This window comes from Artibeus jamaicensis, unplaced genomic scaffold, assembly GCF_021234435.1.
Source record: "Artibeus jamaicensis isolate MK-2021 breed Jamaican fruit bat unplaced genomic scaffold, CSHL_Jam_final contig_384, whole genome shotgun sequence".
Lineage (NCBI taxonomy): Eukaryota > Metazoa > Chordata > Mammalia > Chiroptera > Phyllostomidae > Artibeus > Artibeus jamaicensis.
In genome coordinates this window covers 1,820,843-1,877,307 of record NW_026521810.1, presented here as the reverse complement: position 1 = coordinate 1,877,307, position 56,465 = coordinate 1,820,843, and the positions used below count along the sequence as shown (strand labels likewise).

At 39.5% G+C, this 56,465-nt stretch overlaps 1 protein-coding gene across 2 annotated transcripts; it reads right to left on the bottom strand.

Moving 5' to 3' along the window:
• Window positions 1-7,627: 7,627 nt before the first annotated feature.
• Window positions 7,628-43,297, bottom strand: IL18RAP (interleukin 18 receptor accessory protein). 2 transcript variants are annotated; one of them, XM_037143394.2, is made up of 12 exons: window positions 43,239-43,297; window positions 42,953-43,028; window positions 37,915-38,081; window positions 37,155-37,476; window positions 36,875-37,058; window positions 23,585-23,735; window positions 20,388-20,453; window positions 18,789-18,912; window positions 16,554-16,705; window positions 12,069-12,206; window positions 9,111-9,284; window positions 7,628-8,340 (listed from the first exon to the last, which is right to left on the bottom strand). In XM_037143394.2, exons 3-12 carry the CDS (start codon window positions 37,982-37,984, stop codon window positions 7,967-7,969), a joined length of 1,755 nt encoding a protein of 584 aa, XP_036999289.2. In that variant the 5' UTR covers window positions 37,985-38,081; window positions 42,953-43,028; window positions 43,239-43,297; the 3' UTR covers window positions 7,628-7,966. The 2 variants fall into 2 exon arrangements, with proteins under 2 accessions (XP_036999289.2, XP_036999290.2); XM_037143395.2 differs by having other exon boundaries at window positions 23,585-23,666; window positions 42,953-43,268.
• Window positions 43,298-56,465: the final 13,168 nt, after the last annotated feature.

Below are 56,465 nucleotides of genomic sequence, written 5' to 3'. Positions count from 1 at the left end.
ACAATCCTTTCTATTTCTGTGGTATCAGTTGTAATCTCTCCTGTTTCATTTCTGATTGTGTTTATTTGTGTCTGTTTCCTTCTTTTCTTGATGAGCCTACATAAAGGCTTGTCTATTTTGTTTATCTTTTAAAAGAACCAACTCCTGGATTCATTGATCCTTAGAATTGTGCTTTTAGTCTCTATGTCATTTAGTTCTGCTCTGATCTTGGTTATTTCCTTCATTCTACTTGCTCTTGGCTGTTTTTGTGGTTGTTCCTCGAGTTCTTGCAGGTGTAGAGTAAGGTTGTTTGTTTGAAATGTTTCTATCTTCTTTAGGTAGGCCTGCATTGCTATAAACTTCCCTCTCAGGACTGCCTTCGCTGTGTCCAATAAGTTTTGGGTTGTTGTGCGATCATTTTCATTTGTTTCCAGAAAAGTTTTGTTTTCTTCCCTATTTTCATTCTTGACCCATTCGTTGTTTAATAGCATACCATTCAATCTCCATGATTTTGGGTGTTTGGGGTTTTTTCCTTTGGGGTTGGTTTCCAGTTTCAGTCCCTTGTGGTCAGAGAAAATGCTTGGTATGATTTCAATATTCTTGAATTTCTTGAGGCTCGTTTTGTGTCCTATCATGTGGTCTATCTTTGAGAATTTTCCACGTGCATTTGAAAAGAATGTGTATTTAGCTTCTTTGGGGTGAAGGGCTCTGTATATATCAGTTAGGTCCATTTCATCAAGGGTGTTGTTTAATGCCGCAATATCTTTGTTGATATTTTGTTTGGAAGATCTGTCCATTTTTGATAGTGGGGTATTAAAATGTCCTACTATAATTGTGTTGCTGTCTATATCTTTGTTGAATTCCTCTAAGATTTTCTTTATATATTTTGGTGCTCCTATGTTGGGTGCATATGTATTTACGATGTTAATGTCTTCTTGGTGGATTCTTCCCTTGAGTATTATGAAATGACCTTCTGGGTCTCTCTTTATGGCTGTTTTTTTGAAGTCTATTTTGTCTGATATCAGAATTGCTACCCCCAGCTTTTCTTCTTGTCCATTTGCTTGTAAAATTTGTTTCCAGCCTTTGACCTTTAGTCTGTGATGGTCTTTTGTCCTGAGATGGGTCTCTTGTAGGCAGCATATGTGTGGGTCACACTTTCTTATCCATGCAGCTATTCTGTGTGTTTTGATTGAAGCATTTAATCCATTTACATTTAAGGTTATTATTGATAGGTACTTATTCATTGCCATTTTTGTACCTGTGTTCCTCTTTGTCTCTCTCTTTTCCTTCCTTTCCCTTAAAACAGTCATTTTAGTATTTCTTGTAGAGCTGGCTTGGTAGCAGCATATTCTTTTAGACTTCTTTTGTCTTGGAAGCTCTTTATTTGGCCATCTATCTTGATTGAGAGCCTTGCTGGTTAAAGTAGCCTTGGTTGTAGGCCTCTGGTTCTCATTACTTGGAATATTTCTTTCCATTCTCTTCTTGCTTGGAGTGTTTCCATTGAGAAGTCAGTAGCTAACCTTACTGGGGCTCCCTTGTATGTTACTTCTTTTTTCTCCCTTACTGCCTTTAAGATTCTCTGTTTGTCTCGGAATTTTGCCATTTTTATGATGATGTGTCTTGAAGTGGGCCTCCTTGGGTTTCTCTTGATTGGGACTCTGTGATTTTTGGATTTGTGTGACTTTTTCTGTCATCAAATTAGGGAAATTTTCCATCATTACTCTTTCAAATACATTTTCTATCCCTTGTTCTTCTTCTTCTCCTTCTGGTATTCCTATCATTCAGATATTATTACGTTTCATATTGTCTTGCATTTCTCTTAACCCCTGTTCATTCTTTCTGAGCCTCTTTTCCCTTTCCTGTTATTTCTGTGAGATGCTTTCTACTTTGTCCTCCAACTCACTAATCCAATCTTCTGTCTCATCTACCCTATTTTAATGCTTTCTACTGTGTTTTTCAATTCAGAAATTGTATTCTTCATTTCCTCTTGGCCTTTGCTGATATTTTCCATTTCCTTTTTCATGTTGATATAGTTTGCAGTGAGATCATTATAGCTCCCCTGTAGTTTCTGGTAGCTCATTATGAGCTCTTCAAACTTCCTGATAACCAGTGCTTTGAAGTCAGTATCTGATAGTTAACTTGCCTCTATTCGATCTAACATTCTTTCTGAGGGTTCCTCCTTTCCTTTCATTTGGAAATTGTTTCTTTGTCTTCCCATTGTTCGTGAGACTCTTCTTGTTCGCCTCAGCTTCTTAGAGTAATCTATTCTGACACCCTGGGTTTATGGTGTGAACTTCTGTGGTGGAATGCCTGTGAATTTCAGTGGTGCAGTCTCTTTCGGTTATCCTGTGATTCTCCTCTTCCACCTACTGAAATATGCAGCAACTTTTGGCTTCTCTCCTACAGCAAAGTGCAATTTGTCTCTCTGAATCTACTATTGGGAGGCCTCTTCTATGGGTCCAGCTCTGGTCTTTTCGTATTTTCAAGTTGATTGTGACTCTTGTGGGTAAAAGAAAGAAATGACAAGGAAAGAAATAAAAGGAAGAAAAAAAGGTAGGGGAATGGAAGAAAGAGCAATAAGTTTAGAAAGAAAGGAAGAAGGAATAAAACAGAAAATCCGAGAAAAGAGGACAAAAGTATCGAAAGATGAAAGAGTAATAAAATTTAAAAGAAATAACATATTATTTTAAAAAAGCAAAAAGATAAAGAAAAGGAGTGGAAAAAGACAAAAGTAAAAAAATAATAAAAATAAAATAAAGTAAAATGAAAATAATAACAGCAATAATAATAACAAAAAAAGGAAATGTCACTTGTTGGTTTCAAACTAGCCGAACTGGTTTTTCTGACTGCAGTTGGCTGAGGGTCGATTGTTGTGATTTTTTCTGCCAGCTCCTCTCAGGATCCAGACACTTGGTGCCTCTCCCCAGCTCCCTACAATGGGGAACTAGGACTTCCTCCCAGCGCTCCCCTCCCAGGGGTTACCTCCATGGGCTGGTTTGCGGTGTTTGCGGGCGCCTGCACCGGCCTAGTTGCCTGTTTCCCTCGGAAATGAGCACAGACCTGCCCCCTGTTCTTTGGGGAGGCTCTAGTCCCTCTGTCCAATCTCGGGTTCGCTGCCAAGCTGGGTGTGGAGCAGACCAGGCTGTTGTGTCTATTGGATTCAGAGTCCCAGGCTGTACCTATCAGTTCTCCTGAGCTGGCAACCACAGAATCCTCGGTTGGGGCCCAGGAACTCTATCAAACAAGTCTCTCCTGGCACCCCACCTTGTTTGGCCAGAAAGGGAGGGGGTTGAGGGTCTCAGCTCTTTCCCCAGGACCCCTCAGTGCCCAGGGCCCAGGGCTTCCAGATAGTCCAAGGGGGATGGACTGGAAGCTGGGAGCTGATCTGAGGACTGGACGCCGACCTAGAAACTCTGTGCACACGTCATGGCACACTGCATGGTGTGTACTGATCCCCCAGCTGTGCAAGGGCTGAAATCCCTTCTGCTCCTGTGTTTGTCTGGGTCCACTGGCCAACCTCGGCAGAAAAATCCTAGGAATGGAGCAGCTCCACACCAGGCGCTGGACCCCCAAACTGTGCGCAGACTGAAATCCCTTCCACTGCTCTTTGCCTGGGCCACTTGGCTGGCCCCGGCTGAAAAATCTCAGGGAGGGAGCCGTGGGGGTGCTGAACATTGGCCCAGGCACCGTCCGGCATGGTCGGCACTTGCCGCCAAGCACTGGTCCCCCAACCATGCAGCAGCGGAGATCCCTGCTGTTTCTCTTTGCTTCATCCCAGAGACTACTGTACCACTGCTGTCTCCCTACCGTCTGGTTCCTCCGTGACCATCGAGGTTTCTGGTCCCTTATTTTCATATATGCTTGGCAACTGCTGGCTTGCTGGCTTCTCCTCTTCTAATCGGATAGGTTTCTCTTCCTTTTGCACTAGGAACTGGTATCTGCTCCGTCCTACTCTATCGCCATCTTGAAAGCCTCCTTCAAAACTTCTTAATCAGACATCTTTAAATGCTTCTGATGTTGTACTAGTTTGATACTCCATCCGATATTCCTTTTTTTTTCCATGCTAAATTGAATTTGTAACCACCCATCTCAGATCCTGTGGAAAACCCAGGCTCCCTTCACTCCACCTGAAGTTCTTCAACAGTCTCCAAAGCAGTACTTCTGCTTCTAGTCTTGCACTCTCTCATCTGCCTCCTCTCCACATTGCAGTAAAAGTAATTTTCCTTCCCATGTTGCATAACTTAATTCCTTCAGAATATGCAATCCCATCTCAGGAACAGACTGGAGATCTTATCCCCTGTTTTCCTTGGGTTTTGGCAGGAGCCTTTTAGATTGCCTTCCTAGAGGCAGACTGGTCCTCCAGAAGCCACCATCTACACCTGCATGCTTGCGAAGTCCAGCAGCTGCTGCACAAGTTCATGGTCGTCATGGGGGACTTGGTCCAGAGTGCCGTATACAAGGACTTGGTGGTCCTGCTGCAGAAGGACTGCCTGCTGTCTACCAGTCAGCTGAAGGCCAAAGGTGAACGGACTTTCGAAGGGGACATCCTGCTGGAGGGTGGACGGTGGTGCCGAATGCACAATGGCACCCACTACCACGAGGTCTGCTAGTTCCGCTGGAACCATCACCTGGTGCATTTCTACTTCCTCACCTGAGCGCACTCCTCCTACCTCGTGGACATCCTGGAAGCTATCATGTTTTAATAATATATTTTGTTTGTTTTAATGGTTGCACAAGGGATTAAAATATAATTATATGTTTTCATTTTCTACTTAAAATCAATATTTCACTACTTCAAGTGGTATATATATCCTTATACTCCTTCCTTTACATTGTAGTTGACTAATTTTATTACATCTACCTACATTAAAAATCTTATCACAAAAATATTATAATTTTTGTTTTTAATGGGTTGTATTCTGAATACTTTAAATATTTTATTATGCAACTCTGCATCTTTTTGACATGCTATGAAGAATGTTACTTTTTTTTTTTAGCAGGTAGTTGACCCAGTTGATTCAAGCCCCAAGTTCTCATGATCCTTGTGGTTTCAAACTCAGTCTTGTTTCATTATTTTCCATTTTACTTAGACTGGCTCCATATATGCACCCTGTATTGGCCAGTCTGGAACTTAAGTGGTCTGTCTTATCCTGAAAGCTTATGATATTCTATTTAATGTTAGATTCATGTATATGCAATAGAGGGATGAACTTGAGAGTTTGAAAACAACATTATTAGTTTGCTTTCCTGAGATCCCCTTTGTCTGCAATCTCCATGGTACTTTCTGGATTCATAAGCTTCCTATAATTCCCTTCTGGCCAGTGCATTGGTGTTTTATATACCCCACTGTGAAGTGCACTTTCCACAACTTCTTCCATTTCCACAGCCAAATGATAAGAGGACAGAGAGGGAAAAAAATAATAGACATTTGTAACATTCATTTGGAACCACGACTCCTTCTATCACAATGGACAATTGGTCTTCCTCACAGATGTAGGCCTTTGAGTTTTTACTGGTACAACTACCACCATCAAGAATTGCACAGGGGCTGGGAAGCAAAAGAGAGAGGAAAAAATGTGAGAGTGGTAGGAAACTTTTTCCCCCAGCATTCAATTCAGAATTAGAGACCTTCTGGGACTCTTTCTATTACCATTAATGTTCACTTCTGGGTTTCTGACTATGCTGAGTCCAAACCAGGGAGTACTGGAGAAATTAAAACTATGTAACTTCGAATTCTTGGCTTCTCCAATATTCCTGCTTCTGTTTATTTTTTATAATGCTCACATGACTTTCTATGCACTTTTCTAGGTTTTATAGCTAGAATAAGTAGAAAAGTCAAGGTAGTGTATGCTTATTCCAACTGCGGCCTGAAAATAATAAAGATAGTAAAAATAGGTACTAAAGCTCAGAACAGACCAAGAGAACTGTGAGATCTGCTTTCTGTAAAATACTACCCAGAGCCAGTAAGGAGTATTCTACTGTGTTAGAGGTAGGATGACTATCATCCAAACTAGAACACATTGTCAGAGTGAGTAATTCACTTGGTCTATGAAAATTATACTTGAAAAACAGTGTGAACCAGATAATAGCACCACCTTATTTGGAAGGGCTTGTGGAATTTAATACTCCCCTAACATTGTATTCACTGAATTTAATTGTTTAATTACAATCATTTTCCTATACATAGAAAATTTGTTTTGCTTCTCCACTTTGTATTGATTAATTTACATGTAAAAATGTAAATAAACCTTTGTCCTGAATTTGTCATCTTCAGTGTACCTATTAACTTGGAAAAAGTGTGTTCTATAATGTTAGACCAAGATAATTCTTTGTGTGTGTGTGTACATACAAACCAGAGACTCAGTTTGTGTTTCTGTTAAGCTCAGAACAGAACTCTAGACCAATATTTATTTTAGGATAAAATAAACCTAGATACACTGACCATTAGAGGTATGTGAGTCTTAGATCCCAGAGAGTTTGGGGTAGGAAAAATGGGCATTCTGGCCTTCCCCATAACACAAAGTCACAAAGACAGTTTGGGTTTTTCCCCATTGAGACCCTACAATGAGCCTTCCCACAAGAAGCTTCCTGCAGGAATAATATATACCCTCTAACTCATCTTTAACTTTATCACTGGTATTCCCAACAAGGATGCTACTTGGTGCCAAAGCCACAGTGGTTTTTATGATGTGGGCACCTCTGTGAAAAAAGAACTTCAGAGCATTTCACACAGGCTCCAATCAGTGACCAGATGACAATGAATTTTAGCCACTCCAAACCTGGGTCACATTTATACAAACCTGGGTAACACATTACATGTGAATAAGTCCAGAAGCTATTTTTCTTTATCACTCAAATGAATCATCCTATTCCATCATGAATGAGAAAATATAAAGTTTTTACATTCATATGTGACTAGAACACTATTTGAACCCTCAGAAAGAAAACAAATTTATGAGAATGAAATTCTTGTCTATCAGGAAAAACTACTTGGTCTTCCAGCAAATTATCCATTACTTAAGAGGACTTCAGCTGAGATCATAGGTCAGGAAGTACATATAAGAAGTGTCAACTTCAACTGGCAAAGGGCTCAGTCAGAAGCTCTGTTAAAGCTCCATTATTGCTATCTTTTAACCAGTGTGCAAACTTGTTTCTCAGACTCTTATCTTGGCAGGTAACTCTTGCCACAGCCTTTCCACTTAGTATGCAGCTGCTAGTCCATTCCTTGGTTCTCATTTTGGCCTAGAAGGTCCTTAGTTCAATTGGCCCAGAGCAAGGTTTTGTACTTCAGGTCCTGCACAAAGGCCCAGGGGGGCAAGGACAAACTTAAAATATACCTACTTTACTCCCCAAGACTTGTGTCTTGGCACAAGGCTGCATCGGCTGAAAAGAAAGGGCATCTTCCTCCAATTCATCTGCCCAGAGTTGTCACTTCCCACAAGAACACAGTAAAGTCTAAGTGTGGCCTTCTGTGCTCCTCATTCCCTGGCCTCTGCCTTTCCTACTTGTTTTCTGTGCTCCAGAGTTAATGGGTGAACATGCAGTAAGAATTGTCTTGTTTACATAAAAGTTTTGACAAAGTACAAATCAACTGTTTCTAATAAAATAATATTTATTTTATTTCAAATATATATAAATTTACATGCACAATACATAGCAGACATGATAGTCTATAGCCACAAAGTAAAAGTGAATACATCTGCTGATTCTGTTAACCACTAAGAAAGTCTTAGAAAGGTACATGCTGAATGTGTGAGAATGCCGGTCCAGTCGAGAAAATCCGAGGCCCTAACCACATCTTCAGTGTCATCCCAGTGCTTGTCGCACTCACTCAGGGCTGGCAAAACACCTTCTATTTTAGATCAGCCAAATCCATGCTCTATGTTCTGTCCATTAACATCTCTGCTCTCCAGGACTGCATGGAGGTGGTTTAGGGCCCAGCTCCCCATTCCCTGGGCTGGGAGCTCCTCCTAGTGGTTTCTGTTTTTTACTGAGTTTTACTAGTAAAAAAAGTTCTTGAGATATTTCTGAGATAGTTCCGTGTGAATCCTTTAGAGTTTTTCACAGGCATGTGGTAGCGCATTTGAGTCCAGAACCTAGAATTGGGAGGCACTGATTTTAAGCCTCTCCAAGTGACTGTGGGCAAAACCCGGAGAGCTTTTCTCACAAGATGAGGTAGAGACTCTGGCTCTTGGAAGGAACAGAACTTAATTAAAATGAGTTTCAGTGTTTGGTCATCCAAGGCAAGATTCACTGCTGCTTGTAGTTCAAAGACACTGGGTCCATTGACATAGTTGGGGCTTAAGATAAATATTCCTCTTCTACTTTTCTTAATAATGCTTACAATGTCTTCTGCATACACTGGAAATAAAGAATTAAATTAATTGCAACTGTTGTTGTTAAACCTTGAGTCACAATAATCCTTACTGTCCCAGATCTGCCCAGAGGATTCCTTGCCACAGACACTCATGGAAGGAAGAAAGAAACATGGTTGACTATAGCACATTCTCTATATCAACTTTGTCAATAGTTGAAGATATACTCTAATGTCTAGTAACTCTCAATTTTACAGTTCTCTGTTATTTCTTTGTCCTCAAATTATTAATTCCTCTAGGAGCAAAGCTTGTTGGAACAAGGCAGGCTGGGAAAACAGAGGGCAATAGAATGCTCACGCTCCTAGGTAGGGTATCTTAGGTAGCAGAGGCACGAGAGGTCATCAGGAGGGGATGGGGTCTGCACATATGATGCAAGGCCAGGCCTGGGCCCAGGCTCAAGGAGGCTGCTTGATCCAGTGTTGAGGTTTTTTGCAGACAGAATCTCAAAATGCAGAAGGACCACCTGTTTGGAAGGACAGATGACTTCCTGCTGAAGAACCAAGAAAGACACTTTTGTTCTGGAAGCCCTCCCTGTGGCCTGATATTATCTTTTCTTCTGAAGATTGATTTTTTTAGGTGATGGTACAGGTCTCTGAAACTTATATTTTTCTGTATTGTTGCCCCAAAAGTTCTAAGCTCATGAAACCTTCCAGAAAATGTATATCCCAACAGAAAGAGTGACAGAAAAACTTAAAACAGTATTTGAATTTAACTGGCCTTTTTGTTTTATATTTTCTACTGGCATGCAGATCCTACCTCCTCCTGGGGTCACATCTCTTTCAAACAAACACAAGGTGTATCCATATTTGTTTTCCAAAACTTCAGGGAATAGATTCAGGGCCAAGTTTTCCTCATTCACAGATGAAGTGGTTTCACTCTCAAAAGGGCTCCATTTTGCATAAGAAATGAAAGCATCAAATTCCTTTTTATCTGGAGAGGAACAATAAAAATCTAAGCCATTTACAGATTTTTCGCTATATGGTATATCTATGCATGCTTGCAACATATGATAAATGGGTGAGAATTAAGAGTTGGGATCATTACCAAGTTGATTTAAAACATAAAATTACTTTAAAAATTGAAAACAGCAGCTGAGTCCATTTCAAAATCACACTGCTGAGTGGAATTTATTGTCTGCCCAAAAATTAGAATCTAATTCTGAAGAACTCTTGCAGTTCCACTTATGTTAGATCCAACAGCTGGGGCCTTCTCTGATAAATCACAAGCACTCAGAGGTTCCTCTGAGCTTTCCTTGCATCTGCAGTGTTGCTGTCTCATTCATGGCACATCAAAGAAAAGTTTACTCCGTCAAAGCATGATATCTAATGAGCAAAGCACTGCTGACACCCAGCACCCTGAACATTAGAGAGCTGATGGCACATATACCTCTGCTTGCATGCCATGTGTGAAATGAAGCAATGATAACTACCCAGCAGGCTCCCTTCAGGGATGCTTGAGATAATGTATATGACAAGCTTGGGGTCTGACTCATAGCAGGCACAAGATGAATATCCTTTACCCTCCCTTCTAAATGATACTCTATATTTATGGAACTTATTTCAGAATATTTTTGGTCTCATATGTTTCTATTGACTAAATGATTAGAAATGAACATTGTTTATGGGAACGTGCCAAAGAACTCATGGAAAGTAGTAGAAAACTTCCCAAGTTAATCCATGGGCTTCAGAATTGGACACTCCTGGCTCATATTCCAGCACTTTGCACACTGACTGCAAAATAATATTGTTACAAAATAGTAGTAGCACTGGCTGCTGATGCAGCTTAGTATTACATTTGTTCAATGTGGACCTAAGAAGAGCCCTAGTGGTAAAGGCCAGAAATAGAAAAGGAAGAGAGAGTGGAGGAGGTCTGGAATCAAGAAAGGAAGGTGCCAGGGAGCAGAGGTCCAGGGGTGTACTCTAGGAAGCTACTGGTGACCCAGATAGAAAGAAGGACATTCATGGGTAAATATGCAACACACTATAGTTGACTCAATTCCTTTCATATCCATGGGAAGACCAGCAAACTAGGATGTTTCTATAATAATAAAAGATTGTGTTCACTTGGTAATAAAACTAGAGTGGAAGTACTAGACAACCTACTAGGTCCTCCAAAATTGTGACATTCTATGTCTCTCTAAACTTTTATATATTCATCATCAGCCTCAAGGAAAACAGTTGTTTTGCTGAGTAACAGTAGATTGGTCAGAGAAGGCACTGAATCATTGTGCTTGAAACCCAGTTCTGCTCCCTTCAGAATTCTAGTGTCTGTGCAAAGTAAAAAGAGAAGGGGCATATTTAAATGTTTCGCAGTTGATTGACTCCTCTATGCTAGCTCTACAATCTTAAGATAAACAGCATTTTAGTAAAAGAAGTATGAAATTATTGAAGGAAATGGTTAAGACATTAGTTAGATAACTGGCTTAATTCAAAAAAGCTAACTTAAAAAATAAATGAATCTCAAGAATACTCTTGGCTTAAGCATTTCTAGTATGAATTTTCAATAATTGGTCTAAAGCAGGGGTGTCCAACCCACGGCTCACAGGCTGCATGCAGCCCTGGGTGGTTATGAATGCTGTCCAACACAAAATTGTAAATTTACTTAAAACATGAGATTTTTTGTTTTCATTACTGTTTGGCCCAAGATAACTCTTCTACCAGTGTGGCCCAGAGACGACAAAAGGTTTAGACCCCTTATCTAAAAGAAGGTGTGACTGGTATATTTCTTGACTCCCATTTCCTCAGAGATAGGACAAGCTCTCAGGGATAGGACTCAGCTCTCACTGAGTTCCTTGTGTGGGAGAAGCATTGTATGCAGAGGCCTGTCAGATAAGGAATTAGCTCTGGAGTCCAGCAGAGGAGCTTCTTCTCCCTCCAAGCATCAGAGTTATTTGCTAAAACTGCAAACATCCTAACTTCAGGGATTCTAGGACTAGAAAAACACAGAAGTAGCTATTCTGTTCTGAAGAAGCAAATGTGTATAAAACATCATTATCCTGTCTCATGGAAAAGCTGACAGACACATCACTAATAATATGGTACTTGCATCTTATAGAACTTCACAATTTTGGGGATATTTCCACCAATTTCAAGCCCTTCATTTTACAGATAAGGCTGACCAAGTTAATAATTAATGGGTGCCATAAGTCAAACTGCTTGGGTCCAAGTCCCAAGCTCTACCATAGCCTAGCAGTTCAACTTGGAGCATATGACTTCAGGTCTTTCTTTCTGGCTTATAGGATTGCTGTGACAAGTAGCCAATACACTTGATTGGCAAGCACTTGGTACTCATGAGATAATAATAGTACTGAGTGTTCACTACATGCTAGATGCTATACTAAAAACTTAGGATGTCTTAACCCCATGAGCACTCACAGCACTCATTGAGATTGAAATTGTGGTTACAATTCCATTTTATCAAAGGGGAAACCAAGGCACAGAGGTGTTAAGTCATTTACCATATTGCTTTAAGTTGATTAACAGTTGATAATTTTCAAGTTCAGCATGTCTGATAATAGGATCAGTTGCGAGAATAAAAAGAGACTTACTTTGTCCACCTGCTCCCAGCCCCCCCAGGTGTACAGCATCAGATCTGGAAGAAATCTCAAAGCCTGAGGAACATGACCTTATCCATCAGGGATTATCCATTTTTGGAACTCCTCTGTCTAAGTCAGTACTGAGAGGAAAAGTCACAGCCAAGTTGGAGTCACCTTACCCCTCAGTGTCTCATCCTTGTTCTGGTAGGTTCGGTACAGCAGCACTATTTCAATCCAGTACATGAAGAGGAGGGCAGTTGCTGTCAACATGCCTACTAGGGTCATGATGATACCAAGTAGGATGTACAGGAACACCACTGGGGAAAACATGGCAACAATGAACAAATGCAGAAACACATTCCTGTGGCAAGACCTTATTCGGGCCAACGCTGTGGGCCCACACAAAGCCTTTTTTGGTTCCATTATTTTGATCAATATCACTGCTGTTGGAAGCATTTCTCTTGAATACAAAATGCTTTAAATCACATCCTAAGGGACCTATCTTACAATGAACTGGAGAGAGCTTGGGGAAATGGGAAGTTCTTGATCAGCCATGGTCTAGGAAACTGATCCCAACCATTTTTATTCATTTTCCCCATAAACTTCTACACAAAACATTTGCAACCTTCTCATCATATATTATAAATTATTTTCATCCATTATTGTCCCTACTAAAGTCCAAACTTCCAGAGGCCAGGAACCTCTGGCAGCCTATGTCTGGCATACTTTTGCACCCTTCACGTCACCTGACTCATGAAACACACCTTCAACAGAGAATCCACTGTTAAGCAGTAATAAATTTTGTCTTATTTGCTTCATGGGCTTCACAATCATCTATTCTAAAAAACTTTATCCGTTGAATGAATGAATGATATCAACTTCATCTCTGAGAATCTTCTTTAAAAAATTAGAAACTAGTTCTTACCAGGAATATCCATGCCAGCTTTAATATAATCTTTGATATACATATATACTTCTGGACACTGAGAAAAATTACATTGTCACACCTCCACTCTCCAATACCTAACCATCATGCTTTCTGTATTTGGAAGCCAGGAAAGAAAAATAGGAAAGGGACCTATGACCTAGCACAATATCTAGCACATAGAGCATGCATGGGTATTTGTAGAATGAATGAGTGAATGAATTCATGAATGATAGACTATTCTGACATAACCCCAATACACAAAATGTTGGTTAAGAGGACCATCTCTGGATGGTTCTTGATATGAAACTTGTTGTGTGTGGCCTTGATTAAGGTATTAAATGAGTTAATACAGCAAAGTGAATAGAATATTTTTTATTTAAAATATATTTTATTGATTATGCCATTACAGTTGTTCTATTTCCCCCTTCATTCCCCTCCACCATGCACCCTCACCCCCACTATTACCCCCCTTTAGTTTATGACCACATGTCTCAAGTTCTTTAGATTCTATATTTCCCATACTATTCTTGCCCTCCCCCCATCTATTTTATACCTACCATCTATGCTACTTATTTTCTGTACCTTCTCCCCCCTTCTCCTCCTCTCACTCCCCTGTTGCTAACCCTCCATGTGATCTTCATTTCTATGGTTCTGCTTCTGATCTACCTGTCCTCTTAGTTTGCTTTTGTTTTAGGTGTGGTTGTTAATAACTGTGAGTTTGCTGTTCTTCCACTGTTCATCTTTTTTATCTTCTTTTTCTTAGATAAGTCCTTTAACATTTCATATAATAAGGGCTTAGTGATGATGAACTCCTTGAATTTGATCTTATCTGAGAAGCACTTTATCTGCCCTTCTATTATAAATGAAAGCTTTGCTGGATAGAACAATCTTGGTTGTAGGTCTTTGGATTTCCTGACTTGGAATACTTCTTTCCAGCCCTTTCTTGCCTGTAAGGTCTCTTTTGAGAAATCTGCTGGCAGTCTGCTGGGCACTCCTTTGTAGGTGACTATCCCCTTATCTGTTGCTGCTTCTCTCCTTCATTTTAATCTTGGCTAATGTAATTATGATGTGCCTTGGTGTGTTCCTTCTTGGGTCCAACTTCTTTGGGACTCTCTGAGCTTCCTGGATTTCCTGGAAGTCTATTTCCTTTGCCAGATTGGGGAAGTTCTCTTTTATTATTTGTTCAAATAAGTTTTCCACTCGTGGCTGTTCCTCTTCCCCTTCTGGTACCCCTATAATTTGAATGTTGGAACATTTAAAGATGTCCTGGAGGTTTCTAAGCCTCTCCTCATTTTTTTGAATTCTTGTTTCTTCATATTTTTCTGTTTGGTCATTTTTATCTTCTTTCCGATCCACTCCCTTGATTTGAGTCCCAGTTTCCTTTCCATCACTATTGGTTTCCTGTGCATTTCCCTTCATTTCAATTAGTTTAGCCTTCATTTTTTCCTCTAATTTGTGACTAAAATCAACCAATTCTGTGAGCATCCTGATCACCAGTGTTTTGAACTGTGCATCTGAAAGGTTAGCTATCTCCTGGTTGCTTAGATGTATTGGCTCTGGAGCTTTGAACTGTTCTTGAGCCATAATGTTTTGGTCTGTTCACACTTGTTATGCATGAGGGGCAGAGCCTTAGGTGTTCACCAAGGTGGGCAACTCAGTCACTGGGTTGTGAAGATGTATGTGGGGGCGGGGTCAGAGGCGAGCAAAAGCGGTCCCCTCTGCTGCTTCCTGCTGCTGGGGTCTGTGCGGGCCATCTCACTGCTTGCTCCTTTGCTTTGTGAGTGAATGTGTGACCGTGGTCAGCCTGCCACCTTGGGCCCTCAGTGGATCCGCTCGCTGCTACCCTACACCTGAGATCCCCCTACAGCTGCCTGCGAGCCTGGGTCATGCGCCTGGGTTGGTCCAGTGGATCTTTCCTGCCCGACTCCACTCCACTGATGGCTTTGCCCCTCTTACCAGTCTGGCTGAAACGTTCATTGTTGTCAGACTTCTGTATAGTTCAGTTTTCTGTGGTTTGGCTGCATTTTTGTTGCTAAAACTTTGTTGTTTTTAAATTTGGTTGTGCAAGAAGGCACAATGTTTCCACCTATGCCTCCGTCTTGGCGGAAGTCCAGATTTCCTTTTTTGAATAGAATATTTTTTACATAATAAATATTAATTGCTATAATCACTGATACCTACAGACAGCCAGTCCAGACCTCTAGGAGTGGGCTGAGAGTGGAGAACAGGAAGGACCATAGTGGGAGATAGAGCTAGGCTATGGGAATAGGACCTGGGAGCCACTTCTGCACCAAGCTATGTTCCTTGGAGACTGGGGATGAAGGTCTGTAATGACCTAGACAAACTACCTCGGGTCATGACGAAGACATTGAGTTTCATAGCACAGTGCCAGATCCCACAGGCATGAGGTTACATTTCCTAGGTAACCAAGCATGTGCCTTGTAGACATTCAGCTCCCTGTGCCCCCCCATGCAGAAATTCTGCTCCTGGCTGCAGATACCCTGCCCCTCCCACTGAAGCCACTCTCGGCACTACCTGAGAGGCTGTGTGGGGTCTCCAGGGTCATTTTATTTGGGCTTTTGGTTCAGTCGCTCTCTGTCAGTGAGCTCCAGGGTGGGCAACTCACATCATACAGAGAGTAGGGAATGGGAGGTAAGGAGTTGACAGAATGCCACAGGAGTGTCCTTTACAGCTATGATGGTGGCAGGGAAAGGTTCTTACACTGAGCATGCACAAGGCTAGCAAGATCATTGAACAGAAGAAAGAAATCTCCTACCCCTTTCAGTACCACATTGGAGGTATGACTAGGGGAAGGCAGATGCATGTGCAATAGAAGTTAAAATGGTGGCAGGGATAGGTGCTGGACTAAAGAGGCCTGTCATTGTAGCTCAGGGAAAGAAGAGATTGGATGGGAAGTGGATCTACCCAAAACGTACAAAATTTTGAGAAGTTAATTGGCCATTCTGAGAAAGCACCTGATCCATCCCACACCCAAAGCTAATATAAACCCAGGGGAACAGATAAACTCTCTCTTGCTCATCACTTGCTATTCAAGACTTGCACTTGGATGGTATACTGGCCTGTCTTCTCCATGGGCCATGTGGTTTTAGCAGTCATGTGGCCCATGGCCTCTAAGAGGGAGTCTCTCTGTCTCTGTCTCTATCTCTCTCTCTTCCTCACCTGGTGGAGCATCCTCTAGTGAATTTAGGCACTCTCTGACCTGGGAGGATTGGAATTTTCAGCCCTAGCAGCTGCATGGCCATGGCCACACTGGCTTCACACACAGCCTCCAGTAGAGATCCTGTAGCTGGACAGCAGTTGGGAACAAGCTAAGCTACCTGGATAACCACTTAGCACTTGGCTCAGGCTCCATAGGATGGTACTTTAAAATGGAGCAGAAACTCTGTTGGCTGCCTTTTATTTTTGAGAAGAAGTCCCTTAATGAGAAGAAGCCAACCTGGCTACCAACCAGGTTGGTTTTGCTGAGGACCATTGGGTTTTGTCTATGTTTTATAGAAGAGATGATCTTTGTAATGGGGAGTCCTCATATCATCCAGCATTTAATAAAAGCCTTTTTCCTTCCTCACCAGTCTTTGCCTCTAGAGTTTGCCTTTGGAGTATTAGTAGCCAAACCCCTAATTTTATTTGATAACATCATCACTTTTATTTAAGAAAATTCTTCTCCTTTGAGATAAAAAAAAAATGTGTTCATTCTGCAGTAATGTCCCAGGCTTACCTCTTTTCTTTTCCTTCAGTTGGATAGATTGAGTAGTGTTCCCAATGGAATTCTGGGCAAAGCAAATGAATGTTTTGTAAAGATCACTCTGAGTAATTTCTTTTAAGTGGACAACACATTTGATGATTTCATCTTCAAAAGTGGCTTTAACACTAGGAAAGAAAAAATATCACATCAGTTCAGTAGATAAAGTGACACTCATTTGCAGTATTCAGAACTTATGTAAATAGTATACAGTCCGGCTTTTTGAAGAGCCATGGGGTCACACAGTAGGAGACACCAAAAGAACATAATACAGTTGAGAGAGCTCACTTAAAAATTATTGAATCTGCTAAACATTGTTCTAAGCACTAACACTAAGATGTAATTTATTTGTGGGCCTCAACTGATATTTTTTGTTTGTTTTGGGGTTTTTTTGTTTTTTAATTTTTATTTACTTATTTTTCAAGTACAGTTTTCTGTCTATTTCTCCCATCCCAGCCCACCCCGCCCCGTGCTCCCCACCTCCCTCCCATTTCCACCCCCCTTAGTTCTTGTCCTTGTGTCCCTCATACTTGTTCCTCCAAATCAACTGATATTTCTTACTCTAAGAATTTTACCTGAAAAGAGATTCTAGCAATAACTTAGTAATATTAAAAGTGACTAACTTCTACAAAGGTCTTACTATGTATCAGGCTGTCTTCTGTCCACAAAATGAGGGGTATCGGGTCTTTTCCATTCCACATCTCACAGAAATTCCACAAGGTAATGGTATGACTATCCTAACTTGACTAGCAATGAAGAGCAGGCACAGAAGGTGAGTCTTAGTTCATGTAGCAACCTTATTCTTCAGCCTGTGCCATTCTACCCCATCCATGAAGTGGGAGTCTGGGCATTTATTCATAGTTTGGATTCTCTAAAGTTGCCAATCTCTTAGTCTGTACTCATGTTAAGGAATATTGTTTATGTGAATAATGCATTCACATTAGTTTGTATTGTTTGGAGCCTACAATACCAACTTTTTTTTACGGAACACTTCTTACCCACTAGAAGCTGTGATAAGCATATCACCTCAACTGTATACACTCCTTAGAGGGACAATACAAGGTGGATTGTAGGTGGCATGATGGAAACTCATAGGGTCACATTTCCAATAGGTGGCAAACAGAGTTTCATACCAAAAGCCATGTGAAGTCAGAACATACTCTCTTTTTGTGATACATGATTACTTTGAACTATGTTGCAATATCAGATAATAGAGAATTCAATGGTCCTGGTTTTAGAAGTTCTTGGTAAATTTTATCACTGTTCCCAAAATCTGTCCTTTACTTTTTTGTAGTGTTGTATTTTATCAAAATACATTATATTGGTTTATTAAAATGTTTTAAAAATCAGAAGTATGCTTAATTCATAGACTATTATGTGGAAAAACCTTACAAAAATGAGAAACTGTATTTTTTTAGCAACATGCCTAACAGATTGAATCCAAGCCCTTAATCCTCCAAAAACCAGAGTCCAGTTTTGTGAGGAGTTGGATAGATCCAAATGTCTAGAATTTTCCATTTTATTGAGCCATATTGTCATCCCATTAAATTCTGGCCACTAATCTGGGTTCTGTGCTCTTGAGAACTATACAGTCTAGTTTCTCATAAAACAGAGCAGCTTCCAAACACTTCAAGACGTATACCACTACTGAGTCTCCTTTCCCAAGTCGTGTTGGTTAAACTATTCCTAATGTCACATAATTTTTGGCCAGACTCCTTATTCTTGTACCATTTCCTCATTTCATACTTCCTGGACTGTTAATGACTCTGAATATTTGGATACTCTGAATGGACGGCACTGGGGAAAATGGGGAGGTGGAACGGGGATGATGGTCAGCATTCTTCTGTTTTTGCTGGACATGCTGCTTCTATTCAAGCAGCCTGTGTCAGTGTGCCTGTCTCCTTGTTAGCCTGATGTTTACAGCAGCTGCATCAAATTGTTGCTACAAATTGAGCTTTATAGCAACTTAAATATTTCACTTTATGTCCCTGTTGTAAACTGAATTTGTCCTCCAAGTTTAAAATTAACATGCACTTTCATACTTTCATTTTCACCTCTAGTTGTTGCTCATAGCTACACCATCAACTGTGGGTGAATGTGTGTGTATGCTCACCTCTGTGTGTACATTTTGCAGATTTCCAAAGGTGAAAGCATTTACTGTGGGTTGTAAAAAATATTGTCCTCTAATTTCCTTCTTAACTTCTCACTTACCTTCTCACCTCAGTTGTTGGGATTTCCAGCTCCTGGTCAGCATCTTTGCTGTACCATCTTATCACAGGTTTAAAGTCCTTTTCAAAGCCAAATCTTGCTGTGCAGTAAAGAGTCAAAGACTTTCCTAAAAATGAAGGGACCACAGGAAAGAAGAAGGAAGCCCATGAAGACTGTTTCCTGTTGCAACAGGTTTATAGGTAAAACAGTTGTGCCAAAAATAATAACCAAATGTCTACCTGTCTCTCATTCAGAAACATATGAAACCATGTACCTTAGTCTCTAGCAGGCAATACTTACATCTCAAACATGTGACCATATGTTCTTAAAATGAAGATTGGTATGGTCATAGCACTAAGGGTTTCAATATGGTTTGAGAATACACACCAAGAAAATATGAAGTTTCAGTAACCAGCTCGGTCTTCCAACACTGTTTTTGCTTTACCAACTATGTCAATAAAGAACATTTTTCTAACCAATATTTGCATATTAAATAAAAAATCATGAGCTTACTGTAATATGTAGTTTAAAGAATGATATGTAAAATATCATTTAGATATTCAGCTGCTTTTTGGACAATCGACTATGGATGTGAATGTATTTTATCACACTACCTTCTTTCTCCCCATTTTCTTATGAGGGATATCCAGATATGCTCTGCCTCAAACTCAATATTTTAACCATGAAACAGTTAGGGATTCTATTTGAAAATTCATTTTTGCAACTTGATAATGTTTGTACCCAAGTAATACTTTAAAATTCACTGAGATCATATGAATTTTTTTCTAATTAAAGGTTTTTCCCCCTTTTTCCTACTTCCATTCCTGTGTTGTTGCCCATTTTGCTAATTTTATACTCAGAGTATACTGATACTGCCACCTAGTGGTCCTTTACCATAATATCTATTTTCTCATTTCTGTCATAAATATTTTCACATTTAAAAGAACACTTATTTTATTGAAGTGACTAGCACTTGACTATTAATAATGTATCTCTTATTCAGCTGTTTGGTACTATGAAAATGTTATTGAAGTTGACAAAATGAAAGGGGACTATAGGAAAGTCACTTTGCCCTCATACCAGAAGAAGGCACTGTTCAATTAATTTGAAAAGCAAATTAATTAATTTAATTAATTTGAAAAGCAAATTAATTGAGCAGGGATTATAGCATTCTTCTATAGTTACCTTGAAGACCAAACCAAACTTCATATTTTTAAAGCTTAATTATACTCAAGTTGGTAAATTGGTTAAATTTATAGACCTAATCAAGCCTGTAGACTTAATATATGTAATCACCTATTTCTGGGATAAGAAGGTTAGAACAAATCTAAAATCTATTGACTATGTCAAATGCACCAGCCACCTAACACATGTTATCTTATATCTCTCATTGTAACCTTGTGAGGTCAGTTTTATTTTGCCTATTTACAGATTTAAAAACTGAGGCTTAGAAAGATTACTGTAAGTGATTTATAAGGTCACAACACTAATCAGTGGCTGGGTCAAGATTTATGCCCAATTCTATGTGACTTGAATTTAACTCTCTTTTTCTTATATTACACTTAGACTTGCTTCCAAGTTTGATCCTTCAGCCCATCTTACCAAGTTCTACTTCCAGGATGTCCTTGACAGGTTCTAGAATATCTGGTTTGAGAGTTGTGTCCTTCACTAAAAAATGAAAAAGAAAATCATTACTTGCACTGAGAGATCTGAAAGCCTGCTTGCTGAAGATGTGCATTCATGGGCACACTTAGATCTGTTTTGGGGCTGCCTCTTCAAATTTTGTCCATATTTCATATGGCTAGAAACTCAGGTTTTATGCAAAAAGCAAGCTTCCAGAATGACTGTGCAGGTGCTGGCAAACATAGTTTTTGATAAATCCATATCAGTCTGAGTACATTTTCTTCCACACCACTCCTGCTTGCCCATTGCAGATTTAAGCCTCCATCTTCTCCTACAAAATTGCTTGTAGGGGCCATCCAGCTAAGTAACCCAACACAAAGGAGAACCCACCAGAGAAAATGCATATGTCAGTCAGATTGGAGCCCACCACCGCCATTCTTAAATTCATGGTTTGTCTCAAAATAAAGGTGAGACCAACCCTTTATTAATCATTTATTTCTCAACTTCTTGCCACAAACTTTCAAGTGTGCCTCCACTGTCAAACTTCCTCTAGAATAAGTTCTATCTCCTGATACAGGAAAATTAATCACCTTTACTCTGGGTGTCTTCTCTTAATTCTTGGGGACCTCCTTTTCTCAATTACAGTATCTCTGTCCTGTGTCTTTAATGTTCTCTCTCCTTCCCACTCAGCATTTACCCATGCTCAGTCTCTATGTCTTAAAAAAAGAATAAAACCCTCCACCTCACATCCCTATCTCACTCATTCTCCTAGGTTTCAGCCAAATTCTTTTTTAAAAATATTTTATTTATTTATTTTTAGAGAGAGAGGAAGGGAGGGAAAAAGAGAGGGAGAGAAACATCACCATGTGGTTGGTTGCCTTTCACACTGCCCCTACTGGGGACATGGCCTGCAACCCAGGCATGTGCCCTGACTGGAAATCGAACCAGTGACCCTTTTCTTCACAGGCCAGCAATCAATCCACTGAGCCACACCAGGAGGGGCAGTTTCAGCCAAATTCTTGAATGAGTGTTATGTGCTTGTTTCTTCAATTTCCTCACCTCCCATGGAATCTGATTTCTGCCTCCATCCCTCCACTGAAATTGCTTTGGCTAAAGTTACTAGAAAACTTGCACCTAAATCCATTGGGCACAACTGAATTTTTTCATCTGCTTTATTTCAAACAGCATTGGCCACACCCTCTTTGGAACCCTGTCCTCTTTCAGTTCCTTGTTTTTAGATTCTCCTGCTCACCTCTCAGCTCTATGCTCACTTGTCTCTGTGCAGTGGGCTCCTCTCCTCTGTACCTCTTGTGGATATGAGTTCTCTTCCCAGTTTCTCCTAGTGCTCCTTTGTTCTACTCTCCCTGGGTGGTGCAGCCCACTCTCTAGGTGCCTTCCATATAGAAGGCCTTGGTCCTTGAAATGACATCTCTCCTACATCATCAATTTTATTTCCTCTACTGTTCTCCTGTCCACCCTTCCATGGACACACACCTGCTGAGGTAAATAATGACCTCTGCCTTTCCAGATCCAATGATCAGTTCCCAGGCCTCACCATTTGAGGCAGTAGTACATCATTCTTTCCTTTCCATCATGGAAACAATTTGTTCTTACCCCTCATTTCTCACTTGGACTTGGCATACACAGGTTTGGTTGGTGGGCCTCCGTGGGCCCCACTTTTTCTCCACCCATCACATTGTATTGTGATGACCTGTTCCTTTCCTGTCCACCCCACAGATGCTTCATTCTGGGAATCAGTGGGAGTGTCCAGGTACTCACTCTCACTTATTCACCCTTAGCACCAAGCTCAGTGACTGACAAGTATGAGATTTTCAACAAATATTTGTGTGAGAATAAACAAATAAAGAACAAGTGAGTGAATGAGGGAGACAGAAATGATCACAGACAAGGCTTGACTGAAAGAAATAAAGCAGATGTTGCAAGGAGTCCTTTGGGACACAGAAAAGCAGGCTTTGCCACTGGAAATGTGATGGGTTGATTCATCATGCCTGACTAAAAGAATAATTACACATTACTAGGAGGGGATAAAGAGTGGTATTTGCATTGTATCTTTTTATCCAAGGAGCAATCTAATAAAGTTTTTAATTGCTGATATCTAGAGTAGTGAAGAGTGCAAGGGCCAGGAATAAGCAGGAGTGCCTGACTTGGCTTCAGAATGGCCCATGTGGATTGTATCACACAATAAAAGAAGAGGCAGTGAAATTGATTAGTATATTTTTAAGAGATAAATCAGCCATCCTGTAGCTTTTTAATACAAAACATGCATGACTGACTCTATTATGCTTTGACATAGGCCATGCTTAAATTAATAACATGACAGTTTTTTCATGCCGATACTTGTAAATCTAGTAAGAATGACCCAAGAGAAGTCTCAGAAGAATAAAGCAAGGGGGCCAATAAACATATGATAACATACTCAAACTCATTAGTATTCATGGAAACGTAAATATAAAGAAAAAAATCCCACTTTACATCAATCAAAAAAAAGATCTGAAGACACCAGATATTATTTAGGAGTAATAGAAATCTGTTCATTGTTGATGAAGATAAAAATGGCAAAGTGATATTTTAGAATAATACCATGTGTTTATAACACAAATCACTTTTTATAATATAAAACAAAATTCTATTTATTAATGATACATACATATTTTAAAAAGGCTAAATGAAAAGAATATAAACTATAAAACTGGACTACATATGGGAAGGGAGGGAGAGGAAAGAAATAACAGCTTAGGGCTCAAGCTGTATATGCAATGCTTTGTTTCCTTAAAAAAAAGCGAGACTTTTAAGTATGTGAAAAAATGTTAGCAGTATTAAAGTTGGTGATGGGTACATGAATGTTACTTATTTGTGTGTGTGAATTATTAATATTGTTTTTAAATTTATTATTAAAACAAACCTGAAATTAGTGCATGGAAAACCCAACTTGTGACAACTTGAATATGATCCAGAACTAGGCTTTCCTTGGAGAATGAAATCTAAGTTAATGGGAAAACTGATATTTGCCAATATTCAAGGCTTTACATGATTATACTGTGTATGTCTACCTTCTCTTTTTCAAAAAAGAAAAAAATTACTAAGCCACAGGAAGATGACTTTAATTGGGTAATTGAGGTTCAGATCTATAGTCTTGAAAATAATATCTCACTTACCAATGGTTTTCACTTGAACGACAGCTCTGACTGTCCATGAACTTTCATTATCCGACTGACTATAATCACATGTGTACATGCCCTGGTGAAAGTCATAAATTTCATTCAGTAACATCGGGTTGCTCTTTTTTTCATAGAGTAGTCTTCCATTCTAATCCAAGAGACATGAAAATCAAATACTTTCTTCAATCAGACAATTATCATTACTATTAATTGCACTTTTAAAAAAAACTTCACAAATTTTAATGATGAAAAGAAGAATGTCAGTCTGAGATGAGGACATAACAATCATACTACCAAATTATAAAAAGATTTTGTTCAAAATTTTATTTGTGACTTCTGGACAAGATGGAGGCATAGGTAGATATTCTTTGTCTCCTCACACAAACAAAAAAACAACAATAATAAATTTAAAAACAAAAAAATCAGAACTTCCAGAAAATTGAACTGTATGGAAGACTGACAACCAAGAAATTAAAAAAAAATGTTCACCCAGACTAGAAGGAGGGGTGGGGACAGACAGAGAGGGTGGAGAGGATGCATAGCAAGGAGGTGGCTAGTGGACCACATGAGTGAGATAGCAGCTGGCAGACCCTACAGTGTGACATTTGCGTGTGGATAAACCCGAGCAAACAACTGGAGGGTGAGACAGACCTCACAACCCAGGTTCTAGAGTGGGAAGAGCTTCAAAATCTCTGGCTATAAAAACCTATGGGGTTGCAGCATCAGGAGAAACTCCCAGCCTCACAGGAGAATTCACTGGAGAGACCCACAGGGTTCTAGAATGTATACAAACCTACCCACATGGGATTCCGCACCAGAAGGGCCCAGTTTTCTTGTGAGTACTGGGGGAAGTGACCAAAAGCTGGTGGAGAGCCAAGCAAGCGGCATTGTTCCATCTCTGATCCCACCACAACATACTACACCACAGCACAGCAATGTGAGCTGCCCCACCCTGGTGAATACCTAAGGCTTTGTCCCTTACTATATATAACAGGTACACCGAGACAAAGAAATATAGTCCAAATGAAAGAATAGATCCAAGCTCCAGAAAAACAACTAAGTGACCAGATAGCCAACCTATCAGATGCAGAATTCAAAACACTGTTAAGATGCTCACAGAAATTATTGAGTATGGTTGCAAAATAGAGGAAAAGGTGAAGACTATGCAAAGTAAAATAAAGAAAAACATACAAGGAACTAACAGTGAAGGGAAGTAAACTGGGACTCATATAAACAGTTTGGACCAGAAGGAAGAAATAAATATTCAAACAAAAGAGAATAAAGAAACAAGAATTCAGAAAAATGAGGAGAGGTTTGGGAACTTCCAGGACAACTTTAAACATTCCAACATCTGAATCATAGTGTGTCAGAAGGATAAGAGGAAGAGTGAGAAATTGAAAACTTATTTGAAAAAATAATGAAAGAAAATGTCCTCAATCTGGCAAAGAAAATGAACTTCCAGGAAGTTCAGGAAGCTCAGAGAGTCCCAGCGAAGTTGGACCCAAGGAACCAAATACCAAGACACATCATAATTACATTACCTGAGATTAAAAATAAGGAGATAATCTTAAAAGCAGCAAGAGAAAAGGAGATAGTTACCTACAAAGGAGTTCCCTAAGACTATCAGTTGAACCCTCAAAATAAATGTTACAGTCAAAAAGGGGCTGGAAAGAAGTATTCCAAGTCATGAAAGGCAAGGACCTACATCTAAGATTACTCTATTCAGCAAAGCTATCATTTAAAATGGAAGGGCAGATAAAGTGCTTCTCAGATAAGGTAAAATTAAAGGAGTTCATCATCACCATCTACTTATTATATGAAATGTTAAAGGATCTTATCTAAGAAAAAGAAGACCAAAACTATGAACAATAAAATGACAACAAACACAATAATCAACAAATGAATCTAAAAACAAAACGAAAACAAAAACAAACTAAGGAAAGAACTGGAACAGGAATAGAATCACAGAAATGGAAATCACTAGGAGGCTTGTGGGAGGAGGGGTGAGAATGGGGGAAAAAGGTACAGGGAATTAGAAACAAATGGTAGATACAAAATAGTCAGAGGAGATTAAGAATAGTATGGGAAATGGAGAAGGCAAAGAAATTATATATACAACCCATGGGCATTAACTAAAGGGCATAAATGTTAGTGGGAGGTGGGTACAGAGTAGAGGGGAATACAAGGGAAAAATGGGACAACTGTAATAACATAATAAAATATACTAAAAATTGTAAATTTTTTTCCTAAATTAAGCATTTTCAATATAATTAATTATGTGCAGATATCAGGGCACCAAATTTAATTAGCCCACCCCGCTCTAACTAATTTATTATTTTCCAAAGCATAACTCAAGCTCTGAGAATATTCTAAAAAACTCATCATTATCCGAGTAGCTAATACTTAATGAATTTTTTAAAAAATATGTGTTTATATGTCTGAAAATAGATGTAGTTCTTCTTTGTATGGGGCTAATATAAAGCTTCCTCTTTAAATAAATTTAACTTGAATAAAATAATGAAATATAAATTTAAAACATTAAGTAAATAATAGTTTTATATAAATATGACAAAGAATGACGGATGATTGAAAAATTATTTAATTCATAGTGGACTCAAAGTCTCGTGAGAATTGAAATAGATTATGAAAATTTCTTCCTCCCTTAGAACCTATCAGTGACTGTCTTTTGCCCTTAGGGATAAAGTCTAAAATTCTTTACAATCTGATCTTGCCATTGCTTCTCTGACTCATTTTCACTATTCCCCCCCTACCACTTACCATTTCTTAAATAACCATGTTATTTTTCAATCCATGCATTTGCACATGTCTCCCACCATTTTTCACAGTGAGTAGGCTGCTGCTCAATCTTCAACTCCCACTCAAGAGATAGCTCCCATGGAGCTAAGTTGTCAGGCATCACAGTATGCTTCCAGAGCAGTAAGCACACCTCCATCATGTGTGTACCCTTTGTTTAGTAATGATGTGTTTAGAGTTGAGGTATCTCCTTTGTAGTTGTTAAGAGTGTCTATGTTACAAGACATATACCTGGCCCTGAATGCACTGGGTGAAATAAACACCAATCCTTTCTCTCATTGAGCCCTCAGTCTAAGAATGCAGGCCCAGAGTAGTAAGCCAAAGTTTAATGCATGCCAGTGGCTTTAACTCAGTTCATATGAAACAGAAATACTCCCTCTGGTCCAATTAGAACTTTGAAGAATGTGTAGGAATCAGTCAATTCGAGGTAAGTGCCATTTTAAGAACATTAGAAGCAAAGCATGTATATAGGAAATAAAGCCAAGTTGAAAGGGCTGATGCATGTGGTTGTGTTTAATCTTTGGTCCCCAGTCTATGGTAGGCAGACCAGCAATAGGATGGTCTTTTTAAATGAAGACTGAGTATGCATGTATAGTTGAAAGAAAGGTTTTGAGGCATAAAAATTACATTATTAGACACTTTTTAAATGGTAACTAAGTGTTGAAGTTTTTAAAAATTTATTCAAAAACTATCATAATCACTTTTGTATCACTAGTGGCTGGGGCATAGTAGGGGCTCAGTAAATATTTGTTGAATGATTATTTTTATGCCAATAATCTTATAGCCCCTAGCCTCCATGTGGTACATGGCTTTCCAATTTCCCACTAACACCAGGAACATCTCTCTTACCACTGCAGTTAAAAGAAAAGAGACAACAGTAACAAAGAAATAACAAAAAAATAAGAGCCTATTATCCATATAGATTACAAAGTTTTTTCCCATGTTACTTCATGTGATTGTTCAAAGACTCGAACTCATTTTGCATAGAAGTTGCTTTCCATTTTATCGATAAAACACCTGAGTTTCTGCTGTTTGTGTTTTGCTCCATATTGCAAAACTAGTCAGTAAGAGAACTGAAAATTTATCTAAATTATTCTGATTTTGAGTTTCAGTTTCTGACTGAGGAATTTCCCTTCCACTTTGCTTGATGACTTGTTGAGTCAGGGATTCCCCCACTCTAAGTCTCCGGTGTGGTTCCTGTGGCTCAAGAAAGAATTTCCAGTAGATTGGCAGGCAGCAGTCTAAAGAAAGGGGTAGGGGACAGTGGGCAGAACTGATTGGAGGAGGACCTCCAGGTGTGAAGTTAATCAAGGCCAAGTGGTGGGACAGACAAGGTTAAACAATCTATCAGCTGATATTGAGGATCAAGAACCTTTTAAAAGGAATATTCAGAGCATGAAGTAAAATTCAGAGACAAAATTCTACGGTACACAGTAATAATACACAAAGAACAGAACTGGAGTGGAGGTGTGTCATAAATCTCATGAGAAAGTAATAGAAAGAAGATGCTTATTTATAACTAAGACTTCAGCTGAACCACAGGGAAGATGGGTAAAACAAAATAGACCTGATTTTTTCCATAAAAAAATTAGTACAGCTCAATGTGTACCATTAAGATTTTATGAGCTAGAATTAAAAGGAAGCACAAAAAAAAAGAGAGATAAGAAGTAAGCAATTTGTCTTCAGAATGATGGAAAACCCATTCTAATAATACAACCACACATTATTCTAGTAGCAAACAGAGGGGCTAATGGGACTGCAAAGGGGATTCTTTGTTATGTTCAGATGTAAAGAAGAAGGAGGAGGAGGAGAGGGAGAGGAGAAGCCATATACAAATAAGGAGGAACACCTCAATTTGAACCTGTATGAACAGTGTCAGTAAGTCCTAGAAAGAACTGAGGCATGAAAAAAAAAAAGCTAAGGACACTAAAACAATGTTTAAAGGTGTGTGTGAAACAAGGAGAAGAACAAAACAAAGAAAGCTCACTCTGCTAGGAACATTTATTATAATATTTTCTCTAATATCACAAATCCACTGCACTACTGGGCAATACTGCCACTCCAGGGAGCGTGATGCCCTTTGTGTTACTTTCTGCAAATGGTGCTCCCTAGAACTGGGCAACATAGGGAAGTCCTGCCTGGGCTTTTACTACCTAGTTTAGGAGGACTCTCAGTATTTATATCTTGAGTTGTATGTCCCCTGATGGACTTGATGGCTTCATATCTGTTTTAATGACTTGTTGTGTCCAGGTCTGCTTATGCCACCTCTTCTCACTCCTAATTGAATTAATGTATACTTTCTCCAACTTGCTAAATGCTGTGAATTTTTGAGCAATAAAATCCTAAAATGTGATTGTCATCTCTTTCACACCCTATATTAAAGCATTTCTTCTTTTATTTTATTTCTTGAAAATATGAGTAGCATCCATCATCTTCTTTATGTTCCCACTGATAAGTCCCTGGATCAGAAGTCACACTTGTAAACTTCGAATTACCAACAGTGGCCAACAGAGGCCAAATTACCATACAGCCAATCTGCAGCTTGTATTCCTAGCTCTAACCCTGGCTACACCAAGTAAGAACTCTTGGCCTCCACCATGCTGAGCTGCACACCACTCATGGAACATGCCCAGCATGTGTCTGTTTCCATTGATCACTTTGCATGTTCCTACCAAGTACAGTTTTACATTCTTTTGCTACAATCAACTGACAACATTTTACTTACACATAAATTGTAGACTAATACTTATGTTTTAATGTGGAAGTTAGAGACTGATAAGTTAAATGTCAATCCCTAGCCAAAGTCTTGAATGAATTATTAAATGGATGATTTATGAACACTTAAAAAAAAGAAGAGGCAGTTAATATCAGCCACTTGCTTTTTACTAACAAGAATCATGCCAGTCATCTCAATTTCTTCTGTGATAAAAGTTTTAGACCAAAGGCTTAGAGGAATACAGTAGACACACTATGTCTCAATTATGTTGTGATCTGCTCTGCCTGGTTCTAGGAATTGTAACTCTACCCCTTGTGGCTAAGGATGAATGAGTGACCTCTGGAATGTGAGCCACAGGAGACAAAGCTTGTCTCTGGTAGCAAATGCTGCCTCAGTTTCCTCCCTGCCCCCAAAACATGGTCAGAAGTCAATGACGGGTAAGACCCCTCACAGCAGAGGGCAACCTAAGCCAGATTCGATCATGTGGAAGGACTCAGGAGGCTGCAACAAAGAGCAATGGACTCTTGCCCCCAGATTTTGAGATAGCCTGAGTCCTCAAGTCCTCTGGGAGAAGAGATTCCTAGCTCTAATCCCCTTAAGCATGAATACCTGATAGGGAGGAGTGCAGCTCCTTGCCTTGCTAGAGTGTGTCCTGCGGAAAAATCTGGCATCACAAAGACTTCCTAATAAACCTGTGAAACCTGCTCTGCTAAGAGTGCTTTCATTCATATATTAAGGGTTCAAGCAAGAACTCTAAAACTCTTCCTGACAGACTCTGACTTGGACTAAGCCCTCAGATTTCTTTGAAATGTTATCTACTGTTTGATCCTTGCCGTTCTGTATTCTTGTGTTCTACAATCCAATAAAAGCCTTTGGAAGAAGGGGCTCAATGCCTTTTCCCCTGAGAAACTGGCCGCTGCTCAAGGCTTTTTTCCTCTGAGAAACTGGCCACCTCTTCTCCTCAAGCAGATCACATCATGTCTCTGTCATGTTTACTCTCATCTGTGGCACATGGGGGGACTTGTGAGCAAAGTCACCCCCACACAATTATACTGACTCATTCATAAAATACTTTTATGACCTTCTTGTTAAACAAAATGGATACATGTGAACTGAGTGATTAAATCTCTGAGTTCCTTATTTAGTTAATGGAGCAGCAATATGATGCCCCACCCCCTGCCAAGTTGTGTGTTGATTGACCATATGTAACTAGATGGATAAATCCAAAGTCAACAACTGTTCAGTATTTTTACTAAGTGCTTGAGTAAAGACCTATCATTCCTTGTAAAGGAAAGAATAAACAAATGGGATCTCATCAAAATAAAAAGCTTCTGCATGGCTAAAGAAAACAGTATTAAATTAAAAAGACAACCAACTGTATGGGAAAACATATTTGCCGATGATACCTCAGACAAAGGTTTAATCTCCAAAATATACAAAGAACTTACACAACTCCACTATAAGAAGACACCCAACCCAATTAGAAAATGGGAAAAGGACTTGAACAAACACTTCTCCAAGGAGGACATACAGAACATTCAGAGACACATGAAGAGATGTTCAATATCATTAGCTATCAGAGAGATGCAAATTAAAACCACAATGAGATACCACTTTACACCAGTCAGGATGGCTATCATAAACAAAGCAACAAACAACAAATGTTGGAGAGGGTGTGGGGGAAAAGGGGTCCTTAGTTCACTGTTGGTGGGAGTGCAGACTGGTACAACCATTATGGAAAACAGTATGGAATTTTCTCAGAAAAATAAAAATCGACCTGCCTTTTGACCCAGCAATTCCACTGCTGGGATTATAGCCTAATAATCCTAAAACATCAATATCAAAGAACCTATGCACCACAATGTTCATAGCAGCACAATTTACAATAGCCAAGAGTTGGAAGCAACCTAGGTGCCCCTCAGTAAATGAATGGATCCAAAAATTGTGGTACATATACACAATGGAATTCTATGCTGCAGAGAGAAAGAAGGAGCTACTACCCTTTGCAACAACATGGATGGAACTGGAAAGCATTATGCTGAGTGAAATAGGCCAGGTGCTGAAAGACAAATACCATATGATCTCACCTTTAACAGGAAGCTAAACAACAAAACAAACAAGCAAGCAGAAAAAAAAAACCAAAGACACTGAAATAGAGAACAAGGGGATAGTGACCAGAGGGGAGAAGGAAGGGAAGTTAAGGGTAAAAAGGGGGAGGGATTTGGAGGAACAAATAGGAAGGACACAGGGACGAGAACTAAGGGGGGTGGAAATGGGAGAGAGGTGGGAAGCAAGGGGCGGGGGAGGCTGGGATGGGAAAAATAGACAAAAAACTGTACTTGAAAAATAACTAAATAAAATTTTTAAAAAAAGACCTATCATTCCTGTACCTCATCTATAAGTCTTAAATTCTAACCACTTGATATGTAAAATGATGAACTAAAACCAACAAATTATAGTTTAATAAGAATAAATATAAAATCATAAACATAGGTTATAAATATAAAGTCTACTTTATTACCACAAAAATTGAAATTCTATGATTGTAGTTCTTATGAAAAAGATATACTCGCCAACTTAGAGTATATAGTAAATCAACTATATAGTAAACTGTACCCTAACTAATAGAAGCATAGACTGACTACACCAATATATTCAGAATAAAGAACACAACTATTTCTCTGTTTTCAATATTGGTTAGACAACATGTAGATCATAGCCTTGATCAATATTAGGAAGTTGTTCAAGATTATAAGAGGTCTGAAATATAACCTTAAGAACAATCAAATGGGCCTATGTATCCCATTTGAAACAGTTTTCAGAAATCAAATCTAAATAATGTTTACTTCTTTCCTACTTGGAATTACATTAATCTCTGGTCTAGCCAGTCTTATCATTCTCAGCAGTTCTCCATGTCAGTATGCCTACTAAATGCCATCAAGTGCTAGTTACTGTGAGAACTAGGTCAAAAGGAAATGAGAAAAAGAAGTGGCAGTTCATGTATGAAAACCCCATGGAACACAGGCCTCAGAGATGGTCAGGTAGTTACTTCAGCAGTATGGCAAGCAAACGTGGCATATGAGTGAGATTGTCTTAAACCGCCAATGGAAAAGTTATTCATGGCATAAACAAGAGTTCATGAAGAGTCTTTCTCACTGAACCTTTGTTATAATTTTCCCCAAGTCAAATATTTTTTTACCTAATGAATATAAAATGCCCTATCATTGAAATCTCTTTATGACAAGGTTATTTTTATATCAGTTCTTTAGAAATAAAGAAAATATAGAGAAAAACATAATTAGGGTATATAATAATTGACTTACTTCAAGTCCAACTTCTTCATCATTAAATAGTTCTATCATGAATCTCTGTACACTATCATGTTATCTGCAAACAATGACAGTTTTGCTTTCTCCTTTCCAATTTGGATGCCTTTTATTTTTTCTTCTTGTATGATCAATGTGGCTGGGACTTCCAATACCATGTTGAATAGAGCTAGTAAAAGTAGACATCTTCGTCTTGTTCCTGATCTTAGTGAGAAAGCTTTTAGTTTTTGCCCATTGAGTATGATGTTGGCTGTTGGTTTCTCATATCTGGCCTTTATTATGTTGAGGTATGTTCCCTCTACTCCCACTTTGCTGATTGTTTTTATCATAAATGGATGTTGTACCTTATCAAATGCTTTTTCTGCATCTATCATTTTTGTCTTTTCTTTTGTTTATGTGATGTATTACATTTACTGATTTGCAAGTATTGTACCATCCTTGCATCACTGGGATGACTCTCCCTTGGTCATGGTGTATGATCTTTTTAATGTATTGCTGGATGCGGTTTGCCAGTATTGTGTTGAGGATTTTAGTGTTTATGTTCATCAGCGATATTGGCCCGTAAGTTTATTTCTATGTTGTGTCTTTATCTACTTTTGGAATTAGGATTAATCCCAATAAAATATTGCATAGATATAGAACAAACATTTCAAAAATTTATATGGAACCATAAATGACCCAGAATAGCCTCAGCAATTTTGAGAAAGAAGAACAAAGTAGGAAGAATCACAATACCTGATATCAAACTATATTACAAGGCCACTGTAATCAAAACAGCCTGGTACTAGCATAAGAAAAGACACATAGGTCAATGGAAGACAGCCCAGAAATAAACCCAAGTTTCTATGGTCAATTTATATTCAAAGAAGGGGGCAGAATCATAAAATGGAGTTAAAAATACCTTCTTCAAGAAATGATGTTGGGAGCCCTGACTGGTGTAGTTCAGTGGATTGAGCACAGGCCTGAGAACCAGAGTATCATGGTTCGATTCCCAGTCAGGGCACAAGCCTGGGTTGCAGGCCAGTTCCCAGCAGGGGACATAGGAGAGGCAAACATACATTGATATTTCTCTACCTCTTTCCTTCCCTTCCCCTCTAAAGATAAATAAATAAAATCTTTTAAAAAATGATGTTGGGAGATCTTGACAGCTGCATGCAAAAAAAAAAAAAAAGAAACTTGATCATCAACATACACCATACACAAAAATAAGCTCAAGGTGGATAAAAGATTTAAATATAAATTGTGACACGATAAAAGTCCTAGAGGAGAACATAGGCAGGAAAATCTCAGATATTCCACACAATAATATTTTCACAGATATGTCCTCTAGAACAAGGGACATAAAGGAAAGAATAAACAAATGGGACCTCATCAAAATAAAAAGCTTCTGCATGGCTAAAGAAAACAGCAGTAAAATGAAAAAGGAACCAACCATATGGGAAATATATTTGCCAATGATACCTTGGACAAGAGTTTGATCTCCGAAATATATAAAGAACTCACATGACTCCACTCCAGGAAGACAAACAACCCAGTTAAAAAATGGGCAAAGGACTTGAACAGATGCTTCTCCAGGAAGGGCATGCAGAGGGTCCAGAGACATATGAAAAGATGCCCAGTATCACTAGCCATCAGAGAGATGCAACTTACACCATAATGAGGATACCACTTCACATCAGTCAGAATGGCCATCATAAGCAAAGCAACAAACAACAGGTACTGGAGAGGTTGTGGAGAAAAGGGAACCATAGTACACTATTGGTGGTAATACAGACTGGTGCAGCCACTGTGGAAAACGGTATGGAATTTCCTTAGAACTAAAAATGGAACTGCCTTTGGACAAAGCAATACCACTACTGGGATTATACACTTAGAATCCTAGAAACACCAATCCAAAAGAACCTATGCACTCCAGTGTTCATAGAGACACAATTTACAATAGCCAAGTGCTAGAAGCAACTTAAGTGCCCATCAGTAAATGAGTGGATCAAAAAAAACTGTGGTACATTTACACAATGGAATTCTACACAGCAGAAAGAAAGAAGACACTTCATGACAGCATGGGTGGAACTGGAGAGCATTAGCCTAAGAGAAATAAGCCAGACAGTGAAAGACAAATACCATATGATTTCACTTATAAGTGAAACCTAATCAACAAAACAAACAAGCAAACAAAATATAACCAGAAATACTGAAATAAAGAATGAACTGACAGCAACCAGAAGGGTAAGTGAAGAGGGATAATGGGGGAAAATAGGGGAAGACCCATCAAGGAACATGGATAAAGCCAAACAGGGTAGTTCAAAGGTGGGTGGTGGGGAAGGATGGGGCAGGGTACTCTGGTGGGGTGAAAATGGAGACAACTGGATGTGAACAGCAACAAAATAAAAAGAACCTCCAAATTTAAAAATTTTGACATGTCTACCAAAAATATTTTGGAAACTTTCAGAGACTGCAGCCTATAGATTTATTTCAGTTGGATATTCTGTGCACCGGGCAGGTGTATCCCTGGCAAGCAGTTTCACCTCCATTCAACAGCACCATGTTTTCATCCTCTCTGCCAGTGTTAGTGTCATCTGCTCTGAGATGTCTTAAGTGTGAGTCACCCACCACCGGAGTACCTGGGTTTTGCATGAAAGAAAAGAGCAGTGAGTACAATTCCCTGCCTAATGTAATCACTCTTAGTGTTGCTTACATGAGGTCTGAGAGGTTCCAGGTATGCATGTTTCTATGTGTGCATATGTGTGTTTGCTCATGAACACACGTACCTGCAATGGATGAAACATTGACCTCTCCAAATCTGCATCAGGAGGTACAATTTTAACAATAGCTGTTGTTTGCCTGCTTTTAGAACAGATACCTGTTCACCATTAAATGCACCATGATATTTTTTATTCAAAGCCTTGGGGAAGTGAAATAAAACTTTGTTTTGTAAATGTCATACAGCCTTAGGGTTTAGTTTACAAGGGCAATAGATGCACAAAGCTGGCAACTACTCTGTGGCTTGCTCTTACCTAAAAGTAAAAATAAGCCTTCATTTCCAGGATATGTATTTTATCTGAAATAACTGGGGCAAACTTGGTTTCCTGGGCTTGGAGCAGCCTATCTTGACATAGAAAGACATCTGTCATCCAAATTTGTAAGACATCTGTCACACAAATACTTTTGAACTAAGGGAAGTTTTATTCTTAAGAGACAACTGAAAATAATGGGCAGAACCATTGACTCCTCTTATTAACCTCCTTTTAGAGGTTACGAAATTAATGTTTCTTAAATTAGGATTTCATTGAAGCCAGCATATTTTCAGTGTCACTTTAAAATATAAATGTGATACCTTAAGCATATCACTCATCATCCATGAATACTTTTTCATAAAATAGATATAACACCTTTCCACCTATTGTCACCAGGTTTCAAGAAAATCAGGTGAGAAAATGTCTTCTCACACCACAGTAATTGTACCTTCATCAGCCTCTAATTGTTAAGTCTCGGAGCATGTAAAACCACCAAATAAACAGAGGCTGCCTTCTTGACTTCAATCAGTGGCAATTTAAAATTATTTTTTTTAATTTTAGCAAACAAATATTTTGAAGTCAAATGTAATGTTTTACATGATTTTTAAGGCAAAGTACTGGACTTTGCCTTAAAAATCATGTTAAAATTATAGCATCTGTATGAAGCAATTTTAAAAATTGTTGTAAGTTTAGGAAGTCATTTAAATTCTAATCCCTGATTCCATCATCCAGGGGTCAGCTGACATAGGACTACTTACCAAGCATTTGTATATCTCTTAGCACTTGATATAACTATAAAGCACAATGAAAATGTGAAGTGTTTGCTATGTTTACACAAATGTGGTTTATACCTCAAAGTTATTATGAAACGACTTTTCCTGCCCCCTGTTCAGTCTTTCTCTTAGTATTTCCTGGCCCCTGTTCTGTCTTTCTCCCTTCTCACTGTGTCATCTGTCACTCAGAGCCACTGAGCATTTGTCTTAAATGTCTCCCAGATGTGTCCACTTAGAAAAGTACACCACTCTCTTATTTCTTTCAGAAACCCATCAAGTATCACTTGGTGGGTGCTCTCTTCCCCTTAGCAATGCTCATTGCTTTCTAAAGGCAATAAAATGAGCTCATGTGTCCTTCTGCATTAGTGGATGTTGTAAGTTGATGTCTTAACTTCACATGTATATATTAGACTTTTAGAAATTTTCCTGGCACAATCAAAAGGATGATTCTAATAATTGGAATATCAGGCCCTGTGGCTATCTAGGGGGGAAACTATTTTAGAAGTAGGGTCTTCTTTGTAGAAATAAGGCCAACGTTTTGGAAAGTTGTAGACCTCAGATATTCAAATTAACATTCCTATATGATAGAGATGTTACCATTAAAAACCATCCTCTTGCATTAATTTTGGAAAAGTCATTCATACCTGGTACCAGGTCATCTCTGGACTCTGTGCATCCTTTTGGCAGCCAAGACTAGGGCAATATATGGAGTCAGTACTACCAAGAAGAAGGTATTGCTTATGTGGTACAGAGTTCACACAGGACATGTTTGTCTTGGACTTAACTTCTAAGACCATCTTAACACAACAGGCCTCATCCTGGGGGCTCCTAGGAGAGTCAACAAGGTCCCATAAACATAGGTATTATATCCAGATAATATGGGATTTAGTGGTGTTTTTGATAGAGAATGCATTTTGGACATACCTAATCCTGGGTCTACAAATATATGACCCAGCATTGTTGATATTCATCATCAAAAAACGTAGGGTAATGTTGTCCATGATGATGTGAGAATAGTTTTTAGTAATTTCCCTTAATGTATCTCCATTTTGAGGTTGTAGGTACCACTGGACCTCAGATAAGTCCTTACTATCACTGCAAGGCAGGCGTTCAGGGCCTTGGGTTGTTGTGAGTGAACTTCTGTGGTAGAAGTAGGATTTCTGTGGGTCTGGTAAGTCACAAAATAAGACAAATTCCTCCTCACTCTTTGCGGAATATGTCCAAAGAAATTTTTTGGTGGAGCAACCTGAAAACCACACACACACAAAAAGCAATACTGAAATGTATTAGATGAAACTCTGACTTACCTTTACAAAGAATAGTTGTATCTCTTTTCCCTTTACTGTTCCCATTTCATAGAGAAAAGGAAGTTCTCCTTCTAACCCCTCCCAGAGGACTTCAGCGTCACTGGTGGCAATAGTGGCTTCCTGGTAAAGGTGGCTGACTCACCCTTCGTTCCTCTTTGGCTATGCCCACTAAACACCTACCAAGTTGTAACTGGGTTCCCCGTCAATGCTTGGTATCAGCTAAAAGCTGTTCACTCCAATAATTTATCCTCTTGTACCCATATTAACAAGATAGAAGTGTTCTGTATTAACATGTCATGTTACTGATATATCATATATGTCACTTTAAACATTGACTACAAGATTCACAGTGTTAACAAAAAAGTGAAATCCCCTACCTGAAATATTAAATTCTTTAATTCTCTCTCCTGTGACAAGACAAAGAAATATCCATCCCAAATAAAACATTATTCTCCTTGGGTTCTGTCCCTTCAGTAACCATATTCTGTGGCCAGAGTGGAGTACATTGTGACTCAGAGCTCTACTCTGAGAATCCTCTTTGTTTCTGTAAATGGAAAATGGAGAAATCAGAACTTATGATCAAAATGCAAGTCACACAGGAAGCTTTGAAAGGGCAGATCCTTCCAAGTGAGCTGTCATATGGCCACATGTGCATGCTATTTTCAATGGTATGTAGCAGTTTCTGCATGTGTCATTTTTTATACATCTGAAGGAGGGAGAATATTTCAAGCTCATTGTATCACTTGGAGCTTTGTACCATGCAGTTCTTTTGACTCCATTTACTCACAGATTTTTTTTCAAGTTTTTATTATTTATTTTTATTTTTAAAATTTATTTTAATTGTTGTTCAAGTACAGTTTTGTGTCTTTTTATTTTCACATTGTATATATATTTCTGAGAGTAATTTGGAAAGAATTAAGTGAAAACTTTCCTTAAAAAAACTCAAGTTGAGCAAAAATGTTACATTCTCCACATTTAGGGAAACTAGTGATATATAGCTCATACCATAAAGTTTGAGACAGTCTGCACACAGATTATAAAAACTATTAGATAATAGATGATGCTTGACTCTCTGTGCCTCAAATAAGAAAGAAAAAGTTGCTCCTGAATGGCATTACCAATCCTCTGAAATATAAAAGGGGGGCAGGTCACCTCAAGAGAGAGAGTAGCCCTGACCAATGTGGCTCAGTTCGTTGAACATCATCCCACAAGGCAAAAGCTCTCTGATTTGATTCTTAGCACACAGGCCTGGGTTGTGAGTCCAGTCCCTGGTCAGGGAATATACAAGAGGCAACCCATGGATGTATTACTCTCACATCAATGTTGCTCTTCCTCTCTTTTACCTTCCCTTCCACTCTCCCTAAAAATAAATAAAATCTTCTTTTTTTAAAAAAAGAGAAAGCAAGAGAGTAAAAGCCTGGGCTGTTCTTCTGGTGGTTTTGTCTGCCTTGTTCACAGGATGATCATTGGAATTTTCAATCCATTTCAAGAGATAAGAGATAAGGATACTGGGATGGTGTCTTATTCCAGCTAGGCTGCCACAGCATAATACCCAAGAGTAGATTGTTTATGAGCAACAGAAATTCACTTCTCACAGCCCTAGAGACTGGTAATTCCAAAATCAAGGCACTAGAATAATTACTTCTGGTGGAGACCCTCTACCTGGTTAATAGCCAGTGCCTTCTTGTTGTGACCTCACTTGGTGGAAGACATAAGAAATCTCTCTGGAGTCTCTGCTATAAGAACACTAACCTCATTCATGAAGGCTCCACTGTTAACATCTAAACAATTCCCTAATACTATCACCTTGGGATCATCTTTGAGGATTAGGATTTCAATATATGAATTTGAAGTTGGGAAAAAAATAAACATTCAGATTTTCAACCCATTTCAGTAGTTAATATTTGATTATTAATTAATTTTATTTTGAAAGAAAAATAAAAGTACTTTTTCTATAAAACAGTTTTTCCTATGCCTCTGTTAGTTCTATTATGTTAGAACTCTCAGCGTTCTATTATTACTAACATAAAAATACCCTGTGTATTATTCTTGAGGTTACAGAAATAAGAAAATTTAACCCCTAAATCTTAGCTAGAGTTTTCTGCTAAAACACTCCCATAGTGTCATAGGCAATTTCGGGAGGGGGGGGCAAAATAAAAATGGTAGAGCCCTGTATTGAAGGGTCTGACACAGTGTGGATAACAATGTTGAAGAAAAAATTATTTTGATACTGAGTTAAACAGCAATGAAGACTTTGTTCAAGACTGTTACACTAGACTAGACACATAAAGCTCAGTTCAGAATACAACAAGGACAGGTGAATAGCCAAAGAAATAAGGAGATGGAAACTTACTAAGAGGAGACATCAAAGGCTACAGAATTCTTATTAAACTGACCTAATAGGATTCTTTCTGCAGGTACTCAAGGCCTTAGAAACAAGGGTGGGAGAAGAGGTATCAAGGAGCCTGGTCAAATATCAAGAGCAGGAGGATGACTTCACATAACTTTTGCTAAAACTGGGTTGTGAGCAGCCTTAGACATAACTAGGACCAAGGTCAAGGACCATTTAAGGTCTTCAGAGGATCCTGACTAAAATTTGGTCAAGGAGCATGTCTTTGTCAACATGAACATGCAAATAAACAATTCCAGGAAAATGAAATAAAGAAACAAATGCAGTGATAATGGAAAAGAAAAAATAAAAAGGGAAGAAAAGGAAGGAAGGGAATAGAATGGAAGGAAGGAAAGAAGAAAGGAAGGAAGGAATACATTTTATTAAATATTGTATGGCCACTCTGAAAGTCCTCTTTAAAAATATTCTCCCCATACATTTTTATTATAAAATGATTTTTCATTTTATTTATTTATTTTTAGAGAAAAGGGAAGATAGGGAGTAAGAGAAGGAAGGAAACATTGATGTGTGAGAGTTACATTGATTGGTTGCCTCTTGCATGACCCCAACTGGGGACCTGACCCACAACCCAGGCATGTGCCCTAACTGGGAATCAAACTGGCAACCTTTTGGTTCACAGGCCAGCACTCAATCTACTGAGCCACATAAGCCAGAGTTGATTTTTATGGAGATAACAAAAAGTCATTATCTCTCACTATTGACGTCTAACCAGCTATGCAAATTCCTCCCTTCATTCCTCCCTCACTGGTTGTTCCTTCAACCACTCCCTCTACCCACGACTTTCCCAGGACATTTCTTTCCAGGTGTCTCCTTTTTGTCTTATGAAGAAACACTTGGCTTTCATCATCTTACAAAATTATTTGTTTTCAACCAGTTTCCAACCCACACCCCCCACACACACACACACCATGTATCCAACATCTTCAGATGCAGAAGAAGGGAATAATTTTAAGCTTTAGAAATTAGTTAACAATAATTCATGTTTCTCTATCAGAAACACCAAGCTGGAGGTATCTTTGGGAATCCAATTGGAAAAGTCCAAGGGCAGCCCAGGTGGAACTCTGGAAGGAATCTGGGGTCAGTAGCATAGGAGACAAAGGGGTTCAAGCCAGAAAAGTCTGCCCACTGCCAGGAAAAAGCAGACAGACTTCCCTGAGGAACACCAGCTTGGAAGGGTGGGTCAGGGCCAAGAAAATATTTAAAAGGATGTACCCAAAAGCAAGAAATAAAACAGAGTACAGGAAGCACTAAGCAGAGAGAAAGTATAAAGGAAAGACTAGATGTTGATGTCAGAAGCTATGGAGGAATTGGACACAAAAAAACCTGAAAGGATCCATTAGGTTTGGCTTTCAGTGGGTCAGATGAGTATGCACAAGGTGAGTGTGAGATGATAGAGAGCTGTGCTGTGATGAGACAGTAGGGGAAGGAATGTGGGAAGTTGGGACATGCTGCATCTTCCACAAGCTGCACTCTTTAGGGAAGTGTTTTTTTCTCCTTTATTGACAAAGGGAGAGTTTTGACATGATTCCACTGTGAGAGAAATGAGTAGGCAGGATAGCAGGTCAACTACAAGTGAGAGTAAGAGAGTTCATGGACTGACTTCTCTAAGGAGGCAGGAAAAAATACAACCCTGAAAACCACAGAGACATTATCTTGGAGAGAAGAAGGGCAGAGCCATGTATGATGGGTAGGTCTATCCAGACCGGTTTGCTCAGGTGGGAGCCAGAAGCACAAGATGTTTCCACCTGGCCGCTTACCTTATGAAAGCAGGAAGTACTCGGTGCAGAAGCAGTTTCATGAGATGGTGGAGCAGCTTAAAGAGTTCCAGGCACAGGGAACAAAGTTACTACATTATTTATTCCTGCTAGTGGTTCTTTCTTATAATGACTATGGTCAATGAAAGGGGCAAGAATAAAGCAACTGCCTTTCAAGATGTGGTCTGCCTTCCTCATCTTTCTTTCCTTTGTCCACAAAATTCCTGAACAAACTATCTTCCTATCTCCAGCCTCTGGAGGCATCTTTCTAAAAAGCAAAAATGACACTTGAGGATGTCACTTTTATGCTAATAATTTCACCAGCCCCAGCAAATGAGATAAAGAATCAATTCCCAAGCACCATGTATAAAATCCTGCATGACCTGATTTCCCTCTCTCACATATTATCTGGATTTCTTCCCCAAAGAGACCTTCCCTAATCACCTGCATAATGAATCCCATCCCTCCCTCCTGACTACTGTGCCAGCTAGCAATCATCTGTCATATTACTCATTTGATATTACTTCATCTTAGCAGACTCCTACTCTCTCATTAGTCTATGGTCATGGTCTGGAAGATAGCTGTTGTCCTCTTATTGATGTACAACAAAAACTGACATTGCTTGAAATAGTGATTGCCACTGTCAATGGATGAATATTAGAAGAGAAATTTATGTACACGTGTAGAATATCTCAAAGACTCTGATTCTCCCATTATTACCATGTGCTGTCACCTCACAGAAAGATGAGAGCCCATCATGTGATTTCAAGTGTCTGAAGCATGTTTTCTTCAAAACATTTCATAGTTCTTTTAGAGAGTTTTATTTCCTTTGTCAGAAGTTGTGGATTACCCCCCTCAGTTGGTCAAGGCTACAACTTCAATTATCTTTGGCTATAATGAACTAAAAATTTCACTGACCAAACTTTGGAAAAGAATAGAGAAAAGACAATGCTGAAGAAGGCAGGTGTCAAGTTTGGCAAATATCTTGAGTCCCTCTACTCTTCACCTTTTCCACAAAATGCTCAAAGCACTATAAATATGTTTCTTTTATAACCACCATTTTTTTGTAAACTGAAGACTTCAGATACATAGAAATGTAAATTTTGATAATTAGATTGTACATCTATCATTACAATATATTTTATAAAAGAGAATTGTGTTAGCAATTCATTCTGAAAAGTATTTAAACTCTTCCCCATTCACATTTTCTGATTAGGAAATATAGTAAAAAAAAAAGTACCATTGTCTTACCTTTATTTCCTGTTCTTAAGGCATAAAAATGTGGGAAAAAACTTCATGTCATTTCCGTGACTGCTGGCTCTTCTGTCTGAAGAACATGTGAGAATATCAAATTTCAAATAGTGCTACTATATCTCCTTCTAGCCAGAGAGATAACCAGGGAAGACAACAGCAATTTAATTTTTACAAGTTTGGAAATAATTATTTATAATTGGAGACAAAAAAACTTCAGTATTTTGCAAGTGACCACTGACATAGTCAAGTCTATTATAATACAGAGGAAAATCAAATTAACTACCTCTATCAGTAGAAAGAAATGCCCTGAAGATGAAATGTCTAAGACTCTTTGACAGCCTCCTCCACCAGATAAGGCTTGTGGTTAGGTTTAGTTGAAAAGTGAGTAAGCCTATTTCCTTTACAGGAATTTCCTGTAAAGAGTATTAGCACTCAATTTCTCAACTGTGGGTTTTTTGTTTTGTTTTATTGTCTTAAATACCTAACGCCCAAAAGTGTAACCTTGAAGATATAGCTTAAGCTTTGCTTGTCACTAGCTTCCTAATTCTGAACAATAACAACAACAAAAAAGTATCTCTCTAACACCATTTAAATGAAGTGAGAATTTATTGCTACAGAGAGGGAAATAACCCAATATCACCAATGTTTTTTGTACCTATGTTTTAAAAGAGAACTTTGAAATATAACATATAATTAAGGACACCACTGTTATTTGATAGAACTAAAGTTGTTTAATAAAGACCTCACAATAGTCTGAGACCATATTGGTCAGAAAAACACTTTCTCTAGAAAGTGTCTTGATTAAGCCTAACTAAAATGATCCCTCAAGACTCTCAGATTCTAATAAAGATAACACTGGTTCATTTGAGCACATCAAAGTTCCAGGGCTATTTCTATACATAACTACAATATATCATAAAATACAAATGAAGACACAGTACACTTTGGATTAAAGGCAAAATTAGTATTTACCTAAGGTGAGAGAGTATGGCTAGAAGGGGAAATTAGAAATTACAGCTAGAAATGAGTTCAAAATATTTCTGCACTGGCCATGAATCTGCTGGATTTCAAGAGAATGTGAGTTTTTTTCAGGCTTATTCCAAGAGAGGTCAAAGGAAATAACTAAAAGGACATTCTGACATGAGAAGCTCAAGTTTCACAGAGTCATGTGGGAGCAGCACAGTGATAAGAATAAAGGCAGCAAAACTAGGTGGGTGTGGAGAGATATGGGTAGGATGGAAGGAAAAGGTCATCATGAGGAGTTATTTATTACACATATTCAGTATCTGTTGAATGAACTGTACTGCACTAAATTGAGGTATGGGAGCTATCTCCTGAAGTTTCAGAGATCATGATACAGAACTTGAAGATGAGTTTGAAGTTATTCAGGAAGGTGTTTCTAAAGTGAATTTGATCACTGAAATAGAATTTGAATCCTGATACAGGCACTGTGGAGATAGTCTCCAATAATGGCTGCTATCACTTCCTTGGGCCTTCTTCATGTGCATTCTGCTTTTCATGTCAAGATGTAGAGTCTATTTTACCTGTCCTTCAGTTTAGGCTGTGTCTTTAACCAATAGAATGAAGCGGAAATGACACTGTGACACTGTGCCAGCTCTGGACCTAGTTTGCAAAAGGTCTTCAGCTTCCACTTTCTTTCTCTTAGAAGCCAACACGATAAGGAGCCAAATATTCTGTAAGTGAACCCAAGCTAGCTATAAAAAGCAGTTGTAAAAACATGGAGAGAGAAAAATATCTGGTCAGACTCCAGTAGCTCCAACCATCCCAGCTTCATACATGTGAGTGAAGAACATATTAGATGTTCCAGCAGTTACCACATATAGTCGGAAAAAATGGTCCAGCTGAACTCAACATAGATGGCAGAATAATGAGAAATAATAAACTCTTACATTTAAGCAAATAATTTTTGGCTTGTTAAACAACAATAAATAACTGAAATATACTATCATTAGATTAATACATTCTATTTCACTTGGGATGAATTACTGGGAGAAATTTTTTTAATCCTATTTCATACAGCAATATTTTCACTGATACATCCCCTAGAGCAAGGGACATAAAGGAAAGAATAAACAAATGGAATTTTATCAAAATAAAAAGCTTCTGCATGGCTAAAGAAAACAGCATTCAAACAAAAAGAGAGCCAACTGTATGGGGAAACATATTTGCCAATGATACCTCAGACAAAGGTTTGATCTCCAAAATATATAAAGAACTCACACAACTCCACTCTAAAAAGATAAGCAACCCAATTAAGAAATGGGCAAAGAACTTGAACAGACACTTTTCCAAGGAGGATATACAGAAGGTCCAGAGACATATGAAAAGATGCTCAGTATTGCTAGCCATCAGAGAGATGCAGAGAGAAATACCACAATGAGATACTACTTCACAGCAGTCAGAATGGCCATCATAAACAAAGCAACAAACAACAAGTGTTGGAGAGGTTGTGGAGAAAAGGGAACACTAGTGCACTGTTGGTGGGATTGCAGGCTGGAGCAACCACTACAGAAAACACTATGGAATTTCCTCAGAAAACTAAAAATGAAACTTCCTTTTGACACAGCAATTCAACTGCTAGGATTATATCCTAAGAACCCTGAAGCACCAATCCAAAAGAACCTATGCCCTCCAATGTTCATGGCAGCAAAATTTACAATAGCCAAGTGCTAGAAGCGACCTAAGTGCCCATCGGTAAATGAATAGATCAAAAAACTATGGTACATTTACGCAATGGAATTTTATGCAGCAGAAAAAAGAAGCTCCTACCCTTTGCAACAGCATAAATGGAACTGGAGAGCACTATGCTAAGTGAAATAAGCCAGGTGGTGAAAGACAAATACCATATGATTTTACCATTAACAGGAACCTAATCAACAAAACAAACGAGCAAGCAAAGTATAGACAAAGACATTGAAATTGAGAACAATCTCACAGTGACTGAAGGGGAGAGAGGAGGAGATAATGGGGGAAAAGGATGAAGGGTTTACAGGAACAATTATAAAGGATATATGGACAATAACAAGGGGGTGTGGAAATAGGGGAGGGAGGTGTGGAAGGCTGGAGTGGTGGAGATGGGTGGGGGGAAAAGACAGAAAACTGTACTTGAACAGCAATAAAAAAATTAATTAAAATTAAAAAAAGAATCCATCCTGTGAATTCATTCTATGTGTGTCTATTATTGTATCAGGAAAGTAATATAAGGATAATAAAATACAGTCTCTATCCTCAAAAAGATCATATTTAGGGGGGAGAGACAAATAATTATAGTGCACAATAATAACTTCAATTTAATAAATATTTGCTAAACATTTACTCTATGAAAGATCTTTTGCTGGTAACTCTCATCATACATTGCTCTTTATAAGTGAACAGTTTAGTTGGACAGAGAGGGGCTGGATTTCTGAAGGTCATTTCTTTTTTTTTAGGCAACTTTTATCTTATTTTTATGCTTTGTTTTACACTTTAAAAAATATTTTTATTGTTGTTCAAGTACAGTTTTCTTCATTTTCACACCACCTTCCCCTCCCACCCCACCCAATTTCTCATATGCTAAATGCTGGAGTGGTGTGTACAACAGACCATAGGGATGGACTCAGCCAAACTGTGGACCTGGGGATGACTCCAAGAGAGAATTCACTAAATTTTTCTCTAACATCAAGTGTAGATAGTTAGATTAATTGTAATATCTTCAAACTCTTCCCTAGACTTTCACTTACTTACCCCTCCCCTACCAACTGCTATTTGACTCTCCCAGGACATAGTTCCCTTTAACATTTAAATGATGGTTGTTTTCTCTACCAGATCCTTTGAACCACTGATTTTTAAGACATCATACCTCCCTCCTCCCTCAAAATCCCCAACTTTGAATAACATGGCCTCATCCTATAATATCACACATTATCTGTCTTATTGTGGTTGTCCACAAATCCTCAGTCACTCTATTTCATTCACTGAAGACATTAGCCCCTCATTTATTTCTTCATCAGAACTTTTCTTGTTTTGATTCTTGCTAATTTTAGAATTCACATAAAATGATCTATGGAATACCCTCTTCTCAAATGTCTTGTCCACCCCAACCTCAGGCATTTATTCTTATTATCACACTCTAGAGTTGTCTTCAATAATAATTGCCAGGCCTCCATAATCTCCATTTCAAGTATCCCACTCCCTGATACTACCTCCTATCAATCTATTCTCTGAAATGCATCAATTTCAATTCAATTGTGACCATTACTGGTCATAGAAACTTATATTAATCCTACAAAATTTTCAATAACCCATATATGCTTTTCCACTTAAATTATATGATTCATTATGTCAGTCTTGCATATGCATTTAGTACACTTGCTAATCTCTTACTTTATCATACTAGCTTGAAAAATACTAGCTCTCTTCCTTACTTACACATATGTCACTTGACATAGATGGAAAAAAACAGCTGTGCTGACTAGCTTGCTCTCAGTTAAAGGAGACTTCAATGTTTCTTGGCAATTATACTATATTTTGTTCAATCAGTCTCCCATTCTTCTAGAAAACAATTTTGCAGTATTTTTTTCATCTAAAATCTCCCCCCTCATTCTTATTCTCAACTGATGATGGGAAAACTACAGTAAGCAAAAAACAACTTCTATGAGTTCTCTCCAAAGCATCTTACTCACCTGTATTTGCTAGAAATAGTAAATGACATACGTAAGGCAGCTGCTATCATAGAGAATATAGTTCCATGATAGAATTTACTGGCTGTATATAAGACATGGGAGAAAGAGAATTGATATATAATAATCTCACCTTATCCACAGGGGATACATTCCAAGACACACAGTGGGTGCCTGAAATCCTGGATAGTAATAACCCTATATATATACTATGCTTTTTTCTATACTTACATACATACCTATGCTAAATTTTAAATTAGCACAGTAAGAAATTAATAATAATAATAACTTATAATGAAATAAAATAATTATAACAATATACTGTAATAGAAAGTTATGGAAATGTGATCTTTGTTTCTCCCTTCCGTAATAAAGATGGTTATTGAGTGACTAGTGGACAGGTAGCATACACAGTGTGGATACACTGGACAAAGGGATGATTCACATCCCTAGGGGGATCAAGTGGGATAGTGTGAGATTTCATCACAGTACTCAGAACAACTGCACAGTATGCAATGAAAAATTATGAATTGTTTATTTCTGAAATTTTCTGCTTTATAGTTGAAATGTGGCTGACTCCAGGTAATTGAAACCATGGAAAGCAAAACTATGGATTAGAGAAACTGTAACAGTGTGCAGCCAGGACCCCCCCCAAAGAGGAATTTGTAATGGAGTCCAGAACTGAGGGTGTCCAGGAAATATTTAAAATATAGGATTTCTTCACCCCACAAGTCTAAACTGGGGGATGGAACACATGGAGCAGGGCCATTGAGAGTTGCTCTGCACAGTGACAGTTTTGCAAATAACCTCAGGAATGGTCATTTAACACATCTACAACTTTTAACTGGTTTCATGGATATGTTAAATATCTGTGGCCATGCTTTGAGCCAGGGAGATGGGAGTGACTTCAACCCATGATGTAACTGAGAGACAACTCCCCCTGGTTTCAGTGCCGGCAAAAGAGCTTGGAGATAATTGGCTCTATGCCATGGGGTCACACCTGCCTGATCTTACTATGGCAGCCCAGAAAAGCTGGAAAAATACAGGAATACTGGCAGGTGTTGCCTACTGTGGGAGGAGTCAGAAATGGGGTTGCAGAGGAAGATTGGTGCTAAGATTTAAACCCAGGTGCAGCAGCTTTCAAGAGAGAACCATGTGGCTTTGGGGGTCCTTTTGCCACTTAGCTTAGGAAGCTGGAAAGCAAGATGTAGCAATGATGCAGAGCTCTCTCTTAGCAGTTTGGAAGAATGCAGGGGAGACCTTTCAGGGAAGGAAAGGGGTAAAAGGACTCTTTCTGGTAGGCCATGAGAAGGTGGTACATGGTTTTGAATTAAGGACTGGAGATCGTGGCAGTGACACAGCTGAGAGTGCTGGGAACCGTGGGAGGCCTGCCAGCCAAGCACGGATTACTGGGAAGAACCAGGGGCTACCTGAGCCATGAAATTCTATTTCTTTTACTGAGATACAGTACACTGGACTTGGCAAAGGGGATATGCAAGAACTGTGTGTGTGTTTGTGGGTATTTTAAGTGACTTTGGGATTTTAATGAAGACATTAAGCCATTACTCTAAGTCTGTAAAACTTTTGAATAAATGATTCCTTTCCTTTTCACCAATCTCTGACATTGAGAGCTATAATTCCCTGCCAGTGGGAAAGATGAATGTAGTACAGGGGACCCTGGAAGAAGGGGGTCCATTTGCTAATAGTATATCATCCCTCATTGCCAATCTGTTCAGTAACAAAACTACTATAGATGATTCTCAGCTTCCTGCTTGATCATCAGGCAGAGAATTCTTTATTTTTCAAGACAGAAAATGTGGTAGGAAGTGTAGGCTTAAGAAACTAAAGTGTTAAATGATATGTACATTCCTAGATAAAGCTACCTACTGTAGAGCTGAATATGATTCTAGACTCAGAAAACGAATCTCAGATAGTCAGAGAGATTTTTTATAAAAATCAGCTATATGTTGATGGGTAAGGAGAATATACAGCATGATGATGGGTAAGAAGAATATACAGCATGAGAAAGGAAGAGAGTCCAGAAGGCACCTAGAAAATTTTAAGGGAAGAAGTTCCTGGATCAGAGAAATAGTAACCATGAAAGCAAGGGAAAAGGGAATGTTAAAATAGTGCTATGAAAACCAGGAGGAAATGACTTCACAAATCCAAGGGTGGTTTCAAGAAGAAAAGAAGGGTGAACAGTGTGAAATACAACTGATAAATGAAACAAGAGTATCTAAAAGTTTCCATTAGATTTGAACACCCAGAGACTGCGAGTCCATCAAACAAGTGGTCAGTGGACTGTGTAGGATTTTGCAGCACTGGATAAGGACTAATGAGAAGGCAAAAGGAAGTCTGCTTTTTTAAGAACCTTGAATTTGAACAAAGTTTTATGCCACAGCCCGCTGCGGCAAGGGTGGTCGTGAGGCTGAGCGAGGGACTGAAATAAAGGAGAGGACCAAATGCTCTGCTGGCATAAGGCAAGTTTATTGCGCAGTCTTCTGGCTTATATACAATCTTGGATACAAAGGAGAACAAAGGAGAAGCCTTCTGGCACGTAGCTCACTTCCTTGACCTACAAAGTTTATCTCTTCCCTTAGAGTCCGGACATTCTCAAGCTAACATACTTTCTGGGTACATGATGCACAGGCCAAAGATATGAGTTGATGGGAGAAGCGGCTAGTTTCTCAAGGGGTCAGAGAACTGTTACAACCCAAGATAGCCCCGAGGCCGGAAACCAGGCCCAGTCACCACACCCGCAGTGCTAGACCCTATCCTCGACCCCTCACAGGCCTCTTGGGCTCCAACATCTCCCCCTTTTTTACTTTATATAATATAGTGGAATTTTGTTTTTGGTCATATCCAATTTCTGTTGCTTTAGATCGACGTACAAGCCGTTGATTTGGCTTACAAACACGCTCAGAAACAAAAATCACAAACTAGACATAGAAACACAGACACTGACATAGCCGTAACAAACAAAGACTGACACCGGCACAGACATAGTTTCTCTTCTTACACAAGGGAACCTAATTTCCTCTCATACAGGCGAACCGCGGTTCTCACGCATCCAAACCAAAAGTGACCTAGTCACTACTCCCGAGGGCGTCCCCTCCTTTGGGAGCCCCTGGGTGGACTTCTGGCAACGTCTCGCCTTACCACCTCAGGGTCAAACAGTCTAGACTTCAAATGCAAAAGAGGATCCTCGTTACTTACGTTTGCTCGAGCAGCTCACATTCAAGGAGGAATTAAGACAATTGGTTAAAATGCAATCATGACAGGTTAGATTATACATGGTATTCTGAGCAAGCTGTAAATCCCCTGCAATAAACGCGAAGGGGTCAGATACACAAGCTATGACAGATACATTTTTCTGGGTTCCGTCTACGGAGATAGCGTCTTGTGTTCCTATATGCATCCAAACTACTTGTCTCTTGGCTACGGTGACATATTGGAGGGAGGCGACAGCCTTCCAAAGCATAGTCTGATAGGTCCGATTATTCTTTGTCCATATTCCATACAGAAGGTTCATGGGCCTGTAGGTTCTTTCTCGGTAATCATTCTAGTCACAAATTCCTTGATCACAAACGGTATGGTTAAGATGGCAAACTCTCCATGCCGGGCCCCACTGGCTCTGAGAGGGCGTTCTCTGCTTGCATACCGGGATGTCAGGAGGAGGGGACCCCTGGCCAACAGTAGTAGTGCTCACATTTCTATGAAGATAAAGCATGTCCACACCCCAATGAGGTCCATCAGTGAAATTACCATCCCAATCAATATACCTGGAGATAAGAGAACAATTTCTTGGGGTCGAAGAAAAGCAAATGGGTTGAGTAGTAGACAAGCCGGTATAATTATACTTAGCTGACACGGGCAAGATATGCCCGGAAGATGGCGGGCCTAAGACCTGGGTATTGTTCACATAAACAGGCACAAAATCATTGTCCTCCCAAGTAACTGGATGCAGGACGGGAGGATTGGGAAGGAAGGCCCAATATTCTTCAGCCTTCACTTGAGTTTTCAGTATCCACAGGAGGCTCAAGATCAGCGCCAACTGCTGGAGTCTCCTCTGGGCTCTCCGGTTCCTCAGTAATATGACCGCGAGTCTTCTCTGGAGCTTCTTTATTTTGCTCTTGGGCATGGCGGACACACCTCTCGGGCAACCACCGTGGGTACTCAACGTCTGTGGGAAAAACACAAACATGCCCTCGGCCCCAAACTAGTACCGGGTCAGGGCCATGCCGAGACCCATCTATGGGGTCTTTCCAAAATACTTGAGGGTAGTGCCGCATCGCGGCCCCCAGTGTCTGTCCGCCGCAGAGCGCCCATCCGAATCTAAAGTTAAGAAATTTAAAACAAATAAGGAATGAGATACAAGCAGTTTTGGAGAGTGGGGGCTATACCATCTCCCCCCTTTTAGTTTAGCAAATTGTTGTTTGAGAGAAAGGTGCGCTCGTTCGATGACTCCTTGTCCCTGAGGGTTATGAGGGATACCTGTGTTATGAAGGATTTGAAAGGAAGTACAGAAAGAGGCGAAGGCTTTACTGGTATAGGCAGGGGCGTTGTCGGTCTTCAAAATTTTGGGGACACCAAGTACTGAAAAGCAAGATAGCAAATGAGAGATTACATTGCGAACGCTTTCGCCTGATAGAGGGGAGGCGAAAAGGAAATGAGTACAAGTATCAATAGTGACATGTAGATATCGAAGTGTGCCAAAGGAGGGGCAATGCGTAACATCCATCTGCCAGAGATCCTTAGGCTTGAGACCTCGGGGGTTAACACCAAAATGGGGTACTGGAAGCAGCTGAGAACAGGTTGAGCACGACTTAACAATCTGTCGTGCCGCCTCTTGGGTAAGCTGAAATTGATACCGAAGAGATCGGGCAGATTGGTGGTGAAGGGCATGGGATTGTTGAGCATGTTGCTGCTGCGAAAGAAAGACGTGAGTATGGGAGTCTGCGAGCGCATTCGATGTCGCCAAAGGTCTTGGAAGAGATGAATGTCCCCGAAGGTGACCAACAAAGCAGGGGGCTTTTCGCTGTCGAAGCAATTGCTGGATGGAGTGGAATAACTGGAGAACTGTACGATTAGAAGTTGTGATTAAAGGGACAGTTTCCAAAACAGCTAACGCATGGACAATATATTGACTGTCAGAATAAAGATTAAAAGGTTCAGGGATAAGGAGGAAGGCCTGATGAACAGCAAAGAGTTCGACTTCTTGAGCAGAACCGGAGGCGACTTGCCAAACCTGGGATTTTTCTGGGGTGATTAGAACAGCGCGTCCATTAGATGAACCATCTGTGAATAAATTGACGGCGGAAGTTAAAGGGATGAGGGAGAGATTTCTGGGAAAGATAAAATGGGCTCGAGAGGCAAAGTGCAAAACCTTGTCTTTCGGGAAATGATGAGAGATCTGTCCTGAAAAGCCTTCAAAGGCCAATGGAAAAGAATCATTCATGTTCATTAACCAGGAAAACTGCTCGGAAGTATATGGTATGACTATAACAGGAGGGTCTCGTCCTAAGATTTGGGTAGACACTTTGCGTCCCTGCTGAACTCGCTCGGCTACTAACGAGGCATAAGAGGCAAGCGCCTTCTTTGGCGTTGCCAGGCCGTGAATCCACTGGAGTACCCCATGCTGGTAGAGAGCTCCTGTCGGGGCGATAGAAGAAGGTATTATTAACAAGGACCAAGGTTGTGAAATATCACAGTAAGACAATTGGGCGGACTGAAGAGCGTCTTCCACCAGCCGTAGGGCCTGCCGTACGCTCGGGGTGAGCGCTCGAGGAGAGGCAGGATTGGAATCTCCGTTAAGTAAGGTAAAAAGAGGCTTAAGGTTGCCGGTGGTAAGTTTCAAAGATGGGCGTATCCAGTTGATTTCTCCTAATAGGGTTTGAAAATCATGCAAAGTTCGCAGGTGCAAAGTATCAATCTGCAATTTTTGAGGCGAAAAAGTTAGGGGTTTAAGTTGGTATTCAAGATAGGAGTAAGGGTAAGCACTTTGGATCTTATCAGCTGCTATTTGCAGACCGAAAACGGCTAAATCTTGTTTCATCCTGGAAAATGCTAAAATCAAGAGGTCATGATTGGAATGCGCTAGCAAGATATCATCCATATAATGAATGACTAAAACTGAGGGGAACTTATCTCGTGTTCCCTGAATAGCTTGTTGCACAAACTTCTGACACAAGGTAGGACTATTAGCCATACCCTGAGGTAAAACTTTCCATTGAAATCTTAACATTGGTTCCCGAAGATTAGTGGAGGGAACACTAAAAGCAAATCTCTGACAATCAGAAGAGAACAGTGGAATAGTATAAAAACAGTCTTTTAAGTCAATCACAATTTTATAAGTAGATGGAGGGATGGCAGCAGGAGATGGAAGTCCAGGCTGCAATGCACCCATGGGGAACATGGAAGCATTTACTCTCCTCAAATCCTGAAGGAGCCTCCACTTTCCTGACTTCTTTTTGATAACAAATATAGGAGAATTCCATGGTGACGTGGAAGGTTCAATATGTCTGGCAGCAAGCTGCTCTTGCACCAGCTTTCTAGCTGCCTCTCATGTTATTCCAAGCCTGCGAGCAGCTTCAGACCTAGCTTGTCGCTCACAGCTCTCTTGATATTCAGCAAGCCATAACAAATAATCACTCCCGGTTAACACTGCCTTACACATAGTTTTCCAATCTTGCGGGGGAAGAGCAAGGCTCGTGATAGTTTCCATGGTAGCAATGGTGAAGGGGGCCGTATCCCCATACTGGGCACAGGCTAATTTTAACTCCTTCAAGGTCTTGTAAGGAATAGGCTCATAATCTCGCCACTGTTGGCCCTGATCATTCTGCCTCTGAAGGACAGGGAAAATCTGTCTCTCGGGGGAGAAACCATCTATTGACTCCCCAATCTTCCTCCAAGTATCAATATTAATCGTTCCCTCTACAGGGAACCAAGGACATACTTGTTGGACAAAATCCACAAAACGATGGATTTGCCCCTTAGAGGTTGTGACACCTCGTCCCCTTAATAGGGTGCACAATACTTGTTCAAACAACTCCCTTTCGGAAGAGTGGGAATTCCCCATTATTATGCTCTCCTACACCGCTCCCTGCTACTTTTACTTTTAACTTACCAGGCCCCCGTAGCAGCGGTCCTCTCGGGATCTCAAATCCTCACGATTCTGGACTCTTCAGGTCCCTGTTCCGGGCGCCACTCTGCCACAGCCCGCTGCAGCAAGGGTGGTCGTGAGGCTGAGCGAGGGACTGAAATAAAGGAGAGGACCAAATGCTCTGCTGGCATAAGGCAAGTTTATTGCGCAGTCTTCTGGCTTATATACAATCTTGGATACAAAGGAGAACAAAGGAGAAGCCTTCTGGCACGTAGCTCACTTCCTTGACCTACAAAGTTTATCTCTTCCCTTAGAGTCCGGACATTCTCAAGCTAACATACTTTCTGGGTACATGATGCACAGGCCAAAGATATGAGTTGATGGGAGAAGCGGCTAGTTTCTCAAGGGGTCAGAGAACTGTTACAACCCAAGATAGCCCCGAGGCCGGAAACCAGGCCCAGTCACCACACCCGCAGTGCTAGACCTTATCCTCGACCCCTCACAGGCCTCTTGGGCTCCAACAGTTTTAGATATAATCTGTTGAATTTCTAACAATGAAAGGTATGCTTTACCCTAACCTCCACCACCACAAACACATTTCCCCTTCCCTTTAGCCTCCAAAAATAGCTATATCATAATTTTATTTTTAAAGTATATTTTATTGATACTATTATAATTGCCCCATTGTATTGCTCCCCTTTCTGCCCCTCCTCCTCCCACCTGTCTCCCTCTAGCATTCCCCTCCATGTACATGGGTTGTACATATGTTCTTTGGCTTCTCCACTTTCTATACTATTCTTAAACTACCCCTGTCTATTTTGTACCTATGAATTATTCTTCTTATTCTCTGTACCTTTTCCCCCATTCCCCTCAACCCTGCTCCCTCCCTGCCAATAATGCTCCATGTGATCTCGCACCACTTCTATGATTCTGTTTCTGCTTCAGTTTGGTTAGTTTATTTTTTTTTTTTATTTTTAGGTTCAGTTGTTGATAGTTGTAAGTTTGTTGTCATTTTACTGTTCATGGTTTTAATCTGCTTTTTCTTAGATAATTGTAGGAGACCATTCTGCATGGTGAGGGCCCAGCCCCCAGTGGCAAACATTTACTGCAAAGTAACTCCCTAAAATCCATGCTAAACCTTCCTAGGACCAGTGTAACCTGTTCAACCACTTTTGCCTTTTCATTTGCAAATATCCCTCTTTTGTGATGTGATTAGTGGCATTGGTTCCTTTGTTTTCTGTAAAAGGAACGATCTAAAGCAACCTGTACATAGTAAATGAGGACCATCATGTAATGTGCTGAGAAACCCAATAAAGGCCAGTAACAAAAAGGGCCTTGGCTTTTGCTCCCCTTGAGAGAAAAGCCATGCTGTCCCTTTTCCTCCACCGGACTCAGTAGTTCATGTGAATGTCTCATTTCATCCATAATGACATGAACACTGAGGGCCCGCGTCCAGTACCCTTTAACATTTCATATAATAAGGGCATGATGATGATGAACTCCTTAACTTGACCTTATCTGGGAAGCACTTTATCTGCCCCTCCATTCTAAATGAAAGCTTTGTTGGGTACATTAATCTACATTGTAGGTCCTTGTTTTTCATAACTTTGAATACTTCTTTCCAGCCCCTTCTTGCTTGAAAGGTTTCTTTTGAGAAATCACCTAATAGTCTTAGAGGAACTCCTTGTAGGTAACTGTCTCCTTTTCTCTTGCTGCTTTTAAGATTGTG

Bases quoted from the DNA above. Each gene is read 5' to 3' on its own strand.
- IL18RAP (XM_037143394.2), bottom strand. From the start codon at position 37,984: ATGTTTTATTTGGGATGGATATTTCTTTGTCTTGTCACAGGAGAGAGA. The intron at 37,059-37,154 runs GTATGTCCAAAA...TGACTCTCCTAG, and splicing joins ATTTGTAGACCCAGGATTAG to GAGCCCCCAGGATGAGGCCT. The intron at 9,285-12,068 runs GTAAGGTGACTC...GTTCCTCTCCAG, and splicing joins CAAGGATGAGACACTGAGGG to ATAAAAAGGAATTTGATGCT.